The following is a 72089-nucleotide window of genomic DNA, read 5'->3' on the forward strand; positions in this document are numbered from 1 at the left end:
AATGATATTAATATGTATAAACACAATCTTTTAATAACAATACCATTTTGATATACTGTTCACTTGAACGGGAAAAAGAAAAGACATGCATGATTGTTCGTTTTTTTTATACCTATCCATCTTGCTCATGCATGTATGAATATTCTTTTTCTATTACATTCTATGAAATCAGGTTTAAATTGGAGAAATTGTAGAAATATTGTGTAATGATTTCATATATTTTTTTATTTGAAGCTTTAAAAGAATATTTGTCGATGACCTTGTCGATATAATATGCATATTCTCAATTGAATTGTTTCATACTATTTTTATGTCGAGGCCTTTTGTGATTCTTTTATAGAGTATTCATACAATGAGAAAACCACATACCGAATTTACGATATGTGGTCTTCTCATTGTTAAAGGCTGCACGTTTGCATCTAATTGCTTACACCAGAGACATATAATACAATTGTATTATATGTCTCTGCTTACACCCACCGAATTTTATCTTTGGTGGTTATAGTTGCCTCATTTGCAATACAATTATACCACATATGTCAGTCCTTATCTTTTTCTATATATACAGCGTGTATTCGACTTTTCGAGCTCTGATCATCACTTTCTATCGCATTTTTGCCATGGCGTCAGTTTGTCGTTGAATTGAGTTTGAATGTCCAATTGATATCTTTAGTCTCAGGTTTGTGTATCTCTTTATGATATTCCACCATTAAAGAAACAAAAAATGGAACCTATAAACCTTTGATGGTCTGTACTTGAACTTAGCTACTATAAAGGTGAAACTGTACTTGAACTTAGCTACTATAAAGGTGAAACATTTCTCGATTAATTGATTTAAAGTGTTTAACACCATTTCAGCAGGTTAGGCTATGGCATGCCGGGATAACAAGAAAAAGAGAAATCTAAAGCAAAAAAAAACTCATTAAAAAAAACAAGAATGGCTTGATTGCCTTATTGATCTTGTTGAGTCCTTCGGATATCACTTTAACCAGAGATAAACAGACTATACAAATCCGTGGCTTATATAAAAAAAAAAAGGAGTGGTATGATTGCCAATGAGACAACTGTCCACAAGAGACCAAAATGACACAGAAATTAACAACTATAGGACGGGTCACCATACGGCCTTCAACAATGAGCAAAGCCCATACCGCATAGTCAGCTATAAAAGGCCCCGAAATGACAAGGTAAAAATGGTGAATTCAACGAGAAAACTAAAAAAACTTGAAAATGAACGAAAAACAAGTATATAACACATTAAACAAACGACAACCACTGAATAACAGGCTCCTGACTTGGGACAGACACATATATACATAATGTGGTGTGGTTAACATGTTAGTGGGGTCCCAACCCTCCCCTAACCTGAGACTTAACATGCCCAATGATGTGTGTATATTGGTCAAAGAAAGATAACCCCACGTTTCTATTTCAAGCAGAGGCGGGTTATGTGGTGCAGTTGACATGGCCCCCTGTTGTGGTTGGTTATGGGTCCGACACACTGACAACAAAGTAGACAATTATGTTCAGTTATGTTTGTATAGTTGCTGTCGGACATATTTATTTTGTGTGTAAAATATTTGGTTCCAAGGGAATAATTTCAATCTTTTCAGATGTTTATTTCCTTTTATTCACGCCTTACACGGTGTAAATTGTAACGGACTGAACAAAAAAATGACGTTTCCGCATTAATCGGGTTCGGCAACGAACTAACTGCGCAAGTCTTTCAAGGTAATAACGCTTGTAACAGTAACATTGAACATTTAAGTACAGCTCTTTATAAGAACCAGGCAGAGTGCCATATATAATACATGTGATATATGGGGGGTTCCAGATTTTATCTATAATTGGCCTATTAGAAGCAATTCTATTTGATTTGGTTAAGTAGTATCCAAACTTCATAACTACAGTGCTAACTATTCTGTACACACTTGCACTTTTCTGAAAACACCAGAGAAAATTTGATAATTTTGCAAAAATACCAATTTCGGAAAAGTTGAAAATATGCATTTTTTCGAGAAAAAAAATAAAAAAAATTACAAATTTGGTTGATATGCAATCTTCACTTAAATGAAGCTTAAACCAAGTTCTATCAATGTTACATATGAACATTAATGAAAAATGCATGATTCTATTCATAATCAGGCTCTGAATTGTGGTGCATTAGCTGATTTTTGAAATTTTTTACCACGCTTAACAACCAAAAAATAGAGTGTCCGTTACCCTGGCAACCACTCATATTTTCCCACTTATTTTTTTTTAGCAGTATTCATTTACTGCTTCTACTAGGCCAAGTTATAGATAAAATCTGAAACCATCATGTATCGCACTCTGCCTGGTTCTAACAAAGAGCTGTACTTAAGGCGTATTGTTACAGAAAAACTGGTTTTAGTTTTAGGTTTTGGGTTAAAACTGGTTTTGGTTTAGGTTTAGATATTTTTCAACAAATGAACTACTAGATGCAAATCTCCAGAATTTCCTTTGGTGAAGAATCCAAAAATATAATCTACGGAAGATCAAAAAAAAATAAAAATTTAATTTGCCGTCAAATATACAAATGTAGTAGATTTTTGTTATTCTGGATGACATAAATTAAGTTTACGATAATTGTTTAGAAAATTAAGATACGTCCAGTAGGAATGACTGATAAAGTGTGCTCTGTTCATAACAATTTTCTTCGTGCTTTCCATTTTGTTTAACAAATCAGGCTTACCCCTAGTAATTGCAAATACTCTTAGTTCGATGCTTTGAGTCTATTGTCTTTATCTTATTTGGCCGGTTTCTTTTGTGTGTCTCGTACCGATCGTTTGAATTAAAGATTTGCGCAGATTGTTCAAATATAGTACTGCTACACTACTGTTTCAGCTTTGGGGAGGATTGAGCGCTTACAAACAAGTTGTACTGTACATGTTACACCACTGTTTCAGGTTAGGGGATTGTTGTTATCCTGCTAACATATTTAACATTAGGTATGTATGAGCCTGTCCTAAGTGAGTGGTTGTCCTTTGTTGATGTGCCACTTATTTTTTGTTTTTCGTTTTGTTTTTTTACATTACTAAACGGGTTAGTTTTCTCCTTTGAATTGTTTTACATTTGTAATTTCGGGGCCTTTTATAGCCGACTATGTGGTATCGAATTTGCTTATTGTTGAGGGCCATATGGTGACCTATGGCTGTTAATTTTTGTGTCATTTGGTCTTTGCGAAGAGTCTCATTAGCAATCATATCTTCGTTTTCCTTTCAACCCCTACCATATTCTTTATGAACCTGTTTTATAGTGGTTGTAGTTGGTTCATGTCTCAACTCATGTTTGATTTTTGGTGTCTCGTACCGATCGTTTGAATTAATCTAATTGCAACTGATTTGCGCATTTTGTTCAAATATTGTACTGCTACTCGTCTGTTTCAGCTTCGGGGAGGATTGAGCGCTTACAAACAAGTTGAACTGTACATGTTACACCACTTTTTCAGGTTAGGGGATTGTTGTTATCCTGCTAACATATTTAACCCCGGCACATTAGGGAGCTACCATTTGATTTTTTTTTGGGGGGGGGGGGGGGGGGCTTGGATGAAATTTGAAAAAAATAAGCAGGACAGGAGTTTTGAGTTAAAAAAAAAAGGCAGGATGAGACACTTGCAAAAAAAAATTCTTATTTGTTTTTCGTTGTTTTTTGTACAACATTAATAAACGGGTTAGTTTTTTCCTTTGAAATATTTTACATTTGTGATTTCGGGGCCTTTTATAGCCGACTATGTGGTATCGAATTTGTTTATTGTTGAGGGTCATATGGTGACCTATGGCTGTTAATTTTTGTGTCATTTGGTCTTTGTGAAGAGTTGTCTCATTAGCAATCATATCTTCGTTTTCATTTCAACCCCTACCATATTCTTTATGAACCTGTTTAGTGGTTGTCGTTGGTTCATGTCTCAACTCATAGTTGATATTTTAGAAATTGACTTTACAGTATCTGGGTTTCTCATTATTGAAGGCCCAAGTTAAGCTAGCCTTTAACTTGGATAGTTGCCTTATTATCAATTATACCACATCTCTTGATTCTTATATTATATACCCGACTTTTAATCTTATGTAAACAGTTTTCCTAAACATGCATTAAATATTTGTCACTGGACGTAAAAAAATAGCATCAATTTTAACTTATGTTAAATAAGAGAAAACCATTTGCAATTTATTAATTTGTTAGGATGGGGGACAGGAGGTTTACATATACATATATATGAATATGGGTGCCTGGTTTAAAACTGACCACTAGCCTTATCATGAGAGTTGAAAGTAGCGTTAAACACGAATGATTCAAAATCCCTTCACTTGAATTTCAAATATACTGAGCAAAAAAAAAAACACTTTAAAAAAAAAAAAAAATGTTTCTGGAAAAAAAGTATTTAAACATCATTGATACAACAGTCGCATTTTTTCCCTGGTTATTGATTTCGCGCCATTTCAGTTTGTACCTATAATTGATGTTTTACCTTCTGTACCTGTACTTTTGAAACGATGTTAAAATTTCCTTTTCACTAATTTTCTGACACACCATTGGTAAGAAAAACACATACACCTTTGAAAAAAGTACATGTGGCGTCAACCAGCCCTACCCGAAAATGACCGTCAGACAGCTCTTGGAATGGTTAATGTGCATAAGACAACAGTTTCGAAACTAAGGGACAACATCAAAAGATTAATGTAAGATATAAAAAAAATATTTCAAATAGTTTGGGGTCAGTGGGGGTTGAACTTCTGCAAAATTTGGTTATCCGATATTGATTTTTACCTATATCCATAAGGGTCAATCAATTTTTCCGAAATTAAGTTAAGAGGGGGTGGGTGGCTCAGTGAAAAACTATGCGAATTAAGTTTTTTTTTATCCTTCATTGAACTTTTGATGTCGTCCCTAACAAACAGATATCGACAAATTGCAACTGCACAGGATAGGTCAATATCTCGTAGACCGAAAAAAAACTATCGTCAGGGGAGGAGCGCTACCTTCGCTCTACGTCAACTGGTGACAAGTTTTTTTCCGGCCACACAAGTAGTGCATGACTATGGGCAGCTGTTGGTGTGCCTGCCAATCCTTCATTTGTGCACTTGGGGCATGGCTGAGAAATTTAATTTTGAATAACAGTACTCTTTTCCGGGCATATTGAAACTCCCGCGCTTCATACAAAGAAAATCCTTAGGAATGTGAGTGATAAACAAAACTTTCACGTTGCTTCTGACATGTCATAATTTCATTTTGTTATTATCAAAATTATATGTTGTTATGATTTTGTAATTAAATAAAATTTCTAATTTTTGATGCTAACGTAACTTTTTTGGCTCAGTATAGTTGAACCATCACTGTTATTGTCTGTTTAGGTCGTGTATTTACCAAGCTTATCGTCCTACAGGGATGCCCTATACTTAGACTGTCAAACTATAAACAAACAGTCACTTTTTTATGGGTCTATTATAGCAGCATGTGCTTTCCTCGTTGTTAGATGCCATAGTGATCTATAGTCATTAACTTCTGTGATATTAGGTTTCTAATGAAGAGTTGTGTCATTGGCAATCATCATACCACATCTCTTCTAAATACACCTGAGCATGGTTAGATATATGGTTCACAATATATATATATACTCTGCTTGTATATTATTCGTAACACACAGGACAACAATAAGATGCCACATTAACAAGAATGACACCGACCTTTACAGAATGTATGGAAATTTAAATTTCTAGTCAAGTTTGACCAAATCAAATAAATAAGGATAACCTCACTCATTCGGACAAAGGCAATTCATTTATAAAGTACAAAATTATTCAAAGGCTAACATAACCTCAAAATCATCCTAGGATTAAACATGTCATACATGAGGAGACAAGAGTGCACACACTGAAATGTCTCGCCTTCTTTACTAATCATTGAAATTATGTTGATAGTCCCAAGTATAAAACTTTATTAAAAACTCACATAAACTTAACATTAACCAAGATAACTAAATAAAGACCAATGAACCATGTAAATGAGGTAGAGGTCAGATGAACCATGCCAGGCAAACATGTACAGCTAACAATGCTTCCATACAACAAATATAGTTTACCTATTATTAATAGTTCAAGAAAAATAGGCCAAAATAGAAAAACTCTGAGCAATAAACCCTGTAAATGAGGTTGAGGTATAAAAAAAAAACTGTGCCACTGGCATACAGATCATAAAATATTTGTCCATACACCAAATATAGTTGACCTATGGCATAAAGAATTAGATAAAAAGACCAAAACTCAAAAACTTATCTTTAACCACTGAACCAAGAAAATGAGGTCAAGGTCAGATGACACTTGCCAGTTGGACATGTACACCTTAGTCCTTCCATACTAGCCCCATTGCTTACAGTATCCGAGATACTGATTTGACCACCAAATCTTTACCTTGTTCACTGATCCATGAAATGAGGACCTTGCAAGGTACCAAATATATAAATTACTATCAATAAAATCTGGCATTGCACACATTTAAACAAACTTATTCTAGGACCAATTCATTTGTATCTATGTAATAACTGTTGTTAAGAAAAGACAACATAGGTCTTCAAATAGCAGCATGCAACCAGTCAAGGAATTTGAATTTTGATTGGACTTAAATGTCAGTCATTCCTGTGTGTGCAAAGATTAAAATTGTTATGAAATTCAACGACTCCTCTTAAATAAAGATGCCTGCTCAATGTGGTTCCAATTTCTGTTCACATGTGACAACAATAATGAACTTCACATATTCAAATATTAAAACCGGCTACCCTGCTTAACACACGATGATTCAAAATGATAAAAACAAACTGTTACTATAAATGATTTAATGGATGTAGGTAAAAACTTGAACAATTTTTTGCACTGATCCATAAATAGTTAACACATAGTGGTAAAACAATGAGACAACATGATAATAAAAGATCTATACAGCTCATGATATGACACAAAGTTTGATGAACATTTAAAATGTCTATGCCGAGACTGCCTCTACTTTCTGTTCATTGTCATTTGATTCTACTTTTTTTTCATCAGTTTTCACTTTTTTTGTTGGACTTGTTTCCTCTGAATCTTCTTCTACAGATCTTTTTTCAGATGTATTTTCCTCTGCAAAACAAAAATGAAAAGTTAATATGAGATAATTTGATATAATTGTTCAACAAAATACTTAAGTTTTTTTTTACATTGTTGAAGGCAGTATGGTGATCTTTTTTTGCTCATATCATTTGAACTCTGATAGTTGTCTTGTGGCTAAAGCAATCTTTTTTATCTTATTTTTATATGTACGACAAACGTGAAATGGTAAACATCAACTGGGGTCAAGTCTTTAAGAGGTATTTTTTATGGGATTTTTGGCTTGCAAACTGAACAAGAGATTTTATATTTGCATGCAAAACTATTCCTTGAAATTTTTTACCGAGCTCTTTACATTTTTAATTTTTTTTTTTTTTTTAACTCAAGTATAGAACAAGTCTGCTGTGAATAAAGAGAGACAACTCTAATAATTTTTATATAAATCAATGAGAGAAACAAAGTAAACTGGACTAATAAATTAAATTACATCTACTATCTACAGGGGAATACTTATAAAAAATTAAAAATATCACATTTTAACAGAATATTTGTTCATGCAATTTAGGATATTGCTCCCTACAGCACTACCATATAGTATCAGTTATCACGTTCAAAATAAATATCATTTAAATACACAATTTTGATGACCTATTGAGTGTTACAATCTTTATGCAACTGAAAAATATATATGGTGTACCTGTTTTTTCTGTTTCTTCTGAAGCATTCTGATTTGTATTTTTGCCATTTTCCTGAGATTCTTCTGTTTTTGTCTCTTCTGTGCTTTCAGCCTTGTTTGTCTCTGTTGTCTCAGTTTTTGGAGTCTGAAGTGAAAAGAGTGTTTATAAGTAAAATGCAAGAAATTTAATTACATGTTTGGTATTTCGTACCAAAAATAAAATATCCCATCTTTAAAAAATACAGAATTCCAAGTGAATCCCTTTTCAAAGGCTGCAGCACCCATCCTTTTTTGAGCTCAGTAGAGTTTTTTTTAATCCTAATATTAAGCATAGAATAAGCTGTGTATAAAGAGAGACAACTCTAATTTATATATAAATCACTGAGAAACAAAATATACTTTGGACAATTAAATTAGATCTATTGAATATATTTAGTAGGGGAACATGAACTTTTTCAAAATTTTAATTGGTCATAAATTTCAATTTATATATTAAAAAAAAACTGTTTTAGTACTGTACTGTCTTGCCCATTCTGTATACAATGTATTATAAACACAATCTTTTGTACGTTAATAACAACTGTATAACCAAATTTCTTATTTATTCATTACAGCTTATTTCACTGCAATTCTCTTTTTTTTTTTGGCTTATGACACTGTCATAGCTGCAGTCTCCCTCAAACTCGTGAATCCATAGATCCAAAGCTAAATTTACTTTAAAGTTTAAAGTTAGTTAAGATATTCTTTTGCATGCAATTTAGCGTGAAGACTTGTCTTAAGCTTAGATTGAAATGATAGAACTAGATAGGTTTAAAAACAATATAAGCTTTTAGTTTTATCCCTTTCTTGAAATCTAAATATTCAAATTTAACATTTTTTTCTGAACAGATTCTTTTCTTATGTTTTACACATTTCATCACTATGATCTAGTGGGACCCTTGTTACACTTGTGTGTATCTTAACCTTTTCTTTGCTACCCTTTAATAGACTTAAATTTAATAGAACCAATTATCCATTGGAATAAATAGTGCCAAATTTTTTTATTAAGAATTGAACAAAATGGGATTTCACAAACAAGATAATTGCAGCAGCAGCTTTGCACTCACTAATACTCCAATACATGTATATGGCAATGCATCCATACATGTCCATGTATTTAAAAAACAGAAAGTAAGATACCAAAGGGCAAGGGTAAAGACAACAAAAAATTTGCAACAAATAAAGAATGGATAATCTTTCAAACAAACTAAACAATTTAAATACATCATTTAGATGTTGTTCAGACTATTAAATTCTCAAAAAATAAAATTTTATAAAACTACATTTGATTCAAAATCAAATTCCCCCTTTTTTGTATTGCTAAATCAGTAGGATTTAAAGAACTTTTTTATATTTAATTTGCTTATTAACTTACCTCTTCAACCTCCTTTACTTCTTTTGTCTCTTTGGTTTCGACCTCAGTGGTCTCAACAGCGGTTTCTCTAAAATTACAAAAAAAATAAAATAAATTAAGTTTCTTTATCATTTTTAATCTGGTTTTTTTACCAATCATTAAAATATATCTTTCAAGACGTCATAATTATTTGGACTATAAAATATAGTAAAGTTGTTTCACAATTTCAACATTTGCGGCATCTAAAAATCTTGAACCTCAAAGCAGACTATAATTAGATTTGCCCATCCCCCTTTTTCTTCAAAGTCGTTGTTAAAAATCACAACAATGTAACATGTCACATTGGTTTATACACAACCAATCACTTTTCATTTCTAAACTCCGGAAACAACATAAATTACGAAAATTAATCATGTAAAATGCAAATGATTTTTTTGTCGGCAAAACCAAAATCATGGCGGCATCTTTCAACTTTACGTCATTCATAAATTATCATTCTGTTTGCTATCTCACAAGACGATAGTTCATACATTAAATGCAGCAATACAAGGTTTATAAAGAAACTTCAAACATTTTATTTATCTGACGCTACTACAAAAGGTAAACAAGTTCAATGTTCCTTTGTTCGGTTTTACCGAAAAAACGCTAAAACACAGAACAAAGAAATTTCCTTGTTTGGAGTTTACCGCAACGAATACCAAAGGTTTCCTCTTCTAAAACAACAAAAACTAATGCTACCAAATGGTTTTTAATGTTTACTTACTTTTCTACGGGCATTTTTGTATCTTTTAAAAGATGTTTTGACTAAGAATTAATAAACACAGCTTCCTGCTTTTTTAAACGCCGGTATGCAGACGACTGAACTTCCCGCCGGATCAAGCGACTATCTTTAGGCGCAAAACGCACGTGTCAAATACGTTCGTTTGATTGGATAATATTTCTGCAATCTGATTGGTGAATTATAATTAGGACCAAACATACTCACGTGATCTGAAAATGGCAGCCTACTGTAATTTTGACTCATTGAATGTTTTATTGAAGGTTTATTTTCTTTTGATTTATATAATTTACATGTTTAAGACACAATGATAACTTATTTATTTTGTTTTTCGGATAACATATGATATATATCAAGTGTTTTTTTATTCACAAACATAAATAAAACCTGTAAACATCAATTTTGCAGAATCTTGGTTGTCTGCATTTAAGACAAGGTCTGTCTGCATAAATCTGGGACTATAACTAAGTTAAATAAGTTATGTTACAGAGTCCCGGCATACATGTAGGTCAATTTCACTGATGTATGGTCACATTTTGTTTACTTTGAGGTTGAATTCAACTCTCCACCAAATGACATGGAATTTGAAACTTATACTGTATAGCCTTCGACAATAAGTTAAACCAAACAGCATAGTCAGCATTTAAAAAACAAAGAATGAGAGAAAACAAGTTGCCTTAACTAACTTGTTTAAAAGTATTTTATTTGCTTTAATATGCAAAAGGGATGCATTATTTAAATCAAACTTATAAAGTGTTCTCGCACACGTCATGTCTTCTTTGGTATGTATTATCCACCACTATATTGGTGCACCCCATAAATGGGTAAAGGTTCATTAATGATATGTATAGTCACATTAAAGGGATTATCTTATCAATACTATTTACATAGAAATTCAATATAAACATTTGGGTTAAGAGCCTTAGAATATGTACACCCTTGATGTCTCCGAGTTTAAAGTCAATGTTCTGAGTTTATATTCACTAATCTGAGTTTATTATCACAGTTCTAAGTTTGACAATCAATGTTCAGAGTTTATGATCAATGATCTTCCACAGTGTAGGGAGAAGCACATTTTTCGTGAGCAATCCTCTATTTTAGTGAGAGTCTTTTCACTACATGATAATATTTTCTGTTTTATCAAAACACTAGGGTCAAGAATCAACTGTGTTAATAGACCAAAATCTCCAACCAGACTATTCCATGAGCACGTATTTGGATTACTTATGCTGTTTATTATCACTTCCAATTCTTCTATATATGATTTTCTGTATCTAAATAGAGCGTTGCATTTTAAAATGAAATGAACTATATCCTCATCTTCATATTGACAAAGTGGACAAACAGAGCTAACTTCATGTTGATTAAATTTACTTGTGTTGGACTGGAGAACGTAAGTTCCTGTAATTAGACGAGCTTTTATACCACCACGGCGGACATCTTTAATATTGCTTTCAATTGAAGACCAGAGTTTATGAACAGTTCCAATTTTCAAACTTGATAGATCACAGTACGACAGGGTAGATTTATTTTGACAATCAAGTAGTAATTTTTGAGTCCAGAATTTATCAATTGCTAGTTTCACATTCTTTTTCCATAATAATTTACACGGTGGATTAATAACCATTTTAGCCGCACTGGGAAGATCGTATTGCACTAGAAGTTTATTTATGTAGGTAAACCAACTGTCTGAAGTTTCTGATTTTGTTGAAATCTGTCTTCTAAGAATTTTGTTTAAAGTTAAGTTTTCACTTCGATTAATACATCCCAAAAGGTTCAATTGTCTAATATGGAGCTCAGCCGTGGTAGGCCTAACACCAAGAAGCAGATAAGTAATGCCTTTAACTGATCTATTTGGTAAACACTGGATTTTACGCAGGAAATTAATGTAAAATTTTTCTAGAGCATTAAGATGATATTGCTTTAGAACAAATGTTTCCAAGCCATATAGAAGTCTTGGCAGAACATAAGTTATGAACAGTTTCATGCATGTGGTTGGTGGTAAGCCATTAGTTCCATGAAAACCAGTACCAGTGAGACTGTACAGAGTTTTTGTAGCACACGAAATACGGTCATCTATATTTATTGATACCTCATTTTTTTCTGATCTAATTATACCCAAATGGGTGGTTGTTTTAGACACTGAGACTTCATTGTCACCTAATTTCCAGTCTGAAGACGTAGTATTTGATCGCTTAGGTAGAATTTTCATAAGTATAGTGCTTTTCTCGGGATGTATTACATATTTCTCACGGTTTGCATATGAATTAGCTACATTCAACATCAATTGGAGATCTGTTGCAGAGTTGGCAACTAGAGCAATATCGTCAGCAACAGTCGGACATCCAATATAGGTTGTTCCAATATGCATTCCTAGTCTATTGCGTTCTAATGTTTTTAGAAGGTCATTTATGTAGGTCTTGTATAGTCCTGTGGACAAAATGCCTCCTTGTCACACTCCTTGTTTAATGGGAAAATTTTCACTAAGACGACCACACCACTTTACTCTTGAAGTTAAATTTGTATACCACGTGTCAATAACATTCCATATTTTACAACAGATTCCATTCAAAAACAGTTTACATTTTAAAGACGGATGATCGACAACGTCGAATGCTCTTTGAGAGTCTAAAAACGCTATAAATAATGGAAGGTTGAATTCCTTTGCTTCTACGATGCATTCGTTGATCAGTAGCGCTGCCAGTAATATTGAGATATGTTTGGTGAAGCCAAATTGTAATGAAGACTGGTCTAAAGGTAACCGATCTTCAATTCTGTCTAGAATGACATGTTCGAAAACTTTTCCTATTGTGTATGAAACAGTAATGCCTCTATAACTACCAAAATCAGTAGCGTCTTTCCCTTTTTTGTGAACAGGTGTAATGATTCCTGATAAAAATTGTAAAGGTATATAGCAGTGTTCAATTATGGCATTAAACAGTACAGACAGTACGTTAAAAATAGTAGAACTTGCAAGTTTAAGGTGCTCAGCACAAATTCCGTATTCATCACTTGATTTGTTGTTATTGAGTTTATAAATAGCAGATTTTACTTCATCAGGCGTAATAGGTGAAAAAGTATCCTTATTTTCAAGGACAATTTTACGAATAAGCTCCAAGTTAAATTGAGTATTTTCATGATAATCAGAGTCAAATTGTTCTAGTTGTTTTGGTACAGCAAGGTCTTCATAGAATCTTGCAAAACCTTTACTTTGTTTGTCAAGATCAAGAATAAGTTGGCCTTCATTCATGAAGCCTTGTGGTTTTGAAATAGTATTAGATAATCCTCTTCTTATCAGTTTATAAAAGTTTGTGGACTTGCCAGATTCAACTATTTGGTTATAGAATTGTTTCCTTTCACATGCCATGTCCTGTCGCTGTTGTGACCTAATGCGTCTTTTGATAGATCTACGTTCTTCAATAATTGGGTGATTCACAGTTGGTCTTCCATATTGAATCCAATTTTTGTGGATTAGATTGCCTTTCACAAGTAATTGTCTTAGTGCTGGACTAGCCTTCCATTTTGGTCCCTTCAGACGAATTTTCTTAGATGGTACAGCAATTTTGGCAGCTGCAAGTATATTACCATTAAGCTGGTCAATAAATGTCTTTATTTGATCTGGTCTTTCAATGATGGGTATCTGTGAGTTAGACAGAGTGCTTTGATATGCCTCAATATCACAGTCTTTCCATAGATTACGTCTTCTTTCAGGAGGTTTAATAGATTTTGCACAAGTCAAGCTTAACGTGGCTTTTATTTTGCCCACAACTGGTACATGACTAGACGTATTTGTTGGATGTTGGTGACATATTTCAAGTTCAAGAAGATTGTCAACAGTATGACTGAAAATATAATCGATCTGAGATGATCCTTTACCATGCTGATACGTTGGTGCAGTTCCCATGTTTGCAAGAGTACCTAGTTTGTGTTTATCTATAAAAGATCTAAAACGTCTATCTGAATCGTTACGTCGAGAAAGTAACATTGTTGCGTTCATATCACCTACGAGAATAATTTGGTGTGAATCACAATACTTCTGAATGATGATTTCAAGCAAGTCAAGATTGTCTTGATACTTAACGGCTGTATCAGAATATCCAGATGTAGGAAGGTAGCAATTTATCAAACAAATCCTTTTTGGAGAGCTGTTAATTTCTACTGCAATAATACGCTCATTACCGTCCTTTAAGGTTTTTACATAGCTATCAAACTTGGAGTTCCAGCAAATCATAACTCCACCATTACCACGTGAACGCACAGAGTGTACTTTCGGGAAGTTACAGTCACTTGATCTTATAGCATAATTAAAATGTTTAAGAAATTTTGTAGCCTCTTGTTGTTCATATTGCCACAACCATGGTGTGGGTTAGTCCAAATAATTATGACGTTTGGCAGAGAAAGGCGTCCCAGAAAAAAATTAAAATAGCCTTGCCAGACGTCATAATTATTTGGACTAGGTTGGGGTTGAAACAAAAGCATGAAGTCTTAAAGCTGACAGATGACCCAAATTTATGGTGTCAATATAAGAATTCAAAATACAATTCTTAGGAATAGTAATAACTTAATTGGAGTTGTCAACTTGAGCTTTTGCATTGAATGTTAGAGTTTAGTGTGAAGTCCATTTTTACTAACCTGGCAAACATTATTTTGAGGGGCCAGCAGATTCTGAGAAGAAACACGCCTCTGGGTGGGGGATTTTCTCCACTGAGTTAAGGACCCATTGGTGGCTTTTGTTTGGGTTGTTGCTTATTTTTCCCATTTCAATTCTCAATTGGTCCATTAATAATGTTATCTGGTCGGTTTTAAAGAAGAAAAACACAGTTATGGTCCAGTTTTTTAAATTTTCTTAGTGAAAGTTATTATCATGAGTTTTTTAGATACCTGATCTTACTCAAATTGGTTTTGTTAAAGTTTACTTTATAATCAAATTAGGTAATGAAGTTGTCATAAATGGTCATTTCTACTAAAATTTGTTCAGAAAAACACTCATTACCTAAAGGTATTTTTTACAAAGATATAAGTAAAATGATTAATTATTGCTATATGTTTTAAGCCAGAGGCATGCTAACCATTGTTAATAAAGTTGTCATGAGATGATTATCTTGTAATAACCAATTACAAGGAAAACTCAATTATCCGATTCATGATAATTATCCATACATGGGTCACACTCTCCGAGTCTTGCAATATGTCACAAACAATTTTCAAAACTTTCATCTTTTATATAACCTTCTGCAGATACGAGAAATAGCTTGCATTATTACTATAGGATTTTAGGATTTTGAAATAACAAGTGCTAAATTTTATTTTTACATGCATGTTAAGATCCAATGTTGTATCTGAATTTTCAGTACATGTATCAAAAGAAGCTTAAGTTCATTTCTAATTTTAGGCAATATAGGAAAGGTGTACTGTCTGACCAGTTTCCATCCAAAAGGAATCTTCATCAGATGGATTAATCCAGCATTCTGCCTCTGATGAAGATCCCTTTATGACCAAAACCTGAGTTGGGCTAAAAGCATGACCAGTCGCTGTTTATAATTATGTCAATATGTGTATTAGGAAATACTATGTTTTTTGCTTTAATATTTTTTTGAATGGGTTTTGGTTAATTTTCTGCATTATCCTGTATATGCATATACTATTTGCCATCTAACATTTATAAATCTACACACCATTTAATTGAAAATATAATTATTTCAGGCCTCGTCAAAAGATATAGTCATCAGATTATGTAATGAAGCTGCTGTGCATTCTGGGACAATATTTTCTGAAACTATCACAACAACAGCAGCAGACTGTTTATCCGTTGATAATAGAAATGCTCAACAGGTAATAACTAGATATAAACTTAGGGCGAAGATGCTTTAAAATATTACTGGAAGATTTGATGAACATTTCATTTTGTCTACCAAACTGGTTTCAAAATGGTTCAGACCCAACTGCCTACAGCTCTGACAAAAGGGATGATTTCAAATGCCATGCCCAAGTGTACAAAAAAAAATAAAAAAATTTATTGAAATCCTGATTGTATGTGAAAAGATTCATACAAAAGGGCATATTATTATTGTTGAGTTATCACTATGCCATCTACATATCTAGTGCAGAGAAGTTACATATTTATTTTGCCTATATCAATCTAATCACAAATTTTATAACAATTTAACTTTACCTACATAAGTCAAATGGAATTACATGTATTAGAAATTATCTCCCTTTGACAGTTTTTTTCAAATACATGTATATTCTTTTCATCTATATTAAAATTAAGTGACAATTTTTTGTTTCCATTTTTTTTTAATACTTTTGTTTGATTTAATAGGGTCCCTTAGTAAAATGAAAATTTGATCAATAATTGTCTAAGCTTATTAGTTGTCTATCTGCATTGTTTTAGATAATACAATTCCAAAAAGTAGTGTGAACAAGTCAAATTAGTAAAATTAGACAAAGGGAGATAATTTTGTATGAAAATTTAACCCAATTCAGCACAATCCAGCTATATTAGTACATCTGAAAATTCATAATGTTTTTTTCTGGCAAGTCATGGAATGGTCTTATAATGGAGCCATAACACTTAGTTTTTACAATACACTTGTCCCCATTTAAAAGTATTGATCGTAAAAGAAAAAGGGTGTTCAAAAACCAAAATGTCTGTAAAAATTCTATATAAAAGCTGGAGTCTATGGACCTCCTCTAAGAACAAAAAACAGTTTAATTACTTGACAAATTAACACCTGTGATTATCACTTTCACTCTGGCTACTCCATCAATTTATTGTGGTCAACACAAAAACAAACACTTCACAGCCTTTTTCATACCAGATTCAAATTTATTCCAATTAACTAAAACTGAAAACATTCAATATTTTTTGAGGTTTTATTTACATTGTGTTATCAAATGAAGTGTCTTCAATTTATCTAATGCCATTGGATGGATAACAAATTAAACCTTTAATAAAGTTCAAGTCACAAAAATACAAATATGTGTAGGTGTTTTAAACCTGGTATCTTTTGATGTGTTTTAATTCAATCTTATGTTTAAAAGAACTAACTTTCATCATTTTAAAATTTACTTTATTTATGAATACTGAATCAGTCTTAAGTTGGGATTGAAATTTGCAGGAGGCTGAAAAAATCTATTTTTCCGGTAAATATGTAGGAGGAGGAAATTCCTAAAGTCTATTTCAAAATTCCCATTTCAATGTAATTTTGATTTAATTATTTTTATACTTTAATAAAAAATAAATAAAGTCATTTTACTAAGGGAAAATAAAACCAAATGTTTGAAGATTGAAAACACACCAAATTTTATCAGCAAAACAGATTGATTATTTTTCAATGGTTGAAAGAAATTGACCAGACGTTCAAATATCCTCTTGAATCCAATTTAAATGTCTATATTGAATTATCTCCCCCTGGTAACCTCTTAACATCAAATAGCTACATGGAGTTTATATATTAATTGTGAAAATTGAGAAATTATTATTGATTAGGAATGTCACAATTTTTACCTGAGGCAATAGATAAGATCACTTTCAGTTTATTATTACAATAGACATGTAGGCTTTCATTATTGATTCACACTTCCTGTTCGGCAGGTAAAATACAGGTGTTACAGGTATCAGGTAGATGATAACAAGAGATATTAACATATTTTGGGGATTTATGAAGTAGCATTTAGCTTTATGGTGCTGTGAACATTGATTTTTTTGTACTCTGTAAAAATCGTTTTTGACTTATTTTATGGATATATCGTTCTATTATTAGATAGATAGATGTAGTTCTCAAATATTGTGGATAATATTAAAAATAAATATGTTTGTTTTTTCCTGTTATAAATGCAATTTCTGAAGTGTTGGTTTTAAATTACTTTTTATGATTGACATCTGAAACTACTTCATGCCCTTTACTACCCTCCTTTAATAGTAGACTAGCCCAACATATAACCAATCTATCTCTCTGTAGGACTAATCTACTTTAAAAGGAGGGTAATATACCTTACCTAACAATGACTTCATGGTTCAGCTAACAAGCAAGCTAACCAAAGATATTCCAATTAGCTACATACTGACTGAAATCTGCTGTAAAAAGTAATTAAAGACTATGTTGATCGCAACTTAAATAAAATAAAAATAACCGTAAAAGTTACATTTTTTAACAAACTTTAATGTTTTTCAGTAAAAACTTGAGCATATAATTATCTGGTTAAATGCCTTTTGTAAAGGAAAAACTTTTCTTTTCATTAAGGGACATTTCATTTTTATACAATAGCAACCTAAATGCTTTTTAAATGTTAGAAGGGCATTTTGACCTCTTCATTCAGAAAAATTAAAAGTAGAAAAAGTTTTACACAAGAAAAGAAAATACAAAAAAACCCAGCTTGGTGCTTAAATACTATGAAATCTATTGATGAACCTTTATTTCACTAAATATAGAAATTGACAGGTGTGAAATCCTTGTGTGAAATAAGAGACTTTATCAAAGAACAGATGCTTAACTCCATATAAAGTCCAAATAATCTATTGATTGAAATACAGCTATCGTGTTATATAAACAATGTTGTTTCGTACAGTCATATTTTCATTTTTCTTGATTTTTTTCCTCAATTAAAGAGATTTTGATTTAAGGGCATATCCAACAGTTTATTTCTGACGGTGAGAATTTTGTCCCTTTAAGATATTTCCTTCTTCAGTTGACAGAGAATAAAATTTGGCCAAAAAAAATATATGTTGTCGATTTCGTTTTTGCAAAAATTACTGCTGAAAATTGAACATTTTTTGCAATTATGGAGTAAAACACGTTTTTTATTGAAAAAAATAAATATTATATTTTAACCAACTTATACTTATATAATTGGGCTCAAATTGAAGCAAAATAATTCAAGATGGTTAGAAAAATATAACTTTACCATTTAAAGCATTAATTCTGACTCAAATAAAGCCAAAAACGATATGGTGGACCCAAACAACGGCAAGAAATGAACATTTGAAATGCACATTTTTGATTTTTTGAAATATTTCTAACGGTGTCGATTTGGCCAAGGTGAGATATGTTATTCTTTTTAAAATATGGAACGTCATAAGGTCTTGAAAAATATTTGTCACCATACTCGTTTTTGAGATAAATTGAGTAATAGAATACTGTTTACTCAATCCCTCCCGTAAGCCTCACAAATTGCGCCAATAAGACGTTTTGGAAAATAACGTTATATTTCCCCGCTATTTTTTCAAAGGCAGTGCGACGGTGTCGCAGACAAATGTATTTATACAATTTGACTTTGTTGGATAGTTGTCTCGATTGCACTCATATAGCATTTTCTTATTTATAATGAATCAGTATCAGGACGAGATAACAATTCAGATAGTTTTACTATTGTGTCCGTCAAAATTGTGAAATCTGATAGTGAAAAACTCACTGACTCCGTATTAATTCATTTTGCAGTTTCTGGCGTTTTATTCTTTATAGGCTTCTAGCTATAACATAAATCTGTGTGTTTACTCTTAGTGTTTTGAATTATATGGGTCGTTGGGTTGCTGTCGTGTAATGTATACATTTAAAATCTTTTTCAAAACAAAAGGACTGATTGGGCATAGAAATATTCACATTTCTGGACTTCTCCCATCTGACAGTATATCTTTGCTAAAATTTGGTGCGGCTGTTTAGCTGTTTGGATTTGCAGCCTTGTTTAGTCAAAATAAAAATGTATATCCGATGCATAGTGCAGTGAGTTTCGTGCTATCTATACGTTAAAAAATCATCTAAATAAATGGTTGAAGGGATATACGAACTTCGAATAAAATTTCTAAACAAATGTCACATGAATATTCAAATAAGTCACATGGCTGATTTTTATACATCTGTTGCGCCTTTTGCGGTTGAAAGTAAAAAAACAGTTTTAATATAAAAAATAAACCCAGATCTGTAAGACAAAAGCTTGAGAATAAACCAGCGAAAGAGCCGAGTCTTCCGTTGTTTTACTCTTCAATATATATGAGTTATTGCATATACACAATGGAGATTGTTTTCTGTTCTACTACCCTCCACCCAGTTTGACTGCATACAACTGCTAATAACCACTGATATAGACTACTTATATATTATATTTTGATCATTCAAACAAATGATTTCAAAGAGAAAGATGCGGAAAGAAATTCTAAAATTTTCGTTTTAAGACAAAATGTAAATAAAAATAAAATACCAAAACCGGAACCCTGTTTCAGACAATTATCCGTTAAAAACTGATGAGTATGCATCACTATATGAAACTGATAAATTGATTGCTATCGTGCTCCAGTGGCAAATATATCACCCATATTTAGGACGAGGCGAAAGTGGATCTGAAGTAAATCATCGATACATTATTCCGATAAAGAGTTTGCTAGCGGTAAAACGTATGCCGTACTAGAATAAAGTTAAATAAGATCAAAATCTCCAGTTATTAAACTATAAGCCCTCCGTTTACATAAGAAAACATCAAAATCGTCAAATATTTTCTACGTGTATGTCAGTGTATATTCATATACTACAATGGTTTCTTTTTTCAATTTCGTTTTTATTACAGTGTCATATTTTCTTTTACATTGTCTACCAGTTAAAGGTAGTATTCATTTAAAGATCTACTACATACATGTACTGTACATTAGACTTCAAAGCAAAGCTAGATGCATGATAAATGTAAGTTTACGCTGTATCTTATTTTTCTCAAGAAACCAGTTTTTTTCCATCTTCTTCAGTTAAACCAAACTTTGAGATTTCTATCCTGAATGACAAAATCTCTGAAAAGTTTGGTAAAGAATTATTTACAATTTGCATTCTAATGCAGTAATAAATCATGACGCATTTGTTCTCGTTGTTCTCTACCTGAAATGAAGATACTTATTTCAATAAAACAGAATAATGGTCTATAATGATCAAGATAATTGCGGTTCTTTTATAATAGACTAAAACGAAATTTTTTTTTTTAAAGATTTGAGTTCTATTTCTGTTAATATTCTGTATGAGTTTTTTGACGATTCTGGCCGTGTCCTTTCTTTTGATGAAAGAACCCGCCCTTTCCAGACGTCCGTAGCAATTCCAATGGTGATTCCGTCATGACGTCGTTGAAACAACGTTAAATTACGGGAAAAAATAGACGACATTTACGTTTGTTATTACCTCCCCTGAAACTGTTGGATATGCCCTTAAAGCTTTCAAAATCATATCATTGAAAATAAAGATTTTATGAACAAAGAAAGTAAAAAAATCAACATTTTAAAATTTAACCAAGTCATTCATTGTGAGAGGGGGCGGGGGAACCTGGTGTAGTGTTGGTATAGATATAGATCCTTCTGGTTTGTTTTTTTATGTACAAATATGATGTACATGGAAATCTTCTTAAAAAAAATATTACAGGTAAATACTAAAAAGCCTAATTTGATTTCTGAGAAAATAAGATTTTTAATTTGAAGCTTTTTCAAACAAAATCTTGATAAATATTCAGACTAAAGTACTGTAGGATACTGCACTTTTCACATTTAGGCTTTATTTTAGAATCTCCATTGGTTTTCATATCTGTTAATTAAATTCTAAATTCAGGTGATAAAAGCCATGTATAACAACATGTTACTTTATCTTCTTATCTGTTAATGGAGTAAGTTTATACAAAAAAGTTTGATAATAGGCCTTTGTTAATGTTCTTGGTTTAGAAATGAATCTTTACTGGACTTCCTGTTTAATTGTTTATTTGAATAAATCATGTGATTAAATGATGAACAATAACATACTTATGTCATGTGACCTGTAGCTGAAGGGGACGTAGTACAAACTAGATATTGATTTAAATTTTGATTTAATCCTTCATTAATTTTGTAAGAATCTGATGATAAAAGGCTTTTGTTAGATCTATACATTTATATAAACAGATTTTTACGACTCTTAGTTGGAATGTCAAAGTGAATTAAATTTCATCATTAAATCTGTCAGGAAAGGTGAAAGATTGTACCTTTATACAGCTGTGGTCACTTTTTGTGGGTAGAGGGTTTTTAGAATAAAGAAGCAAAAAAAGTCATTAAAAAAATTAACTAAATTGAGTTATCTCCCCATGATTTTTTGCTAACAATGTAACAAACATGACAAATAAGATGTTGAAGTACTTTAAGTGCATTTATCTTTTATTTACACATTTAAAGAGGTTCAAGAATGAACAAACAGATTTGATACTGATAAATTTTATTTAAAAACAAACAGGGTTTTTAGAGAGTAATATGTTATTTAAAATAGACAAGGAGACACTGTCTCAACATTCAGAAAAAAAGCTAGTAAATAACAGATTTGAATAAATATTTAAATTTTTTAGTCATGAAAATATTTATAAGCATGTACATGTTTCCCGTTAATGTTTGTAACAAAATGTGCAGGTCACCAATCTCTTAGATTAAAAATAAGCAAATATTAATTGCTGAAAGAAAACCACAGACAATTTAGAATTATAAAAGCAGATTCTTGAGTTATAATGTCTGGTATGTTACCTATGAATTAATTATTGAACATTTTCCCAAATCTATGAAGGTTTTCATAATTTTAATTTTTTTTTGTTTTTGTTTTGTGCATATACATGTAGTCAAACACTTAGATTGTTTCTAATCTTAAAGGTTTTTTTTTTTTTTTAAATTTAAGACTAGTGAATACACAGAATAAAAATCCTGAAAATGAGTTCAAATATATCTTCAGTTGAATATATTTGATTAGTGAAAACCTAAATAGGTGACTGTATCAGGCTGAAGACAGCTGCTGAAATCAATAATTTTGCCAGTAACAGTAATTGCTTTGCTAAATATGACAACATTGATTTCAACAGTTTGTAGTACAAATGTACAAACATCATTACCAGAAATACACATAATAAGTTGTAACATATTGTAATAAATCAGGTTAAACATATGTACATAAGTAATATATTGTATCAAAATTGTGTTTTAACAATATTGTACTGTATTAGTCTGGATATGTTTGATTTTATGAATAATTATTATAAAAGTGATGTAAAATTTTGAATGTGTATTTTTTCTATCCTTTTACATGCTTTGTTTAAGAAATAACCTTTAAGATTTATATTTTTTTTATTATTTTGAATCTATTTCAGGAATTTAAAAATTTCAATGTGTATATTTATATTTTTTTTCATAAAAAAAAATCACCTTTAAAATTTGATGTCAGAAAATAAATTTTAAGGGAAATTAACCTATCCTCTGCCACAATCTTATAGAGCAATTACCAATAAATTATCAAGACTCAATTAGTACAAAGAAAATGACCAGTTTATCAATAAAATAATAAATCTATATAGCCATCATAACTATTAGACATGTGTCAATTATCAATGGTCAAAAGATAAAAGGGATTTATTAGCATGGAGTATGTTTGCATTATGTAACTTTAGCTGTTTGTAGTGGTTTAAGTCTGGATAGGTTTTAGGGGGTGAAAAGGGATAATTTGAATGTCAGAGGGGCCATTGAGGGTTATTGGGTATAAAAAGTTTCATTTATCGGGGATCAGAACAATTTGTTTTTTAAAGGATGGAACTTATAAAATTAATATTTTATCCACGAAAAAATGAAAATTTTATGCCTGTTTAAAAACAGGTGCTCTTTAAACTCAGACATTTACTTATTTAATGTGTACAATAACATGTATTTATCTAAATACTAGACAAAGAATTGAAAACTTAATTTTAGTCTTTCAAAAATCAATGAAAATTATACTGATAAAGAAATAAATCCCAAAAATCAGGTTTATGTCTAGAAAATCAAGTATGTGTGGTGCCTAAATTTTGAAGGTGGTGATAAAAATTGCAAACTTGTATTTATTCCTAATGTATAAAATTTTTCATTTAAATTTTCATAAATTAAGGTAAAAAATACAATGGTGTACGTTTTCCATCTAATTTAAATGATGAACTTGGAAATTAATACCTACAAGATTATTTTACAATCAGAATATTTTAACAAAGAATTCTTTGTTCAAACACTGTGAACGTTATAATCACCAAAAATGTACAAAATATAAACTAACAACAACTAAAAATCAACACAAAAATATAGACAGATATAAAAGTTGAAAATATATATATCTTCAGTTACCAGTATATCAAGTTTCAAGTTTGTTTATTATTTGAAAAATTGGGTTTTTACTATTGTATGTCAGGTCACCTGTTTCTTGGAAATCAGTTTTTAAGATTTTATCACTTAAGGTGGTACCTAACACTACAGGGAGATAACTCTGTAAAATCAGCTAAACGTTTTAATTGCGTTGTGTTGTATAGGGAATATCAAGCTTCTCAATGATCAAAATTGGTGTTTGTCAAACTGCTATATAACCAGTGTAATTTCTCTGACAAAACGGTTGGTTAAAAGTTTTTGAAATTTTTATATTTTTGTTAAAAGGTCAAAGTAACTACTTTCACAAAATTGTATGAAAATTAAACGAGCCAAATTAATTTAAGTAAAAGTGTTGGGTACCACCTTAAACTTATGAAGAAAAAAAAAAAACAACATTCTATACATCCTATCCATGAACATTTCCAGAAATTTGTCAATGAAATATGAAATACAGATGTTAAATACAGTGGCGGATCCAGAAATTTTCATAAGTGGGGGCCCACTGACTGACCTAAGAGGGGGGCCGCTCCAGTCACGCTTCAGTGATTCCCTATATAAGCAACCAAATTTTTTCCCAAAAAGGGGGCCCTGGGCACCCCACCCCCCCCCCCAAAAAAAAATCCGCCTCTGAAATAGCTAGATAAAACAGGGACGTCTGTGGATAAAAATAGCACAAGTAATGCATTGTTATTTAAAGTAAATATTCAGTTATCTTTCTTTGTCAATGCATTTGTTTTGTACTTTTTGAATCAATCAAATGACAATTTATGGTCTTCAATTCATAGTATTGGGTTTTTTGTATGAATGCTTTTTACAATATTCAAGGCAATTTAAGTTCCCTGCATCTGTTATGTTGTATTATTATGAGGTATGCATATACAACCATATTTGGTCAAAATGGCAACATTTAATTAAAACCTTGTTTAGTTAGAATACCAAGTTATAGGAAGTTACAGTGAAAATCTCTTTTATGCCACTGTCATACAAGTGAGAAGTTTAGCAAGCTATAAAACCAGGTTAAATCCTAACTGGAATAATTCAATCCCTCTCTGTGTCCGATTTCTTTCCACGCTAATGTAGCCATCGTAGATCAGGGGAATATAATGACTGAATTGTTCGGGTTAGTTTAATCTACCAGTTTTTACATAAAAAAATGCCTGTACCAAGTCAGGAATATGACAAGTTATCCATTCCTTAAATGTGTTATAGATTTTGATTTTGTTATTTGATTATAGACTTTCCATATTGAATTTTCCTTGGAGTTTAGTATTTTTGTTATTTTTTCTTTTGGCAATGTATTCTGTGAGCGGTCTGGAAGCTTGTTACAGGGCTTCAATTCTTCCCCTTTTATATTGAATTCACCCAATGTAAAGAATCAACTTAATTTATTGTTTAATTGATCTGGTTCTAAATGTATATTAATACTTCTTTCATCTATTTGTAATTATTTATTTTCTCTTCTAGGTTTTACAATCATTGAAATCACTCTTACAAGCAGCAATATTCCAAGGTCACACAAGTCCAACAGAGATACAGACCCTGTTTCCAGGTAATTTATTATTTCCTCTCTGTTCTTGAAAAAATTTTCTTCATTTTTGTCTCGCTTGACGGAGTAAAAAAGCCAGACATAGGTATGCTGTTTCTGGCGTTGATAGCGACGGCAGAGGTGTCAGCAATGTATTACTTTATAATTAGGTCTAGTTTATGGTAAACCACTAGTGGTGAGTCAAAGATATTTGATATGCAGGTGTATTAGTATTGACAAATATACCACTTTAAAGCAATCTTTGTATTACTGTTTTTCCAGGTAGTTTCCATAAGAACCTTAGAGACTTACTTATCAAGATCATTGTTGATAATATAAACAGCTGGAAAACATATGCCATAAATAACCAAGGTAAGAACATTTTAGATAGTATGGTAAACTTACAATACATTTTCTCCAAAAAATGAAAAATGTATCTTTAAATTTATCTTCTTAACAAATGATCAAGATTTTGGAAAAGAGGGACGAAAGATACCAAAGGGACAGTGAAACTAATAAATCTAAAACAAACTGACAACACCATGGCTAAAAATGAAAAAGACAAACAGACAAACAATAGAACACATGACACAACATAGAAAACTAAAGAATAAACAACACGAACCCCACCAAAAACTAGGGGAAGCTTATTGCTTATTTTGTTATGATTTTAAATCAATGTTTTCTATTAAATAAGTTATTTAAAGACTCTACATTTGCTAACAAACTAATTTTCAAGTATGAACAAAGGTTAGTAACTCTCTCTGGTATTATTGTTACTATGACATGCACCTATCAACCAGTGACCAAAGTAAGAGGACGTTAACAATTTGGGTGACTGTGCACTTAGGGGCCAGCTGAAGGACACCTCAGGTGCGGGAATTTCTCGCTACATTGAAGACATGTTGGTGACCTTCTGCTGTTGTTTTTTATTTGGTCGGGTTGTTGTCTCTTTGACACATTCCCCATTTCCATTCTCAATTTTACTAAATCCCCTTCACTTGTTTGAGGTGCTACCTAGCACTACAGGGAGATAACTCTGTAAAGACAGCTTAACGTTTTAATTATGTTGTGTTGTAAAAGGAATATTAAGCTTCTCAATGATTAAAATTGGTGTTTGTCAAATTGCTATATAACCAGTGTAATCTTTCTGGCAAAACGATTGGTTCAAAAAATTTTAGTTTTTTATATTTTTGTTAAAGTGTCTAAGTAAATACTTGGACATAATTTCATGAAAATTAAACAAGCCAAATTATTTTTAGTGAAAGTGTTGGGTACCCCTTAACGGCACAACAAAAGTAAAACCTGTAAAATTCATTTTTAAAGGGTCAACTAATCTGGTTGACATGAGAGCACCCCCCCCCCCCCCCCCCCAAAAAAAATAAATAATTAATAAGCAAAAAGACAAACTTTACAAAGTACCAATTTTAATCTCAGTAACAAAATCCTAGTTTGAAGATAACATAAACAGTGTTAGGAAAGCATGCATAAATGCTATGCCAAATTACAAGCATGTATATGTGTTTCCATATATATGAACCATTCTATTCTTAATTATGTAATGTTTTTATGATTTTCAGTATCTTTACCGAGATTGGTTGATTTTGATTGGAGAGTAGATGTTAAAACAGCCTCAGATGCAATAAGTAGAATGTCTGTACCAACTTGTATACTACAAATGCAGGTAGGTGTCGATTAAACATCAACTAATACGGTTGGAATGGTTTTACACTAAATTTTTAAGCTCTAGAAGCTTGTTTTTTGGTGTGAACCAAGGCTCTGTGTTGAAGGCTGTACGTTGACCTATAATAATTTACTTTTAATAACAAATTGTGACTTTGATGGAGAGCTGTCTCAATGAAACTCATACCACATCTTCTTGTATCTTATTCTATAAACAGAGATAAACAATAGTGAATTACACATTCTCTAGTCCGTGTAATTTGGTACAGACACATATTTGATAATATGTATAAACAAGAATAAATGTAGAACTTTCGACAAAAAATAAAAGGAACTTATACCTTCTTTTATATAAATGCTTACTGACAGTGACTTCTATATACTGTAAATTCTGAAATTATTATGTGCATTTATTATTGTGTTTTATCATTTAAGACTAAGATGTAATTTAAATTTTTACGATTTTTATAAAAAAAATCCTGTTAAAATCATATAAAATATTTCAAAATGTGAGTTTAAATTATTGTGTTTACAACTCTGTCGCATTTTTTGTAATAATAAAAACCTCACAATAATTTCTGAATTTACAGTATGTTTTTATTAAGCTTCATGGGTATATAACTAAAACTTTCAAAAATAAGTACCCTAATGAATGATGATGGACCATTAATATCTACATTTATCCCTATGCTTACTGATATATTTGTACTTTCAGGTGCAGGAGAACTCAGACAAAGTTGGTCAAACCGCTGATATTTCAAATATAAATGTAGAACTTTCCAAAGAGACCTTAGATACAATGTTAGATGGACTTTCTAAAATTAGAGACCAGTTATCTTCAGTGGCTAAAAGATGAGGGCCAAAACTTTTTTAACTTGTTTATTATATAAGTGATGTTGATAAAGAATTGAATGTTTCGGAGAGCTAATTCAAAAATGATTCTTAAGCAGTAAGGCACAACATTTACTGTCAAATTAAGACATGTAACTTCATACTCATTTCAATGAAACATAAACTCTGAGTTACATGAATGCATAGAAAGAGGGATAATAGTGCAATTATATACATTTTGTTTGTACATAAAAAAACATTTTTTGTCTTTCTCACTGGGAAGAAAGGTGGATATATTTTTTTATAATTTTTGTATTTTATTTTCTGGAGTCAAGCAGGAAAAAGTTTTCCCTTAAAATAAAATTTTAATAGTAAGTTCTCTCAGTTTGTTACACTAAAAAAGGCTTGCTATTATTTACATCATGTATTTGTAGTGCTTTGTCAAGATTTGTTAACTTTTATGTAATAAATTATATATTTATATAAATGTTTTAATCATTAATAATAACATATATAACAGAATGGATATGGCTGGTGTAATTAACCAATGACAAAAGACCTTGAATTCTTTCTTTGATGTTATTCCCTCATTCGTTTTATACCGACTCAAATCCAATTAGTCCGTTGGTTTTCCTGTTTGAATGGTTTTACACTAGTAATTTTGGGGCCCTTTATAGCTTGTTGTTCGGTGGGAGCCAAGGCTCTGTGTTGAAGGCCATACATTGACCTATAATGGTTTACTTTTTTAAAATTGTTATTTGGATGGAGAGTTGTCTCATTGGCACTCACACCACATCTTCCTATATTTATCAAGTGTGCAAATTATGAATACATAAATTGTATAGAAATATTGTTAAGAGAAGGTTAGCAAAATTTTTCTCTTTGGCCTCTTCAAAGAATCCATTCATAAAAGGTCACTACGAAAAATCTCCCGCTATCACTTAAGTTTTCCATTAAATCTCCTATATCATTTGAACTTTGCTTCATCTTTGCAATCTCAAATACTTTATACAAATACTTTCACCTGTTTCTGGTTATCATGTTACTTGTGTAATACATTTCACCCAAAAACAATGCCTCCTGGGCCAATTGATACAAAATTCTGTCACTTCTTCAGATGATCGTATCAATAATTTAAAATATAGGTAAATCAGGACTTCAACACAATTTTGACAGTACATATACTTTAAATTCAACACAATTTTGACACTACATATACTTTAAATTCAGAAATGATGCTTGCATTTATCACTGCTATTGTTAAACAATGGACATAAAAGCCAAACTAATAATTGTTACTTCAAGAAAAGTAGCATACCAATTTTGTATGTGCCATTTATTAATACACTCTTGAAGATTTTGATAAAGGGGAGCATTTTTTATCAGAACAAGACATGATTGTGTGTTGGTTTCAAATCAGGAACTTTGTAAAGAGTTGTCTCTTGTTGTACTTAATAGTTTTTCATTATTGGCAAAAAATGATGTATATGTCAGATTTAAGTGTCTCTTACTCCCAGTTTTTTTATGATTCTTGTAGTGAATCTGAGATTGATTGATTGATTGGTTGGTGTTTTAAGCCATTTTAACACTTTTGTGATATTTTGTTGAAGTTAGATCTTAATGTTAGAGACAGCCAGAGTGCTTATAAAGAACAATATTCATTAGGAAAACTAACAATCCTTATCAATTTAGTTTGGATTTGAGTGCACCTCTAGCATTCAGGATTCGAACTCCAACCTCAGAGTTTACAGGCTTATTACACAGAAGTTTGACTACTTAGACCCCTTACAGAAGTTTGTCTACTTGACCATCAACAAATCTGACTGATCTGAAATGTTCTCAAAGATTACAACTCATCACTGTTAAACTGCTGACCAAGTATGAAGTTGTTCAGTTCAGTAGTATCATGAGAAAAATGTGTCAAATTATTTTTAAGACGAATCAGGAACATATATATTAAGATTAGATATACTGTTCCCAGGACAAACTGAGTACAGGTAAGGTGAATGCAATCTAGTTCTTTCTAGAAAGGGGGAATACTAGAATATTCATATACATACATACAAACAACTAAATGTGCCTCTTTATATATTTATTATTTCATATTTTATACAATGACAACAGTGATTGTTCTATGCAATACAATGTAATGCAAGGTTTGCAACTAAGGTCAGCTGTTCATCAAAAATACATCACCAAGTTCTAACTCTTAAGTCAATTCCTAGGTTTTCATTCCATCATTTCAAAAAAACAATCAAGGACTCACAGAAATGTCTGAACTAGTCAGTATGCTTAAACTATGAGTTGAATGTCTATAATTCAATATTTATTATCTAGATTATAGGCAATTGTGTTTTTTGCATATACCAGCATAACATTAAAAGTCAATTTCATTTTAGTTTTATTCTTGTAATGTATATGAATTTTTTTTTAAAAGAAAAAGTTGAAACCCGATATATTAGCTATAAATAGAAATGAAAAATCCACCAAATAACTAAGATGTTGGGAATGAAAATCTAGGAACATTATCTAAGGTTTTGTTTAGTTGAAAAAGAGCAAGCTGAATTGCATCGCATAGCTGTAAATTATATACATATTACAAGCACTTTACCTATATGTCAGCTTATTGTCAGGTATCGCTGACCTACTTAACTGACCTAGTTAGACCACATGGTAAACTAAACTACCCGGTAAGCTTACATAATTAGCTCACCTGGTAGACTAATCTTATCAAATCAAAGAAGGCCAAGTAAAAGTTAATTTTTTGCTCAAAGTAGACAAGATTATTCTCCAAAACTGAATCAATTGGTATAAAACATTTTAGCATTAGCCAAATATCGAAGGTTCCCCATTCAATATTTTTGTAAAGGAAATGGCAAACTATCCCTGTCCATTCAAAGCAAGAGGAAAGAATTTGGTGTATCATACAGTATTTGACAATAATTTTTAAATGCATAAGCAATTCATAACACATTTATGGTAAAAATGGACTTGCAAAATACTTTAATTAGGTGATAATGTCATGAAAATATATAAAAGCTTGAATTCATCAAAACATGCTTTTTTTCATAAGGTTTGTATAGACAAGGATACATTTTGTCATACCTTGGTGTTGTTTCCCTTTGCAAAATACACTAAAATTAGAATCAGTCAGAAATGGAAAGTAAACAATTGGGAGAACAATGGACAAAAGATACCCAGTGGAGACAAAAATTCCCATGGTCTTTGACCAGCAGAGCTGAAATATTACCTATCGGTTAAATTATACATTGAGGGTATGTATGGACCAAAAAATAAAGAATAGAGAATAATGAGTTGCTTTAATATAAAGAATTGAGAATCATGGCCTAAAAAACTGAGACATAAAGGACCCCATCCAGACCCTAAATTTGGAGTTATGTTAGTACTATGGCACATATTTTTGTTGGTTTTCATTGAAACAGTATGTACTCTTGTAAGAATAATACAGCTAATATCAAATATTCATTTACATATAATATAAAAAATCATAAGCATAAGCACTAGCAAAATATCTTGATAAAAAGAAATTTACATTATATTACATTTCAATAACTAATTTAAATACTGACCATGAATAAACAATATAATAATGTATATTCAGAATTTAAGGTGTGTAATTTAGTACTGTTAATTTTACATAACTAGGATAGGCAATGTAGTTGCACAAAACTAAAAGCACCTAAAGATTATATCAGTGCCTGACCTGTGAGGCCCCTCATGTCCAAGTTATCATATAATCAGATTTTTTTTGCCACTATGATCACATAATCATTGATTAATCTTTTAAACAAGATAATTAAATAATAAAACCAGATGCTCCGCAGGGCGTAGCTTTATACGACCGCAGAGGTTGAACCCTGAACGGTTGGGGCAAGTATGGACATAACATTCATGCTGGATTCAGCTCTAAATTTGGATTGTGATTAAATAGTTGACACAGCATAGGTTTCTGACACAGAATGAATGTGTTCTAATGAAATTAAAATTTTTGTTTTCTCTTAGAGCAATTCACTATGCTGTTGAATATTATTCCTCTCAAAAAAATGTTTGAAGAAATTTTCTTTTTATTTATGAAATTTCAAATGAGAAAATTGAACCCATTTTTTTTAATCACATCCCACTTTCCCTTATTCCAAAACTAATCTCAATTAAAATTTCTAATGGAGTTTGCAACAATTACTACTCATTTAAATACATCATAAAATATTAAGATGTAAAAAAACTGCTTGTTATCACTGAATGGTAAAGATTATTTTAATTTATCAGTTGGTAGTAAAAAGTGAATATACATTGTATATTGTATATATAACAAAGATTTAAGTTGATTCTGGACAAAGAAAGATAACTCCAAATAAAAAAAATTCTTACAATTAGATATTTCTTGCTTACTATTCTGGACAAAGAAAGATAACTCTAATTAAAAACAAAATTGCTATTTCACAATATTTTGCAATAAGATATTTCTTGCCATTGCGCAATACTGTGCAATTGAAAAGACTTGCTATTGCACAAAACTTAATATAATAATTTTAGATCCTGATTTGGACCAACTTGAAAACTGGGCCCATAATCAAAAATCAAATTCATGTTTGGATTCAGCATATCAAAGAACCCAAAGATTTCAATTTTTGTTAAAATCAAACTAAGTTTAATTTTGGACCCTTTGGACTTTAATGTAGACCAATTTGAAAACAAGACCAAAAATGAGGAATCTACATACACAGTTAGATTTGGCATATCAAAGAACCCCATTTATTCAATTTTTGATGAAATCAAACAAAGTTTAATTTTGGACCCCGATTTGGACCAACTTGAAAACTGGGCCGATAATCAAGAATCTAAGTACATTTTAAGATTCAGCATATCAAAGAACCCAACCGATTAATTTTTTGTCAAAATCAAACGAAGTTTAATTTTGGACCCTTTGGACCTTAATGTAGACCAATTTGAAAACGGGACCAAAAGTTAAAAATCTACATACACAGTTAGATTCGGCATATCAAAGAACCCCAATTATTCAATTTTGATGAAATCAAACAAAGTTTAATTTTGGACCTTTTGGGCCCCTTATTCCTAAACTGTTGGGACCAAAACTCCCAAAATCATTACCAACCTTCCTTTTATGGTCATAAACCTTGTGTTTAAATTTCATAGATTTCTATTTACTTATACTAAAGTTATGGTGCGAAAACCAAGAAAATGTTTATTTGGGTCACTTTTTGGCCCCTAATTCCTAAACTGTTGGGACCTAAACTCCCAAAATCTATTCGAACCTTCCTTTTGTGGTCATAAACATTGTGTTTAAATTTCATTATTTTCTATTTACTTAAACTAAAGTTATTGTGCGAAAACCAAGAATAATGCTTATTTGGGCCCTTTTTTGGCCCCTAATTCCTACACTGTTGAAACCAAAACTCCCAAAATCAATCCCAACCTTTCTTTTGTGGTCATAAACCTTGTGTCAAAATTTCATAGATTTCTATTAACTTAAACTAAAGTTATAGTGCGAAAACCAAGAAAATGCTTATTTGGGCCCTTTTTGGCCCCTAATTCCTAAAATGTTGGGACCAAAACTCCCAAAATCAATACCAACCTTCCTTTTGTGGTCATAAACCTTGTGATAAAATTTTATAGATTTTTATTCACTTTTACTAAAGTTAGAGTGCGAAAACTTAAAGTATTCGGACGACGAGGACGACGCCAACGTGATAGCAATATAGGACGAAAATTTTTTCAAAATTTGCGGTCGTATAAAAAAGTCCTTGATTATCAAATACTCATGAAATATTTTGTCTGGTAATTAATATGATCAAATAATCACTATAAAAACGTCCAAATTATCACATAATCAAATACCACACGAGGAGGGCCACCAGTTTTTGTCCCACAAAAGGACCTTCTTTAGAGCCAGAATCTTATGTCTGATAAATAAATGTTTTGGAGATACTGGAAAAATCATTTTTAAAATCAAATAAATTGTTCTTTTTTTTTTATTTTTTGTAGCTTTATCCTGTAGCCAATGGTCACACTTTTGCCTTGATAAAACACCACCCTAAATTCTGAATATACAAAATATAATTAACTGCAGAAAAAGTGCCATTATAGACAGATTGATAATAAGTGCCTTTATTATTCACAAAATGTACATATGATTTTGGTTTTGTGACCTAAGTGCCCAGAGGTGGATTTATAGAGCTTCATACATGGTTTATGCCTAAACATTTTACAAGTCCAACTCTAAACAGTGCCTAGTTGGTGGCGCCCCCTGTGTGCAAGGCTTGTTCTAAAATAACCACCAGGAACTATCCAGATCATGGGAAGCCAAGTTGCTAAAAAATTGATGAGAACATAGAAAGTGGAAAGTATTGTAGATTTAGGGTTAAACTGGTGTAACATTTTAATTTATAGTTGTAATCAATGAAACCAAGCACAGCTTTTGCTTAAATTGTGTCATCTAAAAATTTAAAGCCAAAATAAACCTAAGCAGCATCCTGAGCAATAATCAAGAACAATTGCATCTCAATAATTATCCATGTCAACTCACCATAAACCAAAAAACTTGTATCATGGTAATTGCCGTCTGAGGGAGAGGTCAAATACAACTTTTGACTTAAAAAGATTGGTATACAACATAAAGTATGTTGGATTCATAATTATTCTTTTGATACCATTTTTTTGTGGATTTTGTGGATTCCTGTGATCCAAAATTTCAAATTTTCAATGAATTACAAATTTTCAATATGCTTTGTATGCAAAGGTTGGCAAAACCATGAAATCAAATATCCTTGAAAATGCAAGTTTTCCTCAATCCACAAATACTGATGCCCCAAAATATAAATGAATACGCAGTATGCGTTTGTCCTGTATAAATTGACAAAATGATGTAAAACCATGGTTTGTTTATAATACAATGACATATTTATTACCAACTAATCAATTTTCAAAACAGTTGGATATGTCTCAGTTGTCTAAGGAATCTTTGTACACTAATAATTCAACTTCACAGAAATAAAATATCACAAATAAACAACAGATCACAGAATCAATCGAACAATGGCATTTTCCCTTAGAGGGGTGGTCCTTCATTTTGGAGCTTGACAAGGTTATCATATAATAATGGTAAAAAGTTGGATTTCCTTTAATGATTAAAGGGGAGATAACCCTGTGGTAAGGGAGATAACTCTCTAAAATCTTTTTTTAAATATGTTTGTGTTAACCATTTTTATAGATTAAATGCATTCTTAGCTTTTATATTGTAGATCACACAAATGCTTTTTTAAAGCAGTTATTAAACTGATCATTAAAGATCCTTAGATGTAACTCTCTCCCTCGAACTGTGTCTACCCCCTCCCCTTTTTTATAGAACAAACAATTTTCAATCAATTTTAATAGCAGTCGTTGAAATATTGGATTAACAAATAACCATAGTTGAGAAGGCACCAATTGAAATACAAGAAATGACCATACTGTGTTTTAATCTTTCACAATTTATATTTCCAATGATGCAAAATTTTATCATAGTCTTATTAAAAGTGTCTGGTTCAAGTACTGTGAAAGTACTTTAATTCGTGGGTATCAATTTTCGTGGTTTGAGTAATATGTACATGTTCGTGGGTTTTTAAATTCGTGGTATTTATTTTTCTGAAAAAAAATTAGAAAAATTAAAGCCTTTAGAAACGAAGGTTACAAATAGTCTGAATTGAAGGAAATTGCAAAGTAAACATTGATCCTGTAAATCGTAGTGACAACACTAATTAACCTAAGATAAAGTGATCAACAGATTAAGGACCATCAAAGGTGTTAATTAGGCCATAAACATGTCACCTAAAGAAATCAGTATCATAAACAAATGCTGAAAGCGTATCTACAATTGTCAAATAATTCTTATCAAAATCAAGCCCAGCATGAAATTAGTATTTTCAATATGTACGAGAACTACGAGGATATAAAATGAACACGTTATCACACTTGCATATCAATACCGGAAATGTTACTTTCATCGAAAAAAACTTTTTTTACGAAAATTAAAAGATCAAAAGTTGTACAGTTTAGGTTATCAAAGATTAAATGGGTATACTCCTGCATGCTGTTGTAGTTATGTGGCTGCTATTAAAGTATTCTCAGATTCGAGGTTATTCAATATATTCTCTAGATCATATCAGTAGTCAAACCTTCATAGGGACCTTTCAATGTCTTAATTTGGAATAATGATTGTTTTATTTCGTTGGACACTTAAATTCGTGGATCAAGTCATCCACGAAAACCACGAAAATTGGTACCCCACGAATAAAAGTACTTTCACAGTAATATATATATATATGAATATATATATATGAATTATTTTAACTTTTCTCATTTTCTTTATGTCAGCAACATGTCTAACAAAATACTAGATTCACATTAAATCCTTAACATATTGAAAACTATCATTAATCTTTAACATGTCAAAACATATCATTAAATCCTTAACATATTAAAAACTATCATTAATTTTTAACATGTCAAAACATATCATTAAATCCTGAACATATTAAAAACTATCATATATTTTTAACATGTCAAAAACTATCATTAACATTAAAAGGAATGTTTTCTATTAGTCTCAATGGAATTCTATAACAAATAACTACTTTTCTTGCAAAAAAATCATTTTACATAATACATGTATACTTCATATCTAAACAATATACTATTTTTATGTACATAACAATATATATTTTTCACATATTAATACATCTATACTCTTATGTAAAATCTTTATACTTGTATAGTATAATGTGTGTTTATACATATATATGTGCGTAAGTCTGTACAACATTCTAGATTTTACAAAAACAAAAATCTGAATTATGGTCCAATATTATAACAAATCTTACACTTAGTCTTTTTACCCAGCTTTTAATTGTTTTGGTGGTCAAAGTTTAGAGTGACCTACTGTGGACTCATTAATAATACCTGGATTATAATTTTATGTGGACTTCAAGTGTAAAGATAAATCACGAATTTGAGCAACGAAGTTCAAATTATCTCTACGATCTTATGCAGATTTTAACAAAATCACAACACTAAAAATTTTCCTCAAACCACAAAAGCTGGTAGTCAACAGGCGAAAATAAATGAATCCACAGTATCATAAACGGATGAAAACAATAGATCTCTCTTTCTACCACATTTCTGATGATACCCTGAGAGCGTTAATGTAAGGGCTGCTAACTTTGGGTGAGTCAAAATGACCACCAGATCTGCATAGTATGTAACTATTCCTGGGCAGTTTTTAGCCAAACACCAGTTTAATCTGAGATCTGTTCAATAGAGGCATTCACTGGTCCAGGGAAAGCACATTGAAATCAAATACATGATAGCATAGTGAAAAAGTGAAAGAAATTCATTAATTGCCTCCACATTTTTTACTTAATTGCTAGTGCTTTTGGTCAGTTCCACAGTCTGCACGGTTAGCCACAAGTCCCATGCCCCAGACTAGTAAAATTTCATTCGGACTTGTAAAATTTTGCAACATTTTGTTTGGCCCAATAAGAAAAATGTCACAATATTGGTCTTTGGACTAGTAGTTGAAAAGGTTTTTGGTGCAGACTGGTTCCATCTCATGTTTCCACCAAATAGACCTGTTATTTTTTAGTCATGTAGGGTTTTCTATTTGAAGTAGCTATTTCTTGATGGTTCATGTACAATAAAATTTATATGGTAATTCTGCATATGTCAATGATTAAATTATTTACAGTTACTGTATACAAACAAATCAATCTGTCTTGCAGTGACAAAAATCATATTTCACTTCCTAAGGGAAACAACTCTCTCCTTACGAAAGGGAAATAACTCATGTCAAAACTTGTTGGCATCAAAGACCTGAAGAAATATACAATAATATTTACAAAAAGAGATCTGATATCAACTGAATGAAATACCATTTGCAATGTACACTTTCTATTTACATAATTATTCTAGGTTAGAATCTTAACACATTAATAACAAACTAAAACAATGACAGCACTAAGATGCAAGGGTTATTCCATTAAATTGTATATTGAAGGGTTGGAAAGGATGTTTCATTTTTTGAACATTGGTCATTGGTTAATTATGGTTGTTTATTCAAAGTGTAAATATAATAGGAAACCATCTACTATATACATTCTGTAAGCAAAAACATTCAAAAAAAGTTTTTGGGTTGTGAGGGGGGGGGATTTTTATAGACCCTTCATATTCTCCTACATGCAATTTAATGGAATAACCCTGTAACAATGTTTCTAAGTTCTCATCATCTTTTCAACTTCATTTTTTATAATCTTAAAATTAAAGAAAAGTGTACTATCAGGCCTCTACATTATCATTTTTTCTTACTTGTCCCTTCGGACAAGTTGCAAGAAAATCAACTTGTCCGAACTCATAACTCACTTGTCCGAATTTATAATTGAAAATTCTCCATATTGATTATACGTCATGTTATATGCAATAATAACACTTGCCCTTTGGTTGTACCTAATAAAGATCAATAAAGGGAGCATTTTGTTATGTTATATGAATACTACATCAAAATTCATTTTATTATTTCAGACTGAAGGATATTTTGCAAGACTGAGCTCTCTAACACATTGTCACTATCATGTGTCGTTCATTAAATCATATCTCTTCCCATACCACTAGGTTCTCCTATTCATGGACCTATATTCATTCTGAAGTGGTGGTATGGTTTAAATATACCTGGCACCTTGTTTGCAAATAAATCTTTTTTAATTTATTGATGGTGCCAAACAAGATTTTACAATTTGTCTTGATTTTTACATACATTGATATATGATCATGAAGTACATAAAACATTTTAGTAAAACATCTGCCTTTTTAGATTTTATCTAATTTTTCCATCTTAACTTATTATTTTAACTAATAGATCTTATTAAATAATACCTTTTTAAATTTAGTATTATGCCTAAAAGCAAAATCAAATGAAACAAACTTTAATTTAAAATTTTAAAGTTAAGGTAAAACTCCATATCATGCATATGGAGGTGCTCCTAATTCAAGAGGCTTATACTAAGAAGAAACATTTACATTTGGTTTCCTTCCCCTTACTTATTTTCCCCTGGTCAATGGCTGCCAGCATGTTCAAATACGTTCAATCAGAGACATAATATACAAGTTTATATGTCTCTGGTTCAGTCCACGAATATTTATTTCATTTTGTATGATCAATAAAACAATCATTCATATTTTTAGGAATGTATAAGTCTTGAATTTGATCTATTAACATCTGACATTGATTTTTTTACTTGTCCCATCGGACAAGTAGTATGATGAATCTACTTGCCCGACACCTATTTCCACTTGTCCCGGACAATCGGACAAACGGTAATGTCGAGCCCTGACTATTAAGCTGCAATAGTGAAAACCACCCACTTCAGTCTTCAAAATGAACAAAAAAAGGATGAAAATCTAGAAATAATTTTACCTACATGTAAAATTAGCTATAAAGTTATGATCTATATATGTATCAAATACACAATAAGTTAAATAATCCTTTTAGGGCTAAAGGTAGCCATTATATCTATTTCATAAATTCATCTATTCATAATAGCATTTACAATTACATTGCACATAACAGTTTGATTAAAATAATGAAACTATAGAAATCTCATATAGAAATCTGATTGAAAAAAGGCTGGTTTAAAAATGTTAACAAATGTTTGTCTACTAAGCTTATTTTTAGCCCCCAAACAGCTTTTCTCCCTCTTACATCAGAATCAAATTCAATTCTTTTTTAAATTAATTATAAACATGAAAAAAATATGTTATAATGAGACTTTGCTCCATGTGGAGAATGGATTTCAAAACAAATTTTGCAATATTGTATATTTAAAATAACATATATCCTGCAACATTTAAACTATATGCAAATTGTAAGAAAACTACAAATGTATACAAACATTGCAACAAATGTAAATAAATTCTTTTCCCTATGCAATATATTGACTTTTTCGAGAAAAAAAGTTTTTACATCCTGGTTTTTCCTGTTTTTCTTGTCCAACATCAGCAATACCTCCTTAACAAATTTCTTTTTTTCTAAAGAACATCTGCCACAGATTTAAATCCTGTCTTCAGTATGAGACAATAAAAGCAGTACAAAAGACACTTAGAAATAAGAATATCATACTAAAATCTGTGCAATTAAATAACGATGACACTTTTTATACTACAATAAATGGTGTGGTCCATTAACAGGTGACGTAGGCGTGCTCTGGTTTTGCTGTGATCGTAGTTTTATCCTTGTATGTGGTTTTGTTAGGCACCATAACAAGTCCCTGTACTGCCCTGGCCAAGTATAAACGTATGTGTGTTGCAACCATTGTGGAATGTCAACTTCAGTGCAACCCTCAAACAAAAGGGGAATAACTCTGGAATTTTTATTTCCGTTCTGCTTAAGTTCAGCCAACATCAGGCTATAAATATACTGAATATGTAGTTCCTTGTCGTCTATTTGACTCTCACATTCATACATATCAATCTCTGTTTTGTACTGCTCCGACACACACATGAGAATGAAATCAGCCTGTGAAAAAAAAGATTAATAGCATTAACTGTTTGCAAACCAATTTTGTTGTTGTTGTTGCCAAGGAGGTAACTATGATTTTAGGGTGCTATGAAATAACCATTGGTCTAATTTTAAACCTATTAGTTGTTGTTAGTTGTTTTTTCTGTCTTTAAGCTTCGTCTTTTGGTGATTTTGATGCTGATGACAGATGCTTGTTATTTACAGCATGAAAGATTATACAGACCCCCGCCTGTTGTGTTACCTCGAAATGTCTTTTGGTTTATTGTGGTGGTCTCTTACTTTTTCATTGTCATATACCACAGCTCTCATTCTACAAGTATCTAGTGCATAAATAAACAGCTGCGCCATGAGAGCATAATACGCCCGACGCCTTGTGTGGAGGTTTTATGCAATAATCATAAATAGTTTCTGTTTTTGAGATACGGCGCCACATGTGAAACCCCCCTTCTTTTTTTTTTACAAAATACTCAATAACTCAAAAATAAAATTTTGAATCATCACCAAAAAATATACAGATCTTAAGATTAATATAACAAGGAAGTGTGTAAAGTTTTAAGCAATAATCATAAATCTATTTTGAGAAACAGCGTCATGTAAAAAAATCTTCCCCTTTTTTACAAAATACTCAACAACTCAAAAATAAAATTTTGAATCATCACCAAAAAGTATACAGATCTTAAGATTATTATAACTAAGAAGTGTGTAAAGTTTTAAGCAAATTGCAATAATCAAAAATCGTTTTTTGAGATACAGTGTGACATGTGAAAAAAACACCCCCTGTTTTAGTTACAAAGTGCAGTAACTCAAAAAGTTTTAATCTTATTTTCACCAAAAAGTATACAGATCATTTGACCATCATAAGAAACAACTATATAAAGTTTAATGAAATTTGAATAAGTCATTCTCATGTTACAATGCAACATGTTTACGCCAGACAGACAGACAGACGGACGGACGCAGGACATTTGTATACCATAAAACGTCCCGTCAAAATTTCGAAGGGTGTACAAAATTATATGTTTGGTATTTCTGATGAGTTTTTTATTCAAATGTAATGTGATAATAAACAACCTGCTATACTTATTAATGAAACAGGAAGTTGATGAGAGATGTAAGCAATAAAGCATCACATGGTATGCTGACCAGACATAAAATTTCGACTAATTTCTTAGATTACCTAAGCTATATTTGGCAAAACTTTAAGAAATGGTCCTCAATGCTCTTCAACTTAGTACTTTATTTGGTCTTTTTAACTTATTTGGATTTGAGCATAACTGATGAGTCTTTTGTAGACGAAACGCACGTCTGGCTTATATACAAAATTTAGTCCTGGTATCTATGATGAGTTTATTTCTATACTTAATATGAAGATTGATAGCAGATTTCAGGAAGCTGAATATAAAGGTCCCTCGTCATGCCTCAGAACACCACTGTTTATATCTGTAGTGATTATTGATATCTTATGTCTGTTATCAAGGTAATATAACAGATGATTTTAGTCTTCAAAAATAAAATTGAAAATGGCTGTATTCAAGGTCAATTACTATAAAATTCAGAATGGAAATGGTGAATGTGTCAAAGAGACAACAAGCATAGAGCAGAAGACTATAAATGTTTTATAATTTGTAAAGGAACAAACCAGATATCTTATTTGCTTGCTATTCTATTTATGCTTATCAATAGCAGAAAACAGCTTAAAACTTGAGAAGAAATGTCCCTCGTCACCTTATTATTAATATAACATACCTCATTGTACCGATGAGCACACCAGTCTTGTCGGTTTAACATCTGTTCCTGCGGCATTCTTTTGTCAAACATATCCATACAGCATGTGAAACCATTTTTCTCCAGACATCGACATAAGTTTAACACTTTTTGTATGTGTTTTTTACTATCTCCAGCATAGGTTACAAATACCCTGATATGTTTGAAAGCTACAACAGAAACAATAAAATGTAATTTGTTATGGATTTCTTATGAAATTAATACATCATATGCATCAGATATCAGAATGGAAGTTCTTATCATTGCCATACTCACCCAGTTTATAAAAGTTCGCAATAATTTCTGTTTTTACAGTAGAAGGAACTTCTAATTCAATTTAATCAACTACTTTTGTGGATACTTTGTTTCCCATTTAGCCCTTTCTAGCCAATTTCATGGCAATTTAGTTTCGTGATTCTCAAATTAAATTGATGTAGTTAAGTAAGGAAACATGAGAGTTTTACATATATATTCGAGACGATAAAATATTTGCAATATTTTTCTACTTGCGAAATTGATTTATAGTGTTATGTCTATAATACTTCTGGGGGACAGTTGGTTTCTCCCGGTACTTCAGGTTCCTTCACCAATAAAATGTGAGGAAAGATGCGTAAAATAATCAATCAATCAACCTTAATCCATGAAAATTTGTAACAACACAAAATATTTGAATCCACAGTACATATATACTATTCAAAATTTGTGCTAATTTCTATCAGTCTTATCCTCACTCAAATAATTTCTTTACAGCATGAAAATAAATACTTACTGTGGATTCATTTATTTTGTGGGTACCAATTTTTGTGTTTTGAAAAAACTTGAATATTTGAATTTGTGGTTTTGTCGAGGTCAACAAACAACCCAATGGCAAATTTGTTGAAACTATATGAATATGCTGGTGACAAATAAAACAACTAAATTTACAAGATGTTTACAATACTTTAAACACTTCCATACCTTTTCTATATTCTGCTGGTTTCATGTCATTAGGAACTGACACAGAATATTTTAGTATAGACGGTCTGTCCTTTGGTGGCAAGGAAGGGTGAGAAAATTGTCTGTTGCGTAGTGGAAATGTCCGAGATTCCTCACGTTCCATCCTTCTCTGTGGCACTGGCTGATAACTATGCAGATGAAAATCCAGTATAGGTTGTCCATTTTGATATGGAAGTTTATGATTGGCACTCACAGGAGTCGGAACCTTAAAGGTTGGATCTTTGTTCTGACCTCGTCTCTCCTGATCGTATTCTTGCTGATTTTTCTCTTGCATCAAATTATTATAAACGGTGCCTGGCATATATAGGTTTGAGTTAGTAAAATGGTCAAGTTGAGCAAGTGGGATAGATCCTCCTGAGCCTGATGCTGGACTTGGACTGGGACTGGCAAATTGTTCCCCTCTTGATATATTTAATCGCAGGTCCAATCGTTTGGGATGTACAGGGGGACTTTCCCCCTCTTGACCCTCCATACGATTAGTGTTCAATGGTCTCTTAATGATATTACGATAATTCTGTTCCCGCTGAATACCTGCTGCAAGCGGCTGTCCTTCTTCTGGTGGATACTCCTCAGACATCATTTCGATGTCTGATGAAGAATATGTGTCACTAGGATCAACATGAACGATTTTCGATGCACTTTCCTGAATCCGTTCCTGATTCCGTAAAATAGGATGATTATATGTCTCTGTAGGACTTCTACAATTGTTTGTACATGTATAAGACGATGAAGTAACATTATAATCCTTGGTCTGGTTGCTGGAACGTGAAACAGCTGTGTCCCCATTTCTCGATAAGTCATTGTATACCATTGAGTGGTATGGGGAGGTTACACTGTTCAGATGATATTGTGAATGTGGGTAATTAGGTGGATTGCAGTGTGCTGGTGGTGGTGTGGGGAAAACTGCTTGCCGTGGGTAACCTAAACTTTCATGACGGGTACTTGGTTCATAGCAAGAGTTCTGCCTTGGCATTCTGTGCCGCTGCATTTCATTTTTGCTAACTCTGTATTTTTCACAGATATCTGACAAAGAAAAAAAGAAAAGTTACATTAAAGAATATCCTTGAAACAATTTTTTCATGATGTAACACTAAATATATTGTGCTGTTTTATTTATTTTCATGATGTAACACTAAATATATTGTGCTGTTTTATTTATTTTCATGATGTAACACTAAATATATTGTGCTGTTTTATTTATTTTCATGATGTAACACTAAATATATTGTACTGTTTTATTTATTATCATGATGTAACACTGAATATATTGTGCTGTTTTATTTATTTTCATGATGTAACACTGAATATATTGTGCTGTTTTATTTATTTTCATGATTTAACACTAAATATATTGTGCTGTTTTATTTATTTTCATGATGTAACATTAAATATATTGTGCTGTTTTATTTATTATCATGATGTAACACTGAATATATTGTGCTGTTTTATTTATTTTCATGATGTAACACTGAATATATTGTGCTGTTTTATTTATTTTCATGATGTAACACTAAATATATTGTGCTGTTTTATTTATTTTCATGCTCACAATTATAAAAATTTATCTTCATGTGTTCTTATTCTACAAGTTTTAGGGGGTGTTTTTTTAATAACCTTTATCTTCAAGCGTTATACTTGCTAACTTATATATCGTGAAGGTCAATTATTTTTATACACTACATGTCTTGGTCATTTGGTCACTTGGAGAAAGTGATCTCATTGGCAATCATACCACATTTCCTGATTCAATAAGATTATACAAAATCTCTTGATGTAGATATTTCTGGAACCCGAGCAAATACTTGGGCCCAACCTTCGGTTCTCTACAATGCATGTTTTTTTTATACCACAAATTGATGTTTATCCATTGTCATTATAATTAGGCTGCTGAATTTAGGCATTCCCGGAGATGTTTTCTTCCAATAATTCAATACTAGCAAGACAATCTTCTGATAAAATTTAATTTGTTGTTAAGCTATATTTTTTGTAAGTAAATTTTGATACAAGAAGTTATTCTTCATTTAGAATTGGTTAAAACAGTGATATATATCACTTTCAGCTTATCATGCTTTTAGGTATATAACTAGTCTATGATTGACAAAGGGAAGTACTTTTTTTAAAAAGATAATTATAACAGAATCAAATGAAATTGGTAATTGACAATCAAGTATTGTTTAGACAATTTCAATAATGAATTTGTAAAGGAATTGAACAGAGACACTAAAGATATGCATCAGCCTCTAATTATGTCTGCTCCCCCCTTTTTTGTTAATATGACAACAATCTGGTATCTTCAAATTTCTATCAAGAAATGAGGGGCTAGATAGGAGGATAGTTAGTGGGTGTATTTTTCTTTTCTATGTAGTTGCTTTTATCATCTATTATTCACAATTCTGTTAACCCCATCCAGACCCTCATTAAGGAATCAAAATACATATTAATACCAGGTATGTGTTCCTCTAGAGCCTCTACAGCATCTTCTCGCTCCATGTCTACCAACGCTGTCCTTACTGCTCCTACAGAATTCCCATTACGTTTTATGTAATCTTCAAATAACTTCAGAGTATTTCGACCATGAAGACTTTGTCGGCAATCAAGGTTCTGAAAATAGAAAAAAATAAAAATTTACATTTTGACTTAATATTCTTCAAAGTATTTCGACCATGAAGACTTTTTCAGCAATCAAGGTTCTAAAAATAGAAAAAAATAAAATTTACAGTTTGATTAAATATCAATGGACCACTAACTTTCGAGTTATGTGCTCCAGCGGAAAAGTTCGTAAATTATGCACACTTTTATTATGTCATTAACCAGAAAGAGGGAATCACTTAGTAAACATGTTAAAGTTCATCAAGCATCTTCGAGACAGTCATTATGCAGGATAAACTAGAAATGATGTTTGTTCGGTAGGTAGTTATTCACAATTCCCTAATGACAGCATTATTGATAAGATATTATGAGAATTTGCAGAATATTTTGTGCAATATAGCCACAAATTTTTCTAACCACTCACTCAACATGGAAAGGAAGAGTTGATGCCCCTTAACTGTCAACACATAGTTGAAGTTCACTAAAACCAATTTTTTTTACGAAAAGGCAACAAAATAGAAAGCTGTCTATAGCTTTTTTTTCAACCATGAATTTATTTATTACGAAATTAAGTTATATGATTCAAGACTGACTTAAAAGCAACTAACAGCATGAGGTCACCAATAGTTCTTCAACAAAGTAAAAAGATCCAGCACCCAGAGTTGGTCTTCAGTTAAATCTATTTATATCATAAATTTTTATAAAAATCTGCATAAAGGTATATTTGCTTGAGATGATAGAATATTTTGCTCAATTTTGTATTTCCCTAAAAACTATTTGATATTGCGAACATGGTCTTAAAATTTGTACATGTATGTTAACTACATATAGCCCTAAACTTTGTATGTAAACTACATATGACCCTAAAATATATATGTAAACAACATCTAGATAAATATTGTTATTTACATATATGTCAGTGGTGGTGCACGGTGGCCATAAATCAACAGGGTCCAAAATTTAAAATGGACCCTGGGTCCATTCTGTGATGTGTATATGTCATTTAGTTCCTTTCATAAACATGCTAAACTGAATTTAAAATGCCTGTCTTAAGTCATGACCCTTGTCTGTCATGTCAGTACCATCTTAAGTGTTAAAAGTACACTGGTTTTTACCCTAGGAATTATTTCAAAAAAGGGGGTGCGTTGCTACATTGTTCTTTTTACTTTTTCAGGCCAAATTCCTTTCTCCATCGCTGCCTGGGAGATCCTGTATGTCATATTCTAATGTTGTTGGTTTTTTTTTAAATTGATTAAGAGCAGTTCTTTGATTGTATCTGTTAATTCATTAACATCAATTTTAGACTCAGGATCCAGTGGCAGATCCAGGGGGAGGATTCCAGGGGTTGGAAACCCCCCTTTTTTTGGGACAATCAATGCATTTGAATGAGGACAATATAGTTGGAACACCCCCCCCCCCTTTTCTTTTTTGTCCTGGGTTGGGGACCCCCCCTCTTTTAAAATGGCTGGATCTGCCCCTGGGATCGTATAGAGCTTAAAAAATTATAATCACCTGGCTAATATTGTTCTATATGTTACCCTAAAGAGTTGGGTTTTTTGTTGGGTTGCTTCCTCATTGACAATTTCCTTCTTTTATTTATAATGCACATATTATTAGTACAATAATTTAACTTAGAAAGACAAGTTAAATCTACAGTGTAAGACATTTTTACAAAATCTAGTTGAATTGGAGTAAGTCAGGGGTAAACAATAGTAATATACTGGAATTATTGTGTTTTTATTACATGTGATTTTGTTTATAGGATGTACAAACAATTCTTAAGTGTTTATTAAAAATTTATATATTTGATTTTTTTTTCAATAAAACAAATTCATAACATTTTTGAACTTTTCTAATTAATAACAAAACTTATGAGTACATAAACAAACAATTATTTAAATTTATTACAAATTTAAATATTAAAAAAAAAATCAATTTGTAATTATTCAAAAACATGACACCCTATTGCACTACTCACGTAAAAGTCTGTCATTGCGAATATGAAATGTGCTTTATATAATTTCCTGGTTTACAAATCAAATTCATATTTATCTTACCTGGAAAAATATAACAGCTTGCACAGGTGAAAATATAATTATAAACATACAAATGCATGTTTTTCTGAGTAATTATTACATGTGTATTGGCAGGAGGTCAGAATCTGAGGTCAAAAGGTCATACAAGTTTATACCTAGGGATGTTTGCATCACGAATTATTTTCCGACAATGTTGCCTAAAGGATCAAATAGTACAAGAAATGTTTGGTGGTTATAATATTGAATCTAGTAAAACATTTATTAAATATTATCCTTCAACTTATTAATCTATTACGCTTGATGCAAAGATTGATGTAAAACAAAACTGAGACATAATAATGTTGCAACTGTACCAACAAGATTCACATTTATTTATAGAAAAATTGGTTTTTCTTCTGACAACAAGGAATTAATTGAATCTGAAATAATTTTGAATTCTGGAAAGTTTATGAGAAATTTATGATGAAAACTAACCCAACTAAATAGGGTTAGCCATGCGCCCATGGCTAAGGGGGGTTAGTTAGTTCATACTGAAATGATAGTGAAAGTAAAATTGAAACCCTATTTAGCATGTGTTTAGTTGGGTTAGTTTTCATCATACATTTCTAATCAATTTTCCCGAATTCATAATTATTCCAGATCCAAATAATTCCTTGTTTGACCAATAAAACTGGGATAAATCTTATAAATGTCTGAAGCAAAAATCTCTGGTCACTTGTAGAAACAGACTTGTTGCAGGGGCAACTTGAAAAAAAAACCATGGATGCCCCATTGGCACTATAAGTTTCTATGTTCAGTGGACCGTGAACTCTAATTTGGCATCAAAATATCACAAGGAACATGTGTAATAAGTTTCAAGTTGATTGGACTTCAACTTCATCAAAAACTACCTTGACCAAATACTTTAACCTGAAGCAGGACAGACGGACACACGGACGGACAATCGGACGAACAAACAGACAGATGAATGGACGCACAGACCAGAAAATATAATGCCCATAAATGGGGAATAAAAAGAAGAATGTGTATGTGGACAAGAATGCACCTGCTCAAGCTTTGCAACAAAAATGGGAAGGTTGGACTGATAGATGGACAGACAAAGGTAAAACTAAATGTTCTCATCACAACAGTGGAATTGAAAATCTTTATCCTCCCTTTTAAAAATGAAACTTAGAACAGACTCTACAATGCCAATGGCACAAGATTAAAGGAAATGTTTGCCTTACATACATCTAGACAAATTTTTAAACATATTAAGGTTTAATATTTATGATGCTCGTACTGCAATAATAAAACAACACATCATTTTCTCAAACAGTAGTTACTTTGTTTTTATTTATTTTTCATGGATGCCAATTTTCCTTGATGGAGTAAAAAAGATTTTTTTTTATATCTTTTTTTGTTGTTTATATATATAATTTGTACTTTTGTTGACATTTAAATATGTGGTTAACACTCACCTACGAAATCAACAAATAGTGGTATCCAACAAAAAATAATGAAACCACAATATAATGAGGTGAGGATGGGGGTTTTCCGAATAGAGAATTAACTTATAAAGGGCAAAAAATATTAAGAATAGAGGAAGAAAGAGTAGACAAATGGAAAAATAGAAAGAATAAGGAATAATGAGAATCCTTAATAAACAAAGTGTTAAGTAAAAAGAAAAATTGGCATTGAAAATTACAGAAAAATACAGAAAAGACGTACCCCCATCCAGACCCCTTACAATCATTTATCAAGTCTCATGTAATGTGTCTTAGAAAGGTTTGTTTTTTTATTAATAAAACTTTGCATCATGTTCATTATCAATGGTTTAAACAGGTGAAAGGTTAAAAAAAAATATGAAGATTTTTCTAAGAAAATTAAATTTACATATATATATCTACAAGATAAAAAATATGACATTTAACCACAGTTGAACCTTTAAAAAAATCTTTTATGTATTCTAGACCATCAGTGTAAGGTGTAACAATTTGACAATATCATTAAAATACTGCAAAATTAATATAAACATCAAATGCAAAAATAACAGATAATTCAAAACAACCAATGGAGAAAAAAAGTAAGTATCAATTATTTCATTTTTACATAACATTTTTTGAAGTTGTGAACATTATCATTAATACATTTGACTTTTTATGAATTCAAATTTTATTTGTTGCCTAAAAAGACCTACATGAGCAGATTGTAAACAACTATAGGTTACTGCATAGCTTTCATTTTTTAAATACATGTACAAAATTAATTAATTAATAAACGAAATACCAAGATTCATTTGGACAAATATCAATGCAAAAGCTATTAAAATGTTTAATACAAGGTTAACTATAATCATTTAAAATAATATATATCTGAATGCTTGAGGTAACAATTTTAAATTGCTTCAATTTTGTTCTAAAAAAAAATGTATACTGCCATTTAAGAAATGAGAGATAAGAAATTCAGAATTTTGGATTTAAAAATACATAATTATTGATTGTCCACCAGTCAAATCTAATTCATACCACCAGTAAATAATAACTGTTCGTAACACTGAAACAAATTTCTATTGAACCATCCAGCACCATTTTGAACTCTGTAAAACACCTTCCTTTATGTACTTAAATCGCAATAATTAAGTTCAAATTTTGGTCTGTTCTTGAAGAAGAATGGAACGGAGGCGGATTTAGAGGGCTTCTGAGAGTCCCATGCCCTCTACTTGTGGAAAAATTTTGTTGATTATTTCCAGTATCACTGAAGCATGACTGGTGCAGGCCCCTCTTAGGCAGTCAGTTGTCCCCTCTTATGCAAATTTCTGGATCTGCCACTATGTAATAATTTTTTAAAATTTGACAGTTTTTTCTGTGGACCTTTGATGTGATACATTGTACATGTACTTACTAGAATATGCTCCGTAGAAAAACCTAACTTTTCGGCCAGGACTCTCCAGTTGTTCCCAATCACTGACATTTCTGGGTCTAATTTATTTGCCAGACTATTCATGGCTGTCTGGCCAACAATAGAAAACGGGATCTCATTGAGATCATCCATCCTGTCCATTGTTGTCTCAGATAAATTCGGTTTTTCGCTTTACATGTTTCCTACAGTGTTTGGTTTATCTGAAAATAAAACATCAAAATCATGAAAATAGACATCAAGAAAAGTCCAGAATTTTTAAATGAAAGATTACTCATATTACTTGTATTAAACTTAAAATTTCAATAGCAGCAAACAGACAATTAATATATTTTCAATCTATCTTGCAAAGGGTCATAACTCCTGCAAATATCATTCATCAAAATAATTGCTAGACAAGAAATTTCTAATACAATTTCAGGGAAATGCTTAATTCTTAGCAATGGGACATATATATTATTCTAAATGGAGAATGTGTCCATGGGTAATTGGACACAGATGATGCCCCTGCTTGGATACATAATTTGATCTATATTAAACTGTAATAAACTAATTAGGAAACATCAATTCATTTTAATTCATAATCATTGATTTTTTTAAATCAGATGAGTTCTCATGTTTGTCTGGTTTACAATATTTTATTCACTGTAAACTGTGTATAAAAGCCTCTGCTATTGAAGGCACCTCAAAATACAAGTTTTTCATTTCAAGAAAGATAACTCAACTTGTAAAAAAAATAAAATCTTTATCTATTTTGAAATTCATGTTTACACTCATATATATATATATATGAAGGGGGATAGGACCTTTATAGGGACTCCAGGATCAGGTGTTTTTAAGCTCGGGATTTCAGGATTGACCCTTTGGGGATAAAGTAATTCTTTTTTCGAGTCTTGGGACCTTGGGATTTCGTGTTTTTAAGCCCGGGATTTTGGGATTTCATAATTTTAAGGCCGCTTTCTGGATCAGGACCCCTCCTACCCTCCCTCATATATATAAACGGTAAAACACTCAATTATTAGCTGTTCTGTAAATATATCTCTATAATTTATTTACCGATACCATTATCTATATCCTGTAAAATACTGCAAGAGAATCAAGAATTGATTCACAACAATTAGCTAATTACATGTAGGACAGACTCTTATTAGATTTCTATGGTGGAATTTATTGGTAGTTGTACAAGTCTTACAAGTAAGTATATGATGCTGCATCTATTTAATGTTAACATTATTTTTAATGAGGCAACTAAATTTAGAGAACAGAAATCAACATTGGTATGAACAGATGTACAGACAGACAAGGGTATAACTTCAAGCCATGGTGGGGGCATAAAAGTTTAAAATGAGCTTACAAATGTACCTCAATAGATATAAACATTGCTGCATCTGTTTAATGTTAACATTATTTTAACTAAGGAATCTGTTTCTGATGTCGCATATAACTTTTTTAATGTGATATTAATATTTTTATGCTTACATTGTAACAGCTTTTTTGCACATTAAAAAAAAAAGTTATATTTGACATCTGAAACAGATTAAAAAAAATCGATATTTTTCAAAAAATTATTACGAAGTACAAAATGTAACTGTATGAGCTATTTTTATAAAATAGATACCAAAATATGTAGAAATGTCTGAAGGGCCCCCCTTTTCGTGGGAAAAATTTGGTTGATTATATAGGGAATCATTGAAGCATGACTGGAGCGGGTCCCCCTTAGGAAAAGTTCTGGATCTGCCACTGGATTGTACATGAAGTAAGTGAAATCATGACTTTACTGGTTCCCTTAAATCTTCTCTGAAATTTTCCCTCTTTGATCACACAATCAGCATGATCATGATGTCAGATCAGGTTATCGTTTGGGAAAAGTTTTTATTTTGATCACAGGGGAATGGTAAACATTCAATTCACTGCAGTATTTTAGTCCCCAGGTCACGACAGGTGGGTCATCAAGATGATCAAATATATTTGCCCACCTGATCATGAAAATATGAACCAATAAGTTTAGTCCATGGAAATGTCAGGGAAGGTGCACAAATTCCCGCGTTGTCTAAATATTTCTAAGAAATTGATTCAAAATAAATCTGATGACAGCATGTGGTTTGAAGAACATTGATATAAAGGAGGGAAGACAAACTGTTTTATCTGACTGAACTACTTTTGTTTTACAAGACAGGGTCTAAAAATATACCACTTTCGATTTCATCCTTCACCAGAAAAAAATCGTCAATTGTGTGTGCCTATCCCTAGCCTGCATTATTATCGTTCATCCAGCATCTTCGTGATTGTCATTGCGCATAGGGGTGGAATCAGAAAAAATGAAGATTTTAACATATTGGGGCATATTGTTTCCCCCATTATATTTAGGAAAGTAAATTAAATGTCAAACCAACAAGTTCAATACCAGCTAACTTGCAGCCAAATTTCATTTAGATATCTTGTACCAGCCAAAAGTTTTATTAAAAAAACATGTCAAATTTGTCAGGAGTGTGACGCTTTTTGTGTGACAGGATTTTTTTTTTAATAATTTACATGTTGAGTAAAAATTATTATGATGAATGCATGTATATGAAGATGGTTTATAATCATTCTTCAATACTAGGTTTTGTAGATTATAGATTGGTGTTATCATTGCACAAATATTATGTAAATAAATATACATTGTGAAAAGGTATGTACCAAAAATTAATATTGGCAAAATTTGATAATTTCTAAATTAAAGTGTTATGGTTGTATTTTAAAGGAGTATTTGTGTGTAAAACTGGTAAGTATTTATTGTATACATGTACAAGCTATCCATAAAAGGCTATACAGACATCCTGAGGTGCATAATTCACATATTGGATTAACTTCTATACAAGCACCCAAAAATGTCAGGAGTGTGACAACTGTCTTTAAACATGTACCAAAGAATACATAGGACTTAAATATGTTCTTCTTCTTTATTTTTCAGTAGTGGCTATTCCAAAGAGAAGAAAAAAATTGATCACAACTGTGATATGTTTATATTATAGATGTGGGAGTGCATTATATATGTCAGGAGTGTGACGCTTTTTTTAAGGCATTTTCTGTCAATTCATAATTTCACAAGGACAAGTTCAACAGGTTTCTTTGTGTTAGAAATGTTAAAACAAAGTTATATTCCTATCATTTACCTCTTAAATGTGTTATTTATCATGATTGTTTTGACACAATAAGTTTTAATTAGTCATTTTTCTATTTTTTGTGCACAGTAATGCAAATTTATCAAAGGAAATAAGTGTGTACAACTATAAAATCATATAGGAAAGTGAGGAAATGAATTTTGTACAAAATAGAACAATCATTTTGAATTTAAATGGTATATTTAAAGATGTTTCAAGGATTAACCATTCAGATGTAATTTGTCACACTCCTGACATGAATTTAACAATTTAAGAAAAATATGAAAATTAGCTTTATTTTTAGGACAGATAGTTGAAAGACAGCTAGTAATTTAGAAACTTTTGGTAAATCTTCCATTCCTTAAAACATCCACTAGACTTGCTGACATGACCCAGGAAAAATTATCTGGAAGAAATGATTCAAAGAAAGAGACTTGGAGAGAGAAAACCCGCAAATATTGGCTGAATATAAAATTAAAAAATTATCAGAGGAAGTTGGACAATCTTAAACAAAATAAAAAACTACAAAACCATGCTAACAAAAAAAGGCTTAAAGAAAGAAGAACTTTGAATTCCAAATTTGATAAACAATATAAAGAAAAACAAAGGCAGTAGCAGAAAAACAGTAGAAAAAAAGGAAGAAAGATAAAAAAGAAGTTGGGTTGAATAAGGGCTTAGAATCGAACAAAAACAGCACAAAAATTCAAATGAGAACAGATCTGTAACTGTGTCAGATTCCAGATCTACAGTGAGAAAACCTTCACAACACACAAGAAAACAACTGCCACAAAACCCAAATGCTTGGACGAGTTCTTTGAAACACATCATAAAAAATGCTACACCCAGAAGGGCCTTCTAGAAGGGATCATTTATAAGCATTTTTGTTTTGTGGCAATTGTTTTCTTGTTTATTGTGCAGGTTTTCTCACTGTAGATCTGGAATCTGACACAGTCACAGATCTGTTCTCATTTTAATTTTTGAGCTGGTTTTGTTCGATTCTAAGTCCTTATTCAACCCAACTTCTTTTTTATCTTTCTTCCTTTTTTTCTACTGTTTCTCTGCCACTGCCTTTGTTTTTCTTTATATTGTTTATAAAATTTGGAATTTGAAGTTCTTCTTTCTTTAAGCTTTTTTTTGTTAGCTTGGTTTTATAGGTTTTTATTTTATGATGGTACAACTTCCGCTGATCAATTTTTAATTTCAGATTCAGCCAGTATTTGCGAGTTCTCTCATTCGAAGTCTCTTTCTTTGAATCATTTCTTCTAGAAAATTTTGCCCTGCTTATTTCAGCAAATCTGGTAGATGTTTTAAGGAGTGGAAGGTTTACCAAAAGTTTCTTCATTTTACTAGCTGTCTTTCAATTATCTGTCCTAAAAATAAAGCTAATTTTCATATTTTTCTTAAATTGTTAAATTCATGTCAGGAGTGTGACGAATTACATCTGAATGGTTAATCCTTGAAACATCTTTAAATATACCATTTTAAATCAAAATAATTGTTCAATTTTGTACAAAATTCATTTCCTCACATTCCTATATGATATTATAGTTGTACACACTTATTTCCTTTGATAAATTTGCATAACTCAATGACTCAGTGCACAAAAAAATAGAAAAATGACTAATTAAAACTTATTGTGCCAAAACAATCATGATAAATAACACATTTAAGAGGTAAATGATAGGAATGTTACTTGGTTTTAACATTTCTTACACAAAGAAACTTGTGGAACTTGTTCTTGTGAAATTATGAATTGACAGAAAATGCCTTAAAAAAGCGTCACACTCCTGACATATATAATGCACTCCCACATCTATGATATAAACATATCACAGTGGTAATGATTTTTTTTCTTCTCTTTGAAATAGCCATTTCTGAAAAATAAAAAAAATAAAACATATAAGTCCTTTGTATTCTTTGGTAGATGTTTAAAGACAGTTGTCACACTCCTGACATTTTGGGGTGCCTCTCTTTGTGTTTTTTTTAAATGGTCCTAAAAAGAAAGTCCTGTTCTATGGGTAAAGATATCAGAAATTGAAATCAATGATATAGCAATGTGTTTAGTGATTTTTTGTGAAAGTTTAAAGCATTTTTCAATCTTTATAAAATATGTCAGGAGTGTGACAAAATACTGAAAATAGAAGGCTTTTTCTACATACAATTACATTAAAACGGTACAATGAAATGACATTTTGTTTTTTGCAAATGATCACAAAATTTCAGGGCTTTCAAAGTTTACTATTGTAACTGAAATATATTAAGATTCTTTTTATTGGCAAAAACTTCAATCACTAGTTACTATTATTTTTTTCAAATTAAGCTATTCAATTTGATTGTTATTATATGATTTAGCAGAAAAGATGGAAATTTTGGTTTTAAAATTTTCCTTTTTATATTGACTTTCATTTGGAAAAGGTCTGAGCGATGTTTTCTTGACTGTTTTATTACCAAACTTGTTTTTAAGTAGTATGGTTTCTGTTAAATATTTTTGAGATGTATGCTATTAAAATTTAAGATTATTCAATGTGTCTGTTTCGTTCGGCCTGAAACTTTGGAATTATAAAATTTAAAGTATTGGTAATAGGGCAAGACAAAAAGAAATACAAAATATTAAGTTTGAAATTGGAACCCCCATGTCACACTTTTGCTTCATTTTTTCTGATTCCACCCATAGGATTAACTAGAAATAATGTTTGTTTTGTAAGTACTTTATCACAATTCCCTAATGACAGCAGAGCGGATTGTCAATTATGAGAATATACTTTGCTGAATAATTCATGCAATATAGCATTTTAGTTTTCAAACCACTCGCTCAACATTGAAGTGCAAGTGACTTAAAGGGGTCACACTTGCAGCACTACAAGAACATTTATAGCAACTGTCATACGCCATACATATATAAATTTTAAGACAGACCCGAGAATCTGGCCCCCTTGAACTATTGACTTCATACAACAATCACTTTTCCTTTGTGAGGTCGAACTATTGACTTCATACAACAATCACTTTTCCATTGTGAGGTCAAAATTTAACGGGAAACTGTGTGATGTCCATTTATGGCGGACAAATAGTGATAAGGTGTATACAAATGTAGCATCACCTTATCATGATTCATCATCATCACCTGGCAAAAGTGATTTTGTTCTGCTGCATTAGTTTGAAGTCATGACTTTCAGCCATTCGTAGATGAAATTGTGTTCTAAATATGATAAATATCAGCTACATTAAATTGCTATCAGTCCCTTAAAGTTACAGCCTAATACAGGAAATCATGTGTCGATAAATGTGTCAACAATAATTTTCGAGGTATTGCACAGAAATTATGAAAACCACAAAAATAAACATTTGGTACACATGACAATCTTTTCTGTTCATTCTAAACTTACTATGCGAATACCAGTAATGGTTTTAAGGTTCTAGACAATCACAGAATAGGATTCTTCTGTAAATTTTCTAGTTATTTTCATATTTATTATGGTGCAGAATCTGTATCTAGATGGCGCTATGGTATGTCTCAAAACCTTCAACCCAATTATAAAGTTATATACAATAACGTACTGTATTCGTTAGATAAAAAATATTAAAAAATAAATTAAAAGCAATGGATTTATTCAAAGACTTCCCATTCAGATAAAGAAACAGATATTGCAAATTAGTATTGCGTTTTCTCCTTAAAAATTGTGATTTTCATATTAATATAAGCTGAGACTACTATAACACATATAGCTGTCATCTTATTGCTTGCAGTGGAACCAGAAAATAAACTATGAAAAAACTAAATGTGTGATATTTAACACATCTGGTCGCTTATTAAGTTCAAAATTTACCATCAATAATATCACTTTAGAAAATGTTAAACATTATAGATATTTGGGAGTTGTATTTTCAGCATCTGGTGCATTTACAGAGGCAAAGTCTGAACTTTACAAAAAGGGGTTAAAGGCCTTTTTTAAACTAAGAAAATCATTTAGGGGCTCACTTCCAAAAATTTCAACATTCATTCATATATTTGACCATACAATTCAGCCAATTTTACTATATGGATCAGAAATATGGGGTGCTGGCAGTCCCTCGAAACTCAGTGATTCATCTTCTTTTTATAAACTATGTAATGATTTTATACTTGAAAAATTGAATGTAAAAAGTTGTAAATATATACTTGGTGTGAACAGAAAGAGCACAAATAATTCGGTTATGGCAGAAGTGGGACATTTACCAATACAATTGTCTATTTTATTAAGCATCCTTAAATATTGGATAACTTTAGAAAAATCTGAAGACATTTTACTTAAAGAAGCTCTGGCACTATCTAAAAGCCTACATGAAAAAGGTCACACTTCATGGTATAGTTATATTGTTAAAGTTTTGGAGCTTCTGAATCTCACTCCCAACAGTTTACTACATAACAGTAAATATTGTATTAAAAAAATAGTCATGGGAAAACTTAAAGGATTATATATAAAAGAATGGAAAAATAACATTTTTAATGATGTAAGAAGTATTAATAACCAAAAAAATAAACTTCGCACATTTCGTTTATTCAAAACGAATTTTAATTTTGAACCTTATTTAAACCTGCTAAACTCTAAACAAAGGCAGGCATTAACAAAACTAAGATATGGGGACCATCAACTTTCAATTGAAACAGGCAGACACAAAAACATCCCAGCTCATGAGTGTATTTGTAAACTCTGTGAGGAGGAGGTGGAAGATGAGATCCACTTTCTCCTACAATGCAAAAAATTAGAAACATACAGAATGACATTTATTAAAGAACTTTGTATTTCTTATCCTAATTTAAAGAAATGTAATGATGAAAATATGTTTATATGGCTAATGGGTTGTGAGAATCTAGAAGTTCTAAAACGCTTATGTAATTTAATAATCAGTCTCTGGACTGAGAGGGATAAACTGATAAAAATGTAAATACTTGGTAATGCCAATTAGCTGACCCAGTGAATCATTCATAGACCAAATTAAAATTTTATGGCACTAATGGTATCCATAAACAGCTTAAAATCATTTTTACATGTTCAATATATGCATATATAAATATCTGTGGTTTTAATTTTACTTTTGGGCTCATTTTCTGTATTCTATATTTTGTCATTTGCATATCATTAAGAATTAATAATAATCATTGTAACAAATTGCTTGTAATTATACTGCTCTTTTAGAGCGTCTTTGATTGACAATAAAAATATTGTATTGTATTGTATAGTAGTCTCAGCTATAAGTTTAGTTGTTTTTTAGAACTAGCCCACTACAGGCAGTTTTAACACATTGTCATATATCATCAGAGATGAAACGCAATTATGAGGGGGAGGACAGGGGTAAGGGAGACAGGGAGAAAGGGGGTAGGAGAAAGGAGAGGAAGGCTGTGAGAAAGGAGAAAAAGTTGGAGAAAAAAATAAAATATGAAAAAATAAAATATCACTCTTTTTTTCCGGTAAATTAAAAAAAATAAAATAAGCAGAAAAGGGGTAGGAGAAAGGAGAAAGGAGAAGAAGGGTAGGAGAAAGGAGAAAAGGGGTGGGAGAAGGGAGAAGGGTACCCCCTGTCCTCCCCCTCAATTATTATATGTTTCGGAAATCATGTATATCAAAACTAACAAAAGAATACTCTGAGCCTGACTATACTACACCACAGTCTCGTGACTAGTTTTAACATGGGTAGTCATTATAATCGTGTTATTTTAGCCCTCACTATCACTCGGGCAAACTGAATAATCACGAATATAATGCCTATCCAGGTTAAAACTACAATAACCTTTATAGCGGGCATCAATTATTTCTTGATTAATTAAACCACAGTCTCTATATGGGACATATATTATATCCAAGATCTAAAACAATAAAATATTATCATTGTTGTTTATCAGATGATAGTCAGTGGTGGCATGTGTATACTATCCGTATGGATGTGGCTTCTGGTCACACTTAAAAACAAGAAACGATTATCATAAATTATTGTCGTTTTGATATGATATATGTCAATAAACCATTTACTTTCGTCATATATATCTTAAAAGAGTAAACGAAATTATGGAATGTTGTAGGTAAACAAATTAAGTAACATGTTGGTGTCATTTTCAAGTTTGATGTTTGATTTTCGGACTTCTTTATTTATATTTTGAACGGTTGCAGAAAAGGTTTTTTTTATCTCCCAATTTCCACTGACACTTGAAAGTAAGAACATGAACTTACACATGTTTGTTCTGCATTATATGTATACATATTCATAATCTTTAATCCAGAAATTAATGTATGAAATATTTGCCATTGGTCTTTACCCAACCAGAAATATCATCAATCATGCGATTCATACAAGGAATTGTACATTTATCCTGCCTTGTTTTCATGAAAACTGTTAAGGAAGTAGACCGTTAATTATATTTGATCATATCTTTAGTTGATTTTACTTTCGACCCTCTTATTTATCTTCTTTCATAATGCCAAACACAATTTAATTGAAGAATCCTTTCTCAGTATTGCAGGGTCAACTTTTCAGTCTAGTTAAATGGGAAGGATATACCATGCCAATAAAAGCAATTGGGGTCCAAGAAATCGTCTAGCCGAGAATGTTGTCACAGATGTCTAGATATTCAACCCAGTGAACTCGGACAACATACCGGTAGTAAAGATATATTAGTCTCGTTTCTGAAGTTGAAGAAAGCGTCAGCAAATGACAAATTTTCCCGTCATGTTTCCAAGCATGACTTTCTATACTAAAGTATACTATTTATAGTATAGAAAGTCCCTGTTCCAAGTGACCTGTACATTTAAACGTTTAATTCAACAAAGGAAAAACGCAAAAATAAAACTGCAACTTGGCGAAAATTGGGACACATTGTGCATAGACAATTGTGAAGGGAATGCACAGCAGCTTCTTGTTAAAGTCACACCAGTGATAAATGGTACAAACCATTTTGTACCTGTGGATGGAAAAGTTGTAAATAAAAAAGTACATTATTGAAAAGATTCGCGTAAGGTCTGCCACCCTGAATGTTTGCATCGTAATTGCCTTAAGATTTGTAAAAATTATCTTAAATACTTTTACGCAAACAAATCTTCAAAGTTGAAATTGTTTTTCACAGCACCATGTTCGGTAATTCGTCACCGATTGCATAAATTAAAGTTCAGGGATGTCATTCACGTCATCCGCGGCAACACGTCGACGAGTATTCCGAACATACTTGTAATCGATCAGTGAAAAAGAGGTGGCGTTTAGTCTTAGACTATCAAATTTCTTCTTATACCAAATGATGCTGTGGCAAAGTATTCTCTTTCGATTTTTTTTCGTTTTTCGTTTGTCAGTATTTCAATGTAAACAGTCAGTGCGATCATTTTCAACTGATTGATTTCGAGAGACTCAATGCCAGACTTGAAAATATTTGCTACAAAATTTTGTTAGAAATTAAGCCGATAAAAGGTAGTTAGTGACCAAACAATATTTGAAGAGCAAGTCTATAACCATTTTTAAACATGAATGATTAAATGTAAATAATCGTTTGGTGAATGATGCAATAAATAGATACAATCATAATTTAAATGTGACTCAACGAATTTGACTATTAAGCGAATTTGTTATAACATGAGCAACCCGACGGGTGTCACATGTGGAGCAGGATCTGTGTACCCTTTTGGAGCACCTCATATCAGCTCTAGTTTTTTGTGCGGTTCGTGTTGCTTATTCTTTAGTTTTCTTTGTTGTGCCATGTGTGCTATTGTTTGTCTGTTTGTCTTTTTCATTTTTAGCCATGTTGTCACAGTGTCAGTTTATTTTCTATTTATACCTTTGACTGTCCCTCTGGTATCTTTCGTCCCTCTTTTGAATAAATTATATTACTAAGTTGCAGATAGTTAGATCATCCACATCCAGGTTTTTTTTCAATGTAAAACAGTATATCAGAACACCATAAAATATTTGAATGGTTACTTTAATAGCTGACTGCGGTATATACCTTGCCCGCCATTGTCAAAGGTCGCACAGGGACCTATAGTTGTAAATGTTGGTCTTGTGGAGAGTTTCCCTTTGTTAAGCATATACCATCTTCTTTTTATACGTATATATGCAGTGATGATATTAAAAATAGATGTAAAAAACAACACTTATAATTAATTGTGATTTGCATAAAATCGATTGTACAGTGTTCGCAAATGAATAATTTTTTTTCAAAATGATTTATCCAGCGGGTCAGCTCTACAATTGTTTTATTTTTGTCGATTTGCTTATCAACAATGTAATGTATTATATGTCTCTGTTATCAACAATTAAACTGTAAAACAATCATACCCGTAGCCAGGGGGGGGGGGGGGTTCGGGGGGTTCGGACGAACGGGTACACGACAACTCGTACTTTCGGCAAGTCGTACTCAACCAACTCGTACCCTATTTTTACCAACTCGTAACCATGTTTTATTTGATATTATTTATTTAGTTTATATGCATAGTTATTGTAACTTTCTTTCGTATATCATTATATAGCAAAATACAAATGAAAAAACCAACTTTCAATGTTAATAAACTTTATTGAAAAGCACTTTACGCCCATGTTTAACGCAATGTTCACTAAAAAATATATCCTTTTCATATTCTATGGATCTACCTCAGGGTGCACTGGGATACTTCAGGGAGTTTAAATATCCATATCTACAGATATAAACGTAGAAAACTTATATTATAATGCTAAAAAAAATATAGGGTACGACTTAGTAGAAGTACGAGTTGGTAGAAGTACGAGTTGGCTGAGTACGAGTTGACATGTATCCGGACGAACCCCCCCTTGAAAACTATTAAGCACTGTTAAAGTCGATGTTCTGTTCGAATTGTGACTGTTAAAGTCGAGTTTGTGAGTCAAACGAACCCCCCTTTGGAAATTCCTGGCTACGGGCCTGACAATTATATCAATAATAAAAATATCTCTTTAGTAGATACGCACGTTAGTATATGTCCTTTTCGGTATATGCTATTTTTAATAAATATTTTGGTGCTTAGTTAAATTTTGAAGGGGAGCTAACCCCGCTGTGAAAATTGTTATACAACTTTCGGTGTAGACAAGACAGTGAAAATGAGATTTCTCTCTCTAATTCGAGCTTGTCAGTCCTATGCAAGACAACCTATATATCAGTCCTCTACTAGGGTATGTTTATCTGAAATATATTTCGATTATTGTATTAAGAAGTCGGTTATAATAATAGTCAAGTGAAGTACAAATAAAAAATGTAACCTGTAAGGCCCACCAGAAAAGTAATTATGAAGTACGGTCTTTATTAGAACACAGAAAACTATGTTTCTCTAATTTTTGTGCTATTTTCACATTTCCTGACCGGTGTGAGAAAAATATTTCTCTTCACTAGTGAAAAATCTGTTCTTGGCAATTGCAAATGATTAGTCGAAATTTGATTATGACGTCAAAATGTTTTGTTTTCTTCTGAATTTTCCTATTGTGACGTCATGAAAAAAAGCGATCATGTCTGATGACATCGCACATACAGAACACAACTTTCTGAAAATCTTTGAAAAAGAAGGATAAAAACCATTAGAGAAAAAGATTCCTACAACATAACTCGTGTATTGCTATATTTCTCCACTCTCGACAGTTAAATTTAAGTTATTTAAAGAGCTCGGCAAGCCTCACGCTTTTTATACTTGGATTGTAGAAGAAGACAACTCATGGCGTCAATTAGAAAACTTGGGTCATCTATATGGAGAACACAGTCAAAGCATTAAAAGAGGATTTGAACTATATAAATTATTAAACAATATTATTTCAGCATGTTACTGAATTTGCCCCAAATTTTTTTTTAAATAAATTGTAATAATATTACATGTTTTATTATTTTATTTTAATAAATATAATACTACAATTTATTATAAAAATTAAATGATCATGCGCGTAGCTACGTTTACGTCAAAACGCCCGGGCGTACACTTGAATTTGGCAAAACAAAATGTTTTCATCTAGATACTAGTATTATTAGAAGAATTGGTTAACAGTACATCAACCTTCTAAGTCTTTCTTCAATTGCTTCTAATTTCGAATAAAAATGACAAAATTTGTGTCATAATTATATATTTTTTCATTTTCTGTCAAAGTCTAAATCTATTGCGATTCCTATACTCGCTTTCCTTTTTAAAAGCAATTCCTCATGTACTTAGATTCAAAATGTGGTTTGCTTTTTTTTTTAAATTATAACTGTGTAGATGTAGGTTCAGTATGTGGTTAAAGTTTTAAGATATCAATAACTTAATTTGCCAAACCATGTATGGTTTTACGATAGCTGGACAAAAACTGTTTACGGTCAAAACAGTATCAGGCGCATCATGACGAAATTATTTATGATGATTTTTTTCCGTAATTTATGTATTCTGTAGATATAGGGAGATGTGGTGTGAGTGCCGATGAGACAACTTTCCATCCGAATAACAATTTAAAAAAGAATCATTATAGGTCAATGTACGGCCTTCAACACGGAGCCTTGGCTCACACCGAACAACAAGCTATAAAGGGCCCCAAAATTACTACTAGTGTAAAACCATTCAAATGGGAAAACCAACGGTCTAAAAGTAATTACATTCTGAGGTTAAAATTTGGTACATATAAATTATTTGTAAAACCGTGGTCAAAGTTAATGAAACTTTCTTGGTAGAAAACGCGTATAGCGCAAGAATAAATTTCCATCCTGGTAAAAAATGTATCTATGATGTCGAGTTAATTCACATGATAACGTTATACTTTGAAACCTCCATATTTTGTCATGAAACTTTTGCAGAAATTAAATGAAAAAAAACTATTTGTTTAAATCCTGTAATGGACTGATAAATGAATAAACTTTTCGCGGGGAGAAATTTCAGGCGAGAACCAGGGTTCTATTTACACATTTTAATACTGCACCTGAACAACTCAGAAAATTAATCATTTCATGTGCATTTACGATTCTAAATAAACAATGAATATATTAAACATAAAAAAATAACCATTTTGAAACTAAAGAATGTTGTTATTGATATGAGTTTTCAATGACAGGAATGGTATGTACTTTTTAAAAAAGCTCCCAAAGGCTTAGCACCCGCTCATCTAGACAACTACCAACTGGTTCATTGGCCTGAATACAATAGGGACTTTAGTCCCTGACCGAGGTTCAGGCGTACACTTGAAAATGACCTAGCTACGCCACTGATGATGCCAAAATAGTGTAGATTGAATTACTTTATTCATTTTTCATTTTTCCATAAAAAAATCTTTAGAAATAGAATTTTTTTTTTCCTGAAAATAATATGTTTCCATTTTTGGAAAGTGCTTGAAAGCAGAAGGATTGATAATCTAAATAAATACACTCAAATTGAGCACAAACAACTGATAAGTGGCCTGGACAGGACAAGTCAAACCATTCATGTGACCATGCTATGACAATCAAATCCAGTTAAAAAAAAAAAGAAAAAAAAGAACCTGCCCTCCTGGTCTGTTTACAAAGGGTAGACCCGGGGGGAGGGGAAACAGACATTCTTTTAAATGTGGCCTTGGTCTTGAAATTTAGAGAAGCCCTGAAACCTTTGAAATCTATACTTATATTGATCAGTTAGAAAATCCATAACAATTAAAATTCCAATAATGCAACACCAAATTCTAAATTTATGAACTATATGTCAATGTTATATTTTAAGGTATTTCTCCAGTCACACAGATTGTCTTCAACAAATAACACAGAGGAAGAATATCCTTTACCTGAATACCAGGAAAGACAGACAGAAGCACTTGAAGTGAAGAAAGCTAGATTATTATATCAAAGTAGAAAAAGGGGCATGCTAGAAAATGGTCTTCTTTTAAGGTAGACAGTCTTAGAGTTCAATTTGTGTTCTGGCATCTGGTAGGGGAAATAAATTTTTAATTCCATATTGGTATTATTTTAGTAGGTTCCTCTATATGAATTGGATTTTGAATAAAAAAACATATTCATCATGATCTGAGAAAGTGTTATTCACCGCGCTAAACGTCACACGCTTTTACATGTAACGTTTTGGTTAAATGTTTCATGTAAAATTTGTTTTCGTATATGTTTGTCATCGAATACATTTTCTTTTCTAGGAATATGGAATAATACAATTACTGTCTTTTGTTTCGGTAAATATGGGGTTTAATTGACTTTTGAAATAAAAAAAATATATTTGTCGAAAATACCATTTGCTCACTAAGGTGTTGAGATGACATTGAAAAAGTATAAAAATAATTGTCTGAAATTCGGTTCAGTTGGCAATACTTTTCTCTTGGAATCAATACTTGACAGACATGACTGACTGTCAGGCATATTTCAAGACCTCTGAAACAGAGTTTATAGTACATACATGATACATGAATACAGTATGTCATATTGATATTGGGGTCAGACAGGTCAATGGTCACAGCAGCATTTGATAGAGTTAAATGATGGCAAACTTTGTTTCAAGATATCATAGATCTCTTAACCTTAAGTCTAACTTCAACTAAACATGGTTCTATAATGCTACCATTTTGTATATATACATGGTAATTGTAAATGCATGCAATAATGAAGGGTAAAACTTGCTTCAGCTATTCATAGACTCAAGATTTGGTATGCTTGCCAATAAGACTAGTATCAACCAGATATCAGATTATGTACACACAGTATAACTCAGTTTGACTTAGACGCTAGAATAGGTCATCTAGAAGAAACCAAACAAGTTACAATGATAACATAAGTTAACAATGTCTGTTAGTCCCCAACAGTTATCAAACCTAGAACACTGGTGTTTCTATGGTAACAGCACAACATTTATAGAACGATCTATATAAATCAGTAGAAATGTGAAGAACTTAATATTTTTGTTTTTTTTTCAGCTCGTTTGCAGCTGAATTTTTAAATTCTTTTGATGAGAAAGAAACCACCATGTATGACAGACTGATCAACAAGCCATCTAATGATTGGGAAATATATTATTGGGCCATAGGTATGGTATTCTGTTTATTTCATTTTTGATAACAAAATGTACAAGTAGTGATTTTTTCAGAAATACTAGAGGAAGGTGTGATAAAAGCCTTTATTTGGCCTACCAAAAGGCAAAAATGTAGAATTATTGAAATTATTCAAAATTATGCTAATTTTATAGATAAATGAATGGTATGGCATGCTTGACAATTGTGTGCAGAAAGTTCTCCGACAATGTCACATTGATGACATAAACATGTTTCAATTGACATAGTTTTGGCAGATTTTGCCTTAAATACAAGATGTATTCTATTCTGTGGATTCTTCAATTGTTATCAAGGAAAATTGTGTTTTCGGTGAAAAATGATTTTGTGGTTTTGCAAATGTCTGCATACAATACTTTACAAAATTTAATGTTATGTTATTCTCATGGTTTTCTTGGTAATTCAATGGTGACAAGCCAACACCTGAAGAAGTTGACAATAAAATTATGGACACGTTAAAAAAGCATGCGTGTAATGAAAATCTGGTGGATTGTAGTCGCCTACCTGACTTATAACACTTAGAACTGAGATAGAATTTCAAATAAAAACTTAGTGTATCCATTGTGTGTAAAGTTTACACTAGTTATGGAATTTGCCAAAGTCAAATTTGTATAGAATGCGTTTAATTTTAATGAACTGCTCCCTTGTTTTGTGTACATAGTATTATTATATATGAAAAGTGTTATTATGGATAATATAAGTTGTTCAGTTTTTTACTTCGAGATTGAAATAACTTTTAAATTACTTGTGCTAATAAAAATGCTCTTTTTTTTCAGGTAACAAGCCAACACCTGAAGAATTTGACAATAAGATTATGGACTTGTTAAAAAAACATGCGTGTAATGAAAATATGGTGGATCGTAGTCGCCAACCTGATTTATAACACTTAGAACTGAGATGGAATCTCAAATAAAAACTCAGTTTTTCATTGTGTGTAAATTTTTCACAAGTTATTAACTTGGCCAAAGACAAAATTTGTATAGAATGCATTTGATTTAATGAACTGGTTCATTGTTCTGTGTACATAGTATATGAAAAGTGATATTATTTATTTGGTAACAGTTATCATGGATCTTGTTTACTGTTTAGTCAAAATATTAAATATTCTTACATTTCTCATTCATGTGTTATTTGTGTCTGCTGAGTTTTAAACATGTGTGGCCCTTCAATCTGGACATATCATATAGATTATCAGATTTATAGAAATGGCCTCCTGGTGAAAATTATCAATCAAGAGCTGAAAGTTTGTGCACTAAGTTTAATGCTCTTTGTTTCAAAAATGCATGGAATTTTAAAAACTCCAGCTATGGATTATGTCAGTGACTGTCTCAAAAAATACCCCATCTTCTTGTGAAGCATTAAAAAATCTAATTTCTTATTAAAATTTTGGATTATATTGTTGGCATTGTTTATTCATGAAATAAGAGAGAAAAAAACACCCAACTACCTGTGGTATGTCATGTACCAAATCACTTGTTGAACAGCTGGTCAATATAAATGTCTTTTTAATGGATCAGTCTTATTTGTAAGATTTTGTTTTACTGAGTCATATTTTCAGTAATAATTTGAAATCAAATCTGTAGGTTCCTATTTTCATTGACTTCAAACAAAAGCAATATAGTAAATTTCTTACTTTTTATGTCTGTATGTAAAGGTTATATCCATCAGCTGTTTCTTTCCCTATTTTTAAAAGAACATCTCTTTATGGGATAAATTTTAATTACTATTCGTAAGTTGTCAAGTTATAGTAATTTGTATTGTCTTTCGTGTAAATACAGATTGTTAACCTTTTTATCGTACAACATCTGTGCTCTGAATTTTTATTGAATATTATACATATTGAATAGTGCAAATGACCTTATTCAGTCTGTTACTATGTAATTGCAACGTCAACAAGTTACTTTGTATTACAGCATAAAAAAAAGTTGCAACACCATGCTGTTTGACATTTGTTTGGTACGAAAGAACCTGCAGAATTATGATAATACCAAAGTTCAATACCTCATGTCACTTCAAGGATTAACAGATTTTTTTAAACCAACACCTGTAATACAAAGTACATACTGCGGATATATTTTTATTCGTGGGATACCATTTCTTGTGATTTGAATTGGTATAGGCGAACAATGTATTTGAGGTTCAGTAAGTACAAGTTTCTATATGTATATATATATATATATATATATATATATAAAAATAATTAGATGAGGTATTACGATTGATAATGAAACAATTGCAACCAAAGTTCATGATAAAAATACTATTTACAGACATCTCTCTCAAAAGCGAAGAACCAATAAGTGAAATAAAAGGGCATACACTACACTACACTTTTATAGTTTAGCTTGTTAGGAAGCTACCATTTAATTTTAGGGTGAGTTGGGGGGCAAGGATGAACTTTGAAAAAAGTCAGGACAGGAGAAAACAAAGGCATTATGAGCAATTTTAGAAAAAAGACATGACAATTTATTGATCCCGTAAAGAGATGTTCTTTTAAAAATAGGGAAAAGAAAAAGCTGATGGATATAACCTTTACATTCATGCATTGAAAGTTGAAAAGTATGAGACATGGGGATTATAACCAGGTGGCGGTACTATTTGCATAAAGCTTTATATTTTAGGGGTTAAAAGAACTAGATGCTTCGTACCATGTACTCAGCTGCATTATGTTATGATTATAAAATAAGGAGATGTGGTATTACTACCAATGAGACAACTAACCACCAAAGTTCAAATGAAGGAAATGTAAGTAATTATAGGCGACTGTATGGCCTTCAACAATGAGAAAAGCACATACTGTGTGGTTGACTTTAAAAGGCCTCAACATGAAAAATATGAAACAATTCAATAGAGAAAGTGTCCTTCAGTCATCTGTTCATTGTACTTGACCTCATTTATGATTAAGTGACTGCTTGAAAAACTTACTTATATCACGAATAATAGGATAACTATACTTTGTATGTTATCATAACTAGGTCAAAATATCCGTCTTAAAAAGTTATCTTAACTCCACCTCAATTCATTAATCAATGATCAAGGTTAAGTTGGAGTGGTTACAGTAATTATATCTCAAATACTAGAAGCCTTTTGTAGTTCAGGACTTCATTTGGTGAATGGGATAATTATTAGTTGTACATGTCTTTCTTGAACTAATTTTCATGGTTCATTGGTTAATGTTATGTTTTGGTAGAAATAGATCTACTATGTTTGATGTATAGAATGATTGTAATTTGAACATGTCTTTCTAGCAGGTATAATCGAAACTTGACCCTATTTTCATAGTTCATTGGTCAATGTTAGTTTTTCATGGATATATATATTCCTCGTATATTAACCAAGGTGTAAGGAATAATTGCAAGGTGTAAATGCATGTCGTCTTACAGGGTTCATCTAACCTTGACCTAAACTACATTAATCATTGATAATGTCGGGTTTATGTGATTCATTTAGTCAAACTTTTTTTATGCCCCACCTACGTTCGTTCGTTCAGGCTAAAGTTTTTGGTCAAGGTAGTTTTTGATGAAGTTGAAGTCCAATCAACTTCAAAACTTAGTACACATGTTCCCTATGATATGATCTTTCTAATCTAATTGTCAAATTAGACTTTTGATTACAATTTCACGGTCCACTGAACATAGAAAATGATAGTGCAAGTTTCAGGTTAAAGTTTTTGGTCAAGGTAGTTTTTTATTTAGTTGAAGTCCAATCAACTTGAAACTTTGTACTCATGTTCCTTAGGTTATGATCTTTCTAAATTAAGTGCCAAATTGTATTTTTTATCCCACGATCCACTGAACAAAGAAAATGATAATGGGAGTGGGGCATCCGTGTACTATGGACACATTCTTGTTCAACATCAAATCAGTCATACATGAACAGTAAAGCAGGGGTGTCATTTCAGAAAGAATTGAGTTAACCTTATAATTCTTGAGAAATGACCCAATTTACCATATACTGGTTCTACTAAGAGGTCTTACATAAACATGGTCAATGAACAATGAATAGACCAACATAAGGTGAACCCAAGCAAATAGGCAAATAGACCAGATAATCGTAATTTATTGTAAGTGGTATACATATTTATTTGTCTGCCCTTGACCTTAATTTAATGCTGCAGTGGTCCAGATTTTGTTCACGTCTTCTAAGGCTGTACATTGACCTATAATGGTTGAAATTTTTTTTAAATTGTTATTTGGATGGAGAGTTGTCTCATTGGAACTCACACCACATCTTCCTATATATCTATGAGTTATTAATTTTGTTCCTAACAAAAATAAAACAAATACCGGAAAACAAATTTTAAATGAATGAAATTATAAGCAAAAGATTTTAAATGTAATCAAGAACAATGAAAACTAATTTTGCACAATTTTTACAGGTTCACTTGCCAACAGGAGGATAGAAACAAATAATTTGTTTGAACTGTAAAAGAAGCAAGACCAGGGATTAGTATAAGCCTCTCCTGCTTTGTAAATATGCATCACTGATTTTGAATTTCTGCAAGCTGTTTTTGTTTTTTTCACAAGATTTTCTGTAATGTTTGTCTGTGCATTGTTTCTATGTACATGTATTTCAGGGCCTTTTATAGCCGACTATGCATTATGTGCTTTGCTCAATGTTGCAGGCTGTACAGTGACCTTTAGCTTTTTATTTCTGTGTCATTTGGTCTCTTGTGGAGAGTTGTCTCATTGGCAAGCATACCACATCTTATTTTTATATATAAGATAATTGTATATCATCTTTGGCTGTTGTCTGCTCTATGGTCGGGTTGTTGTCGCTTTGATACATTCACCATTTCCTTTCTCAATTTTATGCAATGCTGAACTAAATAAGACTGTAAAAGCTATTTTGCTCAAGTCCACTTGGGTTTAATAATATCAAACTATTTAATGATTTTTACACCTTTTATTCTCAATTCACTGTTGGAATATAACAGATAATGATAACTTTATTGTTCGCTCCTCAAACATATCAAA

At 31.5% G+C, this 72089-nt stretch overlaps 4 protein-coding genes across 7 annotated transcripts; 2 read left to right on the forward strand and 2 right to left on the reverse strand.

Moving 5' to 3' along the window:
* Positions 1 to 6832: 6832 nt before the first annotated feature.
* LOC134683261 (uncharacterized) lies at positions 6833 to 10112 on the reverse strand. Its single transcript, XM_063542439.1, has 4 exons — positions 9927 to 10112; positions 9185 to 9251; positions 7792 to 7915; positions 6833 to 7127 (listed from the first exon to the last, which is right to left on the reverse strand). Exons 1-4 carry the CDS (start codon positions 9938 to 9940, stop codon positions 6994 to 6996), a joined length of 339 nt encoding a protein of 112 aa, XP_063398509.1. The 5' UTR covers positions 9941 to 10112; the 3' UTR covers positions 6833 to 6993.
* On the forward strand, positions 10100 to 28351 carry LOC134683260 (COMM domain-containing protein 9-like). Of its 2 annotated transcripts, none has more exons than XM_063542437.1 (6): positions 10100 to 10204; positions 15645 to 15773; positions 25540 to 25624; positions 25883 to 25972; positions 27181 to 27284; positions 27999 to 28351. In XM_063542437.1, the coding sequence occupies exons 1-6, from the start codon at positions 10160 to 10162 to the stop codon at positions 28137 to 28139; spliced, it is 594 nt and encodes a 197-aa protein (XP_063398507.1). In that variant the 5' UTR covers positions 10100 to 10159; the 3' UTR covers positions 28140 to 28351. The 2 variants fall into 2 exon arrangements, with proteins under 2 accessions (XP_063398507.1, XP_063398508.1); XM_063542438.1 differs by lacking the exon at positions 10100 to 10204 and adding an exon at positions 10406 to 10445.
* An 11167-nt stretch (positions 28352 to 39518) lies between these two features.
* Positions 39519 to 57628, reverse strand: LOC134683262 (uncharacterized). Of its 2 annotated transcripts, XM_063542442.1 has the most exons (6): positions 57510 to 57628; positions 50966 to 51183; positions 45902 to 46058; positions 43419 to 44480; positions 42444 to 42631; positions 39519 to 40694 (listed from the first exon to the last, which is right to left on the reverse strand). In XM_063542442.1, the coding sequence occupies exons 2-6, from the start codon at positions 51122 to 51124 to the stop codon at positions 40338 to 40340; spliced, it is 1923 nt and encodes a 640-aa protein (XP_063398512.1). In that variant the 5' UTR covers positions 51125 to 51183; positions 57510 to 57628; the 3' UTR covers positions 39519 to 40337. The 2 variants fall into 2 exon arrangements, with proteins under 2 accessions (XP_063398512.1, XP_063398511.1); XM_063542441.1 differs by lacking the exons at positions 50966 to 51183; positions 57510 to 57628 and adding an exon at positions 48104 to 48170.
* A 5496-nt stretch (positions 57629 to 63124) lies between these two features.
* Positions 63125 to 68232, forward strand: LOC134683263 (succinate dehydrogenase assembly factor 2, mitochondrial-like). Of its 2 annotated transcripts, none has more exons than XM_063542443.1 (4): positions 63125 to 63264; positions 65790 to 65953; positions 66982 to 67091; positions 67890 to 68232. In XM_063542443.1, the coding sequence occupies exons 1-4, from the start codon at positions 63193 to 63195 to the stop codon at positions 67994 to 67996; spliced, it is 453 nt and encodes a 150-aa protein (XP_063398513.1). In that variant the 5' UTR covers positions 63125 to 63192; the 3' UTR covers positions 67997 to 68232. The 2 variants fall into 2 exon arrangements, with proteins under 2 accessions (XP_063398513.1, XP_063398514.1); XM_063542444.1 differs by lacking the exon at positions 67890 to 68232 and adding an exon at positions 67525 to 67643 and having other exon boundaries at positions 66982 to 67094.
* Positions 68233 to 72089: the final 3857 nt, after the last annotated feature.

Source organism: Mytilus trossulus, chromosome 9, assembly GCF_036588685.1.
Source record: "Mytilus trossulus isolate FHL-02 chromosome 9, PNRI_Mtr1.1.1.hap1, whole genome shotgun sequence".
NCBI lineage: Eukaryota > Metazoa > Mollusca > Bivalvia > Mytilida > Mytilidae > Mytilus > Mytilus trossulus.

Bases quoted from the DNA above. Each gene is read 5' to 3' on its own strand.
- LOC134683261 (XM_063542439.1), bottom strand. The intron at 7,916-9,184 runs GTAAGTTAATAA...TTTTCACTTCAG, and splicing joins AAGTAAAGGAGGTTGAAGAG to ACTCCAAAAACTGAGACAAC. The intron at 7,128-7,791 runs GTACACCATATA...TTTGTTTTGCAG, and splicing joins AGAAGAAACAGAAAAAACAG to AGGAAAATACATCTGAAAAA.
- LOC134683260 (XM_063542437.1), top strand. From the start codon at position 10,160: ATGGCAGCCTACTGTAATTTTGACTCATTGAATGTTTTATTGAAG. The intron at 25,625-25,882 runs GTAATTTATTAT...CTGTTTTTCCAG, and splicing joins GATACAGACCCTGTTTCCAG to GTAGTTTCCATAAGAACCTT. The intron at 27,285-27,998 runs GTAGGTGTCGAT...TTGTACTTTCAG, and splicing joins CTTGTATACTACAAATGCAG to GTGCAGGAGAACTCAGACAA.
- LOC134683262 (XM_063542442.1), bottom strand. From the start codon at position 51,124: ATGGACAGGATGGATGATCTCAATGAGATCCCGTTTTCTATTGTTGGC. The intron at 42,632-43,418 runs GTATGGAAGTGT...TTTCTGTTGTAG, and splicing joins ACCAGCAGAATATAGAAAAG to CTTTCAAACATATCAGGGTA. The intron at 40,695-42,443 runs GTATGTTATATT...TTTTTTTCACAG, and splicing joins GTGCTCATCGGTACAATGAG to GCTGATTTCATTCTCATGTG.
- LOC134683263 (XM_063542443.1), top strand. From the start codon at position 63,193: ATGAGATTTCTCTCTCTAATTCGAGCTTGTCAGTCCTATGCAAGACAA. The intron at 63,265-65,789 runs GTATGTTTATCT...TTATATTTTAAG, and splicing joins TATATCAGTCCTCTACTAGG to GTATTTCTCCAGTCACACAG. The intron at 65,954-66,981 runs GTAGACAGTCTT...TTTTTTTTTCAG, and splicing joins GAAAATGGTCTTCTTTTAAG to CTCGTTTGCAGCTGAATTTT.